Source organism: Bemisia tabaci, chromosome 9 (assembly GCF_918797505.1).
Source record: "Bemisia tabaci chromosome 9, PGI_BMITA_v3".
NCBI lineage: Eukaryota > Metazoa > Arthropoda > Insecta > Hemiptera > Aleyrodidae > Bemisia > Bemisia tabaci.
Window position 1 is genome coordinate 3,205,441 of NC_092801.1, and position 64,969 is coordinate 3,270,409.

The following is a 64,969-nucleotide window of genomic DNA, read 5'->3' on the forward strand; positions in this document are numbered from 1 at the left end:
CTTCAAATGGAGAAATATCGATTTATCGCAAAGCACGCCATGCCACTGAAGTGGGCTCAGTAAGGGACTATTTACTATCGATAGTCGTAGAAATGATGAAAATCAGCCCGGTAGATTTTTCGAGTGTTTGTGACAAAAAATGAACATTTACATTGTGCGAATGGGAAAATGCACAGCTTTATCACGTAATGTAATTAAACCTGGGTAATATTTCCAAAATTTGAACAGAGTGGGCTCATCAAGGGCTATTAACTGTCGATAGGCGCAAATACTACGGAAATCGGCTCCGTGAAAAGTAGAACGAATTTTGAGGGAAAATGTTCATTTAGGAGGTCAGAGAGCTTATAGTGATGACAAGCAACTACAGGAGAAAGGCCCCCAGTCCAAAAAAATGCACATTTTAGCTTTCAATGGCATAGCCCGAAGAAGAGAGTTACACATATTTTTTAGGGAAAAACGCATGTCCTGATATGATCTGTCATTGAAAAAAAAAGTCGTCGTAAAAAGAGGCAGAGTGCCTTCATTTTTCGACACGCAACACGCTCATCTCCAAATCAATAATAGTTGTGTTGACGTAAATGAACGACTAGGTAAGGTATACATTAGAGCATTATAGCAAAAAATCACGTCATGCCATTTATAATTCACAGTGAAGACGTTGGTGATATTCAGGAGGTTTTTCAACTCTACGGAACCTCTTGGGTTTTCTTTTTTTCCATAATACCGAAGCTCTTTATCTAAATTGGACGTATTTCTATCAAACGGAACTATGTGCATTATGACGTGAGTCCTGTTATACGTGTATTCTTATGGGTCTCAGGGCTCATGTCTTAATGCACATAGTTCCGTTTGAGAGAAATACGTCCAATTCATTCAACGCTAAGATTCTATTGCACGGGTCAAATATTCGGTCACAATTGCACAAGTTCGATTTGACGGATTGAATATCTAGGGCTAATGAACAATACCACTTAATTGAAAATTTTTGCAAAAATGAGTATGCGACTTTGCCATATTCTGCAGTGTAAAGTGCGGGAGCTGATGATTTCAGTTTTTTTCCAATTCTGTAGCGCAGCGCTGCAATGACGTTGTAAGGGATGACAAAATTGAAAATCTAACCTTAAATTACAAAAATGACGAAGTATTTTCTTCGTTCTGCAAAATGGACCACTAGACAAGGTACGAATTTGAGCATTCTGATACATGTTTCTTATCCAGAATTTCACGTAGAATACGATTCGCACAACAAAAATGACTGAAACCAACTCCTGGCAAAGATATTAACGTTTTAATTTCACATTGGTCACGAGGAATTTGAACTGCCCGCTCTACTAAGAAACTCAAAGCTCTACGTGGGTCAAATCTTGCACTACAACGGTTTCAGCAAGCTTCTCGATCGAGTAATGTTTATTTCCCACCATGTGTTGTTCAAACTATAAGCAACTTGCTATAGCTGAGCCAAAGCGTCAAGATTAAGGTTGCCAGATTTTTATATCGCAAGAGACTATCATGATAACGTTTAGCGTGCGATGTGAGTCACGTAGAGCATCGAGTTTTCATGACCGGGTGGTTTGAATTCACGCAACAAGAATCATCAAATACATATATCTTCGTAAGGAGTCAATTCCGGTAATTTTTGTTGTGCGCATCGTGTTTTACGTTAAATTTTGGTTCAGAAAAATGTATCAGAATGCTGAAATTCGTGCCTTGTCTAGTGGTCCATTGTCAGTTCGCAGGTAGGCTGTATTAGCGCATCGGTATTTCGATCAATATCGCACACAAAGTGCTCAGTTTACTCTATCGAACTTTTTTTAAGTGCAGAATTTCGATCTAACAGATGGGACATGCCAAATGTCAGTCTTTCCACAACCGAGCCTCGGTAGATTCGCCCGATACAATAAAAGTCCATTAATTTATATGTTTCCCGTTCTCTTCTGGGAACTCGTGCCCTTCTTCTTCTTCTCGCGGGACCCTTGGGAAGAAGCTAGGTGACCTTGGCGAATGCATCTTTACAGCTTCCAAACAAGACCGCTTTTGAACTGATGCCATTTTAATGGCGGTCTAGCCGCTACTCGCCGGGCAGCCAGCCGAAAGCGCTTATGCGCCCCGTAAGGTCCATTAGAGTTCACGAGTCCATGGGTTCCGGTTGGGCGGTTCTTGCTGCTCTGGAGGCCGGCATTTACGAGTATTCGAATTGCGTGATCCACGGGGAAGTCTCTATGCGTTTACAACTATTACATGACTTCGGCAAGGCCTAAATCGATTCTGGCTTGTCATTGAGTTGTTTTTTTTTTTCTCTGCGGGATAATGTTTAGCATGTTGAGTCGAGCACGCTTGGAAACGCACTGAGTGTATATCATTGTTTAATGTCTCGGGGAAAATTAATTGAGAGAAAAAAAATATATACAATGGTTGTTGTAAGCACGAGTTTACATGGGCTGAAAATTAGATTTTGGATTTAAAGTCTGACTTTCAGCTCCAAAAAACTGATGGAAAATTAGAGTCAACTTTTTCTCCTTTTTCTTGCCCTTTAGTGTGAAATTTTGAAACAATTAGTCGCATAGTTTATTGAAGTCTGAACAGGCCGATGCGCGGAAATGCATTTAATGGCTATGATATACGCCCAAATTAAAATAACCGGAACATCCTTCACTGAGGCAACTAGGGACCTCTCTCACGAGAAAATCTCACTTTTAACCCTTGGTTGGTAGATAAAGCATTGAAAGACTCGATTGACTCTAATACAACTGACCGTTGTGATGAACCTTCAGCTCATCATTACATTGGCCCAGAGAATGAATAATGGACTTGATCGCCGTGCTCCGCTAGTAATAGGTACCTATGAAGAAATGATACTGGAGGGCCCTCGAGTGATAAGCATATAGCAACTTTTCAGAACCAGCGAATTCCCAAAAATATATAAAAACACAAAACAGCGGATCAGCTTACACATGCTGTAGGCCGGGAACGCTGCTGAGAAGAGCGCGTTGTGCGTGAGGCGAGACGGATCAAATGAAGGGGCCACAACGAGTTCCGCATTTCTGCACTTAAGGTGATTCGATGGACGCCATATTTTGTGTCAGAATGGCATGCGATATATCGCATCGATTGGTTCCATTTTTTCAGCTACTCGTCAATTTTCTCCAATTTTGAGATCGCAGATTCTGTTGTCAGCAGACTAAAGCACTCACTTACCAATTTTAACAAAGAAATTCAACGTAATAAAGGCCTGGTTTTTTAGAGAGAAAACAGCGCATTCGATACTGATATCGAAACTGCACTCGAATGCGATATTTTCTCTCTAAAAAAACCACGCCTTTATTATGTTGAATTTCTTTGTTAAAATTGGTAAGTGAGTGCTTTAGTCTCCTGACAACAGAATTGCGATCTCAAAATTGGAGTAAAATGACGAGTAGCTGAAAAAATGGAACCAATCGATGCGATATATCGCATGCCGTTCTGACACAAAATATGGCGTCCATCGAATCACCTTAAGCCCGAGATACGCGAATGAAGTTCTACGGTTTTAGGTGACTTCCGCCCAATTTCTTTCGGATTAAAGTCGCTTGCTGGTAGATAGATGACATCTTTAACAACACGTTTATGCAGCTAGCTCAAAACTGTCAAAATTGAGAACGCACTTCTGCCCTTCCACCATCGATATGCACATCCAGAGGAGTCATGCTGCCGGACTCCACACCAATGTTTGCGAGTTGGCAACACTACAATATTGGAAATCTCAAGCTGCAACCCTCGGTGTTTTTTTCTTACTAGAGGGAATATTTTGAGCACGTGTAGAAATTATTGATTGCGACACTAAACAGTCAACCATGACCGCATCGACCATAATACAAATATTTAACTGATTTTCTGGGTCAAGTTTTCTTCTTTTTTAATTTTAGAGTATACATTTTGACGGAAGATATTTTCCAAGTAATACCTTCAAATAACACAAAAAATTTAAGGAGTTTTTTTGTTGTAAATAAAGCTATTTCCTATAATCAAAAAATATTAATACGTAAAACGTCAAATCAAGTCATGGCATATCTGCAACTAAACTTGTTTAAAACTATGCATACACTTAAATCATTATTATAAACTTCGAAGGATTCAGACTTTCAGTGAGTCTACCTTTTTCTATTTCACTCGATAGGTTGCCAGACTGTGCGATAAATGTGAATATTTAGATGGATTTGAATTGGGAAAAGCGGTAAAAAAGCAACTTTTCCGGCAACAATAGAGTCAAGGAGTGACAAGAGGCAGCCCTCCTGGGAAAACCCATGATTTAGCCGGAAATGTCATTAAAACAATTGATTCCGTTTGAATCATCAATTGTATACTAGGGGAAAGCTATTTTAAAATAATAATTGTAAATGGACACAGATGCCACAGAAAGGGAAAAAGGAAAGGGAAAGGAAATGAAATGAGGATATGATTACTAATATGCAATCAGAGAGAATAAATGCGTTTCCTGCGTTTCCTGCGTATTTGCGTTTTTTGCGTTTCCTGCGTATTTGCGTTTATTGCGTTTCCTGCGTATTTGCGTTTATTGCGTTTCCTGCGTATTTGCGTTTATTGCGTTTCCTGCGTATTTGCGTTTATTGCGTTTCCTGCGTATTTGCGTTTATTGCGTTTCCTGCGTATTTGCGTTTATTGCGTTTCCTGCGTATTTGCGTTTTTGCGTTTCCTGCGTATTTGCGTTTATTGCGTTTCCTGCGTATTTGCGTTTTTTGCGTTTCCTGCGTATTTGCGTTTATTGCGTTTCCTGCGTATTTGCGTTATTGCGTTTCCTGCGTATTTGCGTTTTTGCGTTTCCTGCGTATTTGCGTTTATTGCGTTTCCTGCGTATTTGCGTTTATTGCGTTTCCTGCGTATTTGCGTTTATTGCGTTTCCTGCGTATTTGCGTTTATTGCGTTTCCTGCGTATTTGCGTTTATTGCGTTTCCTGCGTATTTGCGTTTATTGCGTTTCCTGCGTATTTGCGTTTTTTGCGTTTCCTGCGTATTTGCGTTTCCTGCGTATTTGCGTTTATTGCGTTTCCTGCGTATTTGCGTTTTTTGCGTTTCCTGCGTATTTGCGTTTTTGCGTTTCCTGCGTATTTGCGTTTATTGCGTTTCCTGCGTATTTGCGTTTATTGCGTATTTGCGTTCATTGCGTTTCCTGCGTATTTGCGTTTATTGCGTTTCCTGCGTATTTGCGTTTATTGCGTTTCCTGCGTATTTGCGTTTTTTGCGTTTCCTGCGTATTTGCGTTTATTGCGTTTCCTGCGTATTTGCGTTTATTGCGTTTCCTGCGTATTTTCGTTTATTGCGTTTCCTGCGTATTTGCGTTTATTGTGTTTCCTGCGTATTTGCGTTTTTTGCGTTTTCTGCGTATTTGCGTTTTTTGCGTTTCCTGCGTATTTGCGTTTTTTGCGTTTGGTGAACATTTTTATAACGATAAATTTTACATTTTTTTTTTTTAACAAACGTGCTCTCTGCATAGAATCATGGTTTTAAATTGACCCTGTCAATCAGAATTTCTTGATTTTTCAGTATCATGTTTTTGGTGCTAAGACGTCGGTTCATCAAAAGGAAAAAGTGGGAAAAGGATGAATGATTTTAGCATTTTAGCGGAAAATTTTCGATTATATAGCTTGCAGATTCAAAAAATTTGTGTACTGTCCTTGATACCTATGTGCGTTTATTCATGGCGAATCATGATTTTATTGCAACTTTTCCGCAATAAATTATTTCAATAAACCCAGATCCTACAAGCGCAATAAGAAGCGTACAGACGAAGAACAATAAAAATGCCTTTACTTGAAGTGGCAGACAATATGTTTCATGCTCGGCAAAATTGTAGTGAAAAATCAACTGATTCTGTAGCTGTACAGAAATTTTCACGATTTTTATTTTGAAAATCTTGAAACAATGTATGACACTGACACAGAGAAATTCATGTGAATACAACACCTGTATTTGCGAAGAAAAACTTGTACATTGATCTTTGCGTAATAGTCTCTCTGCATGATTAAATATATGAAAAAACAGCGATTATTTAACTTTTTTTTTTTTTTTTTTGAGGATTCGCGGTAATTTTTACTTCATCCTGTACAAAGATATATTGGATGGCGAGAGATATTATCTTAATATCATTATCATTAGTATAAACTTCGAAGGATTCAGACTTTCAGCGATTCTGCCTTTTTCTATTTCACTCGAGAGGTTGCCAGATTGTGTGATAAATATGAATATCGACTACCAAACCTCTCAGTTCTCAGTATCTCAGTGTCTCAGTTTGCGACGTCGCAGACTTCCTGTCATACTTTATTTTTTAAATGAAAAACTACTAAACATCCAGTCTTGAAAATTTCTGTGATTTTTCCTCTTTGTGCGGAGAAAATTCCGTGAAAATTTCAAGGAATATATTGATTTGGTCTACTTCAAAAAAATAAAATGTGAGCGTAGATTTTTAAACACCGCAAACAAGATACGTGGTTTGGTAGTTTCACCGTCGATATGTTGCAAGGATTTGAATTGGGAAAAGTGCTAAAAAAGCAACTTATCTGGCAACAATTGAGTCCGGGAGGGACGGAAGGCTGCCTTCTTGGGAAAACCCATGATTTATCCGGAAACGTCATAAAAACAATTGTTTCCGTTTGAAGAATCAATTTTATACTAGGGGAAAATAATAATTGTAAATGGATACCTACAGATGCTACAGAAAGGGAATAAGGAAAAAGAAAGGAAATGAAATGAGGATATGATTACTAATATGCAATCAGAGAGAATAAAACAAAAACATCAGAGAAATTTATATGCGATGAAAGTATAAGAAAAAAACACGAGTGGGCTAATTGCATTTCGGAACTCTAACTATACAATCGTTGAGCAGTTTTTAGACCCCTACACCACCGATAATCTTCTGAAGAGGCGAAGATGAACTTTTGCTACTTCAGCAAGGCAAGTCGCGGACGGAGATCCATGGATTGTCTTTTTCCGCCACCCGATGGGATGACGTCCCAGACAAATGCGCTTTTGAAGAAATGATCGGTCGCCATCATCGCTTCATCTCCACACATCTATCATGTGCAAATGATGGCACGCTCCGGCAACAAGGTTCTGTGACGAAATAATTTTTGCCTCCAGAGTCTCCAAAATGTATACATCTTAGTGATCAAATGTCTAATCACTAAGAAAAATTGGTCGCGGAGCATTGGTTTCAATCGCATTTCACTTGTAAATATTGTTTTTTTATGATGGAGTGTTGAAATTATCCAGCTTTTGTGTATCGAACATTACGCAGTGCCCCAGTTTTGATTCATGCCAGGTTTTGTTATTGGGAGCTACTTTTAGAACCAACATGTGTGCTGTTGGTTTCTCTATGAACATAGTTGCTTCTGTTGAGCAATAAATAGTAGCACGGGCAGGACGGGCATTCGCACGTCTTTCATGTTTTTATATCAACTTGAAGAGTATTATCATTATAAACATATTAAAAACTGAAAGCTGGTATAATGGACATTAGGGGTTTTTTATCATGAAGTTGATGGCCAATGTTTGCACTCCAAAGACAGGTCGGTAACCTTTAGCTCAGCCTGTAACACAGTGACCCGTTTTTAAATTAAAATGCATTAGGTCATTTCCTTTCTTCCTTTGACTCACTGACCTACTTGAGTCAGTTAAAATCATATATCGGGGGGTCAGTGACCTTTGAACTTAGCAGACGTAATGCCACACCGATCATGCAAATCGAAAGGTTATTGATCCGTAATGTTGATAGAATAACCCACTGGCCAATATTTACACTCACAGCAAGACAGGTCATTGACCTTCCATACCTGATTCTTGGAAACAGGACGCAAAACAACTCACGTAGGATGTAGCGCCTTGATGCAACTATTCGTGTTCCGGAGTTGACTGCGTTGCATTCGTAAAAATTGAAGGCGTTTTGGCTTGCCTTGCGCGGAATGACACACAAAGCGTAGCGGTATTCAATCCATCAATGATGTCTGTTGGCATGGGAACGGAGTTCCCCCGTCTTTACAATCGTTCCGTTGCTACTGCTATGTGATTCCCTATGTCTCTGCGACCTTGAGCGAATCGCCCACTCTTCGATCTTTGGTTAATTTTCGGATGTATCAAAAATCGTTGTGTTTTTTAGCCATACTCCTATAATTAATTTTGTTGGTGGTTTTATCATCGCTCCTGAAAATTCCCACGAGCCAAGAGGTCTCCTCGCTTCCGCATTAATTTTCTAGATCGGCTCACCGCAGAAATTATCATGAGTTTTTCCGCAAAGTGAAACTGAAAGGTGAACGACCTTAATACGACTTAATCTCAGGGTCAGTAGGGCACAGGGGTGAAGCTCATGGATTGTGGGAAACTCTTGACCCGTTATTCAGGTTGCACTTCGGTACATTGACCCATTGATCAGACCGCGACAATTATTATCAGTAAGTTACTGGACCGATCGTCTTAAAATTGTTTATCAAGTGGAACAGGGGGGTGAATGAACTCTAAACTCAGTCAGTGGGTCACAAGGTGAAAGTACCTGAGTTTCAGGGACAGGGTCATTGACCTTTACATCGTCAACCGATGCTAACATGTGGGCTGTTCGTTACTGATAACCTGTTGATCGAAAAAACGGTCAGTGGGTCACCACACCAATAACTCAACTTTTCTTCTAAGAGAAACTGAAAGGGGAAATGGTCTTTGGGGTACGGGGTCAGTTCCGCTCGATAGGTCTTTCACGAATTATGAATTGGACCACATTTTGCAATTAGTAAAATAAAGCTCTAGCTCATTTCAGGAACAACGTATATGCCATTAGTTTTCCAATGCAGATGGGCGTTTTTATGTATGAGCTAGAAATTGCAGTTCCTAATCGCAAAATACAGTCCAATTAAAGGACTACACAACGTATTTTCTTTCCAAAATTTGACGAAATGAACGAATCACACCACTGGGAGTTTTGAAATAAATTAATAAAGTGTTTACGGTTGATTAATACCGCTCGCCTAGCAAGAATACTGAAGAATTTCCCGTTATCACATGACAAACTTTTTAGACCGTGTAAATGAAAAATCTTTAAACATCCGCGTACATCTGCCAAATAATTTATGGAGTTGGACTGAGCAAAGTGCAAAGGGATAAAATAATAGTCTGCAGTGCCTGTGTGTACCTCTAAAAGAAAAGAAGTTTACTCGTCAAAGCAGAATTCTCTCGACGCACAGCGTGGCATCCGTATGGATGATGCGGACAAAAATCAGTAAAAGACACTCAACTTTAAATAATAAATATAGTATCACCGACTTAGAAAACCCGCTTTTCATTATCAAAGTAAAACACTCGAGGGTTAAGAAAATGTTATATCTTAGGATTTTTTGCGTATTTTTTGAGAAGCATTCATTTGAAGTTGGCAACCTCGAATCAGCCCTATGTTAACAATGTAAAAGTAACGTGAAAAAACCAAACTTTATCTTCAAATATCTCTGACAGTCGCAAAATCTTTTTGATAGAATTGAAATTCCATCTGAGGTTTAAAAAAATGTCAACCACCCAGAGCATTTTGCATTTCAAGCGAGAAATCTTCATTTGAAGTTGATGTCTTTTCCCCGTGTATTTCTCATGGAAATTTTCATACATTTTAGACAAAATTGCGAACAAAATTGTCCAAAAAAATTGAAGAAAAACATTCACAATTTTTACAGTAAATTGGGTTTTTATAGAAGGAAATGTGGCAACGTCTGAAGGTCCATACGGCTTTCTTCCTTAGCACGACAGAATGCGAGACCACGTATCTCAATTGCGGTGTTCCAGAATTTGCGCTCCCATTTCATTTTGTTGAAGAGAAACAATGAGCCACATTTATAGCTTGAGCTTTAAGCAGAATATTCTGCTTAGAAAGATGAAACATCCAGGGCTGGATTTACCTACTTGCCGCCGATGGACCGCCTGTATTCTGCCGCCCCCTTCTCAGTCGTTTTGAGACATCAATAAAAAACCATCAAGTGAACCTGCTGGAGGGAAAGAGGTGCATAAGATGCGTTTACTCGTGTTGGACACATTTTTTGCGAAAGCCCTATCAACACTACTAGCAAAAGTTCACGGAACTTTGCGCAAAAATTAAGTTTCGTAAACCTATCTCTGTGTGGACAATGCCTTGCATTTATAAGAAATGAACGAAAACATTGTGAAAGAACAAACATTAATGGGGGTAAGTACTTTCAACTTCCGCTTCCGCGCTGACTGCACTGTGTTTGGCGCAATGCGTGAAGTATTCATGCAGTCTTGTAGGCGCTATGCGTTTCACGCCGACCGCTGCTGACCGCACCGTGTTCGACGCAATGCGTGAAGTATTCTCGCAGTTTTGTAGGCGCTACTACGTATGTGTTACGTACCGACCGCCGCGCCGAGAGCTTCTTTTTATCTCAAGTCCTCGTCATCATTGCTCTCTGCGCCGCGCCGCGCTGTCTCTTGTATCACCGAAAGAATAGAAATTACTACACTCTCAGTAAATAAGAGATTTTGTTGTCATATCTCGTTTGTAGTTTTTTTTCTGAATCCGATTTTTTTTATACCTACATTTAAAAAAATTGCAAAATTTGCCGCCATGGGCCACGGCCCATGTGGCACCCCGTAAAGCCGGCCCTGGAAACATCAAGGATGTTTTCAAGAAGTCACTTGGACTAGTATTACAAAGCCTGTAGCCCTGTTCTCCTTATTACTCTATGCTTTCGGAGGCTCACCAGTGGCGTGGCGTGAATTGCGATTTATCGATTGTCATGCCATTTGAACCTATGAAAAAAGATCGATTATCAGGGTGTTCGCAGTGCTGGACATCTGTATTTATGCATTATGTTGTTTCGTGCTTTTTTGTAATTCTGTACCTTGATGAGAACCGGTTGTGGTTGAAAGGCTGCGGCTAAGTGAAAATGCACAGCGTATGACACTTCTGCTTCCCCTGTTTGTTCAGTTGTCTGATACTTTATAGATGCTGATATGGTACTTAATCTTAACGAAAAATATATGTTTTCATGTGCATAAAACAACCCCAAAATGTGTAATTTTTAAAGACTTCAGAGATTTCAGCGACGAAAATGAGAAAGCTTAAGAACAACCCAATTATGAGAAATATGAAAGCTGGTTGTAAATCATTCAAATCGAAAGGTTTTGGCTGTTTGTCATCGGACGTAAGGTCAATTGGATTGAAATCGACGTTGATCATCGATTTGAGAGACGATTCAATGAGTCCTGCCTCTAAAAATCGGACAAGTATGCAATTCACTTTTTCGAAAATAAATGAATTTTTCAGGAATGGAATTAACACAGGGTATGTAATGAAACATTCCTCGACTAGGTGGTAATTCGAGCCTTTTTCCAGTAAAAAATAATCCAAATGAATACTACTCCTTGATCTGAGTGCTTGAGGAATGCTCAATAAAAATGCATCTGTTTCCGAAATTGCGTGAGTATTCTCAAATTGTTTGCGAATGTACTCATCCGTATCTATTCTTCTCGTATAATTTTCACCATGTTTAATACTTAAGTATGACGCAAGTATCATCTTTCCTCCATCCTCTATCTCAATATTGACCGATTGAACCATTGACCGGAAGCTATAGGTCATTTTGGTTGCTAATCCATAGTTTTCTTTATTCTGAAGGAGAAAATCTGAGGAAGTATGAACATCTGGTATTTGAAGAAAAATATCAGCGCTTCCAAACTCGCTCAAGGAGTTAATCTCTGGGTATCGAACTTGTGCAGTTAGCAAATTTGTCATTCCACTTAAGAAAACGGTCGATATGATTATGGCTGAGAAACTGAACATGGTGAAGAGGACCTTCCCTGTGTACAAACGGCCCAAGAGTACCCTTGGCGGACTCCCACAAATAAAGTACGCGTAGAGAGTCAAGATTGGCGATGTTTCTTCGTAAGTCCTGATTTCTGTCTCCGAGTAGAGTTGCTGGAAAATCTCTCGCTGTGAAAATTGGAAAACGTATTGCAATTGGACGAAGAGAGCGCTTGTGATGAGAACGAACAACCACACCACTGGAGAAAAAGCCTTGAAAATTACCAAGGATTGCGGTACAAGCTGGCTGTGCGGAGTTGCAATGCACAAAGCGGCAGTCTCAACTGCGACGGAAAAGTCAAATCTCGACCGATCCATCTCTTTGAAGAGTTTCCCGAAATTCATCACGTGCAATCCTACGCCAAATTTTTGACCGATATCCAATTCATCATCATCGAGTAACAGGTAACGGTGGGAAATATTTTTGTAATTTGCCATTTCGACATCCCGGGATTCTAGTGTGCAGTTCGTTGATATTTCAAATTGTTCCATAACGTCCATCAGAATATCCTGCGCGTAAGCCCAGATTTTTTCATCTTCAATCCCACTTAGTCCTCCGATGAAATCGAACAGGAAGATAACTGACTTCTGTTGCATGTCATTCCAAGAAAAGTCGAAGTAAGTTTCGTTGTCCTCGCCGGTGAACCGACTTATAACCTCCGTGAATGGGTTGTATTTTTCACAAAATTTTGGATTGCAGATAACGGTTCTTAAACCTTTGAAGAAGCGCCAAAATAATTTGAAGTAAAGCAAGTAGGGTCCTGATGTATCGTTTCCTAGTCTTTGAATTTTTGTGTTCTGTAATTTGCTGACATTTTGGGGGCTCTCTGAGCGTACAGCATCGGATATACACCCAAAATTGTCTTCGTGTGAATCGTAAATAAGAAAAATTAGGTTGTTTTTTGAGTTCCAAATGTTGTGGCCGTACAAACCACGAGTCAACTCAAAAATTGAGTCTGATAGAATTGAGGCATCTTGAAGGTCATCAGCCGTCAAATTGATCGTCTCATCGCAAATTCCGGTGGCTTCTTTCTGCATTAAAATTCCATCAACGCGAATGCAGTAACGAGGTGAACTACTAAAAAAGTGGTAATTATTATCTCTCTTCTTGGTAGGATTAACTGAAATGTTTGATGCTTTTTCCGTCATTAGGTTTGGTTGATAATACTTGGATTTATTCTTGGCGGAACCGGAATTTAAGATCAGATCCAATAATTCATCGAGGTTGTTTAAGAAAAAGATAAAATTTGAGCTGTGGCTTGTGAATTCTAAGTTAGTTAATTGTCTTGGGTCGTCCACCAAAACGGTCTGAATGGATGAGTTGTGTAAACGTTTAATTAAATTAGGCACCGTTGGACTAAAATTAAAATCTGCAACGTAAAACATTGTGCTTTTCGATTGAAGAACTGTGTTTTTACATACATTGTATGCAAGTGAAGTGAGAGAATCCTGATTCAAATTAATGGGTTGTTCACCTGCATCTACCAAAATCCTTGCGAAAGTGTCATTGGTAAAGAAAAGAAGGAAAGAAAATATATTATTTCTGCGCGGCATGATTAAATTTTTGATCAAAATTTTCACGATTGTAAACGTTGTATTGCTATCGTACAGAAATACCGCACTTTCAATAATTTTTCAATTTTATTATTGAAATTTTTTAATAAAATTAAATTTGATTAATACAATTTTTATTAATAAAAGTGAAAACTATTGCCCTAAGGGTGCATTAGAATGTTACCATCAATTTTGTTGAATCATAAAATAATCGCTCCTTACCAATTAGAGACCGACTACCCCTTTACATGCGAGAATTGTATTTTACAGGGAACCTGACACTACCAAACTCAGCACAGAAAGAGCATATAAAGTGTAGATATCAGTGTTGGCACGGTTCTTTGGTTTGAAGGAAGAATGAGGAAGGAAAATACCTGCTCATTTATGCTCCTTCAGACTTTAACCCAAATACAGAACGAGTATATGTCCTCTTCTACGATGATAGAGAGGTGATAGAAATGAGGTCATATATATTTTTCACGCGAAGAAACTCGTATGTCGGTTCGTTTTTTTATCGTCATTGTATAAATTTTTACGAAGCAGTCCGAAAAAACGGTAACAGGAGAAAAACAAGGGGAATAACGGGGAACAAGGCTAAAATACAGCAATAAAAAACCCGAGATGGTTCGACTCAAAACTAAGTCTTTTTACAGTCGGAAAATAAATTGAAATTAAAAATTAAAAAATATCGAGGAAAAAACCTGCGACCTCCAATTAAGTTGGTGGCAGAGATCCGAAAAAAACCTCGGATTTCTCCAGTTTCTCTCTGAGTCATTTTCAGTCGGAAAATACATTAAAAATTAAAAAATATCAATGAAAAAACCTGAGACCTACAAGTTGGTGGCCGAGATCCGAAAAAAAGCTCGGATTTTTCCGGAATCTTTTTTTCTCGGATCTCGGCCACTAACTTGTAGATCTCAGGTTTTTTCATGAATATCTTTTAATTTTTAATTTATTTTTCGTCTGAAAATGACTCATATTTGAGTCGAAATGTCTCGGGTGTTAGTGTTGTATTTTAGCCTTGTTTCCCGTTTTTCCCCTGTTCGTTTATTTATCTTTGGAGGCAAAGTATTCTGCGGGCTTTTATGAAGTTTCATTTCCTGAGGGAGTGACAGGAAAGAAAAACAAGTCGACAAAAGAAGATTCGCAAGCTTGTTTTGAACGATTATTCCTCCTGGTACGACTGCTCGTAAAAGTGCCTGCCATGAAAGTTGAATGAAGATAAAAAGCGTGAAACACTTCATAAAGCTGCACGTGCACGTTTGGTTGCGTGCTCGGCTACTGAAGGCGCTTCGTCGGCGCGTTGAAGGAATCAAATTAATTTTAATGGCTATCCATAAAAGAGTAGAATGCGGTGCATTCTTTGACGGCACGTCGAAGTGTAGCATCCTGCCTTCCTACTCGAAGGCGAAACTGCGCAAGAGACTGTATGCAGATACGTGGTTTTTCCTGGTGAATTGCAGAACAGAATAGCACATTGAATCAGACTCGGATTTACAAATGTGTCTTATCTCTGCCAATACACGTTGTCAAATTTCTGGATTTCAACTTAAATGAAGAAGTTGGATCTTTGAATGACAGACGGTCTCGTAATTGGACGTATTTCTATCAAACGGAACTATGTGCATTGTGACGTGAGCCCTGTTATACGTGTATTCTTATGGGTCTCAGAGGTCATGTCTTTATGCACATAGTTCCGTTTGGTAGAAATACGTCCAATTTATCTAGAAGTCGCTACAAACTACGAGCGCCGTCTCCATCCCGTTCGAATATTGTGGCAATTCTGGCGTGCTATAGGAGGACGCCGTATGAGCATTCAGGCGTTGCCACATTTCCCTCAATAAATACCGAATTTCCTAGGAAAATTCTAAATATTCTTCCTCCAATTTTTCACACAATTTTGTTCGCAATGTAATCTAAAATATCTGAAAATTTCAAGGAATAAATATGAACAATTTTTTTCAAAAATACACGTTTTATTCGGGGATATTTGGCAACTCTCGAATTTTCATACGGCATTTTTCCTTAGCACGGCAGAATTCAACTGTTAGATATCTCGAACAAGACCAAACACCTCAAAAGGGTTCAACCGTGGGAACTAGCCGGCCCCCAGGTCTGGCCCAATAGCCATATTCTTACTTGTATATTTATATATTCCTCATGTATATAAGCCTAAATAAATTATAAGTTTCTGGGTAGCTTGTATTATCCGCTCTATTTAATGTTTAATCACAATGTGTGCAATTCTCATGTAACGAAATCACAATGAAATAATAGAGAAAATAGGAAGAAAAATGAAGGAGTTATGCATGTCTTAACGCATGTATGACATTCAAATCAGGGTGGCAAATATTTCCTGAAAGTTTGAATCATGAAATTCCCTTTGAAATATTTCCGAAAACAGAAATTTGAGAAATATAAGAAATGTGTTATTAGAATTAAGTGCCAGAGATCAGACTCCTTGCATTTGATTGCAGGTTTCATACCTAGGCCGTGAAAAATACGTCTAAAACTTTGTCATGAGTTCCAACGCATTCATGACTGCAAAAATTTCAGAGGAAATCGCAAAGGCCAGCGTGCATGAAGGCTATTTCAATTGTAATCTTCCGTCGCATTTCTAAGGCGCGATGATACAACTATTTGAACTCTCCGGAATGTGTGAGGTATCACGCCGTATTTGAAGGCGTTTTCAAAACAGCCAAGTTCCGATACTCGGATTATCGTTTTGCATAGTTCATATTCTTTTGTTATATTCCGTGCCACTTGTTTATTTTTAATCCTCGTAGAATAATCACCCATTTGTAAATACAATTCTAGCTGTAGCGCACTTCAGCTATGCATGCACCACTGCAAAAATGTCAAAGGAAATCGACAAGCCCAGCGTGCATGAATGCCCATTATTCCCGTGTTAAAACTGCAATTTGCGAGGGTAAATTTGGCAACATTGAAATGTAGTTACGTTCTTTTGTTGGCGGGGGAAATTACGAATTGTATGTGTTTACTGCTGTTTTTTATATTTATTTGCTTGACGGTATTTTTATATTTGTACCCAGATTAGCAGAAAGGAACCAAGCCTCATCAGCTATCGTCAAATTTAACTGGGATTTTTGTTTTTGTTTTTACAAGAGACCGTTAGTACGGATTCCTTTGAAAATTTTTAAGGAATTCGCGCTATGATGAAAAATCACTGAAATTTTCACAAAAATCCGCTCTACCGTTTTTATTTAAATAATTTAACTTCTCTTCATCTAACTTCTCTTTCAAATGTGGCAATATCTGATGTGGCTTGGTTCCTTTCTGCGTAACGCAGTCCATTTATTAGTGAATCCCATGTGCTTGGTACTTATGAGCTTGACAAACAGGGCTATGCCCTAATCGTAAAAAGACAAAGAAAAAAAATTCGAATGATGGTGCAAATAAACTTATTAATAAACGAAATTCTCTTCTCCTTGCAGTCATCGTCAACACCAACGAGTCCAACTTATGATGAGTTACTCGATGCATTCAAAGCTGTGGAAACCAATCGGAAGGCCGCTATAAAGGGGGCGCTAGAGGTAGCATCGGGCCGACAAAACAACGTTACCTTCGAACTCTTACATGGTATCGTGGCAGAGGCGGACTTGGTGCTCCAGAACATAAGGCGCTATTTCGACGCTGGTAAGGTCATGTTCGACTTGAATCAAGGAAAAGTAAACCTCGGAGATGCGGAAATAATTGCGGTAAGGGTACCTTTCCGTCATTTGTTTTAAATCGGATGGCATATTAGCCATACCTCCATTGAGAGTTTTGAGAAAAGTTCAAAAAAGACCAATGTGCAATAATAATATCGACGTATGACTAGTTGCTGTCGTACTAATGGAGAATAAGCGCCAAATTGAAGTTACTTTGAGAAATTTAAATCCCTAATAAGCGCGTTCGCCAAAACTGGTATGTAACAAGCATTGCGAGATATGGGCTGGGTCCAGCATCCATTTCGCGGGAAACAACGCCAGATACCAAAATTCCAATAGCGTCAAACCTAACTTTTCTGAACCAGCAACTAGAGCAAGCATTAGAGTTTGATAGAAATTACTTTGACTCTAATTTTACATTGATGGTATTTCTTGGCTTTGTTTCCCGAAATGGTGTGACCAAGCACATTGCTACACCTGTTGAACGTATAACGTATGAACATTCGAGAGTTGCCAAATTTCCCTTGATAAAAGCTGCATTTTGGAGGAAAGTTATGCACATATTCCTTTGAAATTTTCATATATTTTGGATTAAATTGCGAACAAAATTGTCGGCACAAAAAAGCATCGGCCATGTTGAGCAGGGATTGAATGGAACGAAATGTTCCTCTAACGAAATGTTCACCTATGCTATAGTATCCTTTTTGAAACGGGAATCTGAAAAAAACGCAGATAGTGAAGTTAAAAGTGCATTTCAGAGTTTTCCGATGCCCTCATCGTGATTTTTGAGACATTATCTACAAGGAACAACTTTTATTTTTGCTCCAGCAAAAGTTTGCAACAATGCAACATGTTCATTCAATACCAATGAGACTTTCGTTTCCTTTCTCTTCTAGAAAACTCAGCTCATGCGAGAGAAGCTTTACTTGCAGGATCAATTGCATAGGCTAGCCGCAACCTTCAAAACTTTAAAGGCTCAAATGAAGGATCTGCCAATGGACTTGATGAGCATTCTGCAACCAGTAATTCGCAGCATCAAAGAGAGCGAAGATGCAATAGTTCCACTCGCGAGACAATTTCGAGTGTACCTGGATGAAATTAAACCAACCCTAATCGTACCAGGACACAAGATGACTTCTTAAATATGTATCAATTGAAAAGCTGTTTCAAAGACAAGTTTAGAACACATTTTTATCGGGAAGATTTCAAATCGCATTTGAAATCCTTGAAAGATATGTGTGGAGGAAAGTGGGCAGTGCTGTAGTGTATCCATCGTTGCGGATTCATTAGCTGTTTCCACAATTTAAATGAGCCGATCAAAATGAAACAGCAATTAGACTGGTGGTCGGTGGAATACTGTCCAGCAATAACGCGTTTAGCAGAAAAGAACCAAGCCACATCAGATTACCAAATTAAACTGGAATATCTAATTTTTTACAAGAAAACGTTTGTGCAGATTCCTTTGAAAATTTCAATGAATTTGCTTAGTATGTATAATACAGAAAATTCACTAGATTGTCCACAAAAATTCGCACAGTCGTCTTTAAGTATAACATTAAATTCCCCAATTCTATTTGGTAATAGCTAGTGTGACTTAGATCCTTTCTGTTTAGACGCGGTCCAATTAAGAGGAGCCTCTATTTTTTATTAGAATATTAAAATACATTTACTCGTTAGTCTGTTCGTGATTGATGTAGATTAAAAAAAGTAGGCGTTTTTTAATTTTTATGTGCCTTCTCAATATTCGTATCGATGTCACATTTCGATCGGCTCATTCTAATAGTGGAAACATTTATATTATCAATTTTACCGTCTTTAAACTCAGCATCTCTGATCAAAAACACAGGAGGGAGTGGGAGCAGATTAGTCACAATTACAGTAGGTATTTTTTGTGTGCAAAAACCCCGCATAAAGTTTGCAATTCGTAAGTTTTAAATCACTTTTACCCTTCCATTTCCGAAGGTAAAAGTCGGCAAATTGTATGGCCTCTAAGGAGATATTAATCTCGATCATAAAGTTGGTTATTTTCTTGAGGAAGACTCACAAGAAGAGGACAGAGGACGTTAGATTCCCGTCAAAATGTCAAAAATAAGTAGTGAGAAGGGCGCCTTAAAAATGACCATGTCAATGTCGATAAATGCAGTGAAACCAAAACACTGATGGGCAATTCTTAAAGAACAATACGGTCTGGATCCTTTCTCCATCATTTCGCCTTCCTAATCAAAAACAGCAGATCCACTTACGTGATGGCTACTGCAGTCAGGTGATTCTTGTTTCGTAGAAAATCACTGCACGAATGTAATTTGCTGGATCTGCAGGAGACTCTTATTCAACGCGATGACCATCTTCGATGAAGTCGGGCTGCTCCTAAGACCTACTGACCTGCACTACTTCCATTTACACTGATATTTTGCCATTGTTGCGGCATCGCGGAAGCTGAGCTAGTTTTGGAATTGCATTTTGATGGGGAAAACTCGATTATGTGCACTTTTACGGAAAAACAAATATATCGACGGTGAAAGTCAAAAACTGCGTATCTCTGTTGCGAGGTTTCAAAATCCCCGCTCCTATTTGATTTTTTAAAAAAAAAAAAACAAATCGACTTCTTTCCTTCAAGTTTTTTTTTCGAAATTTGTCTCCGAAAGAGGAGAAAAGTCACGTAGGTTTTTGAGCATCGACATCGAATAAAGACAAGTCTGTTAAAACAACAACGCTTCTAAAAATTCTATCCCTACGGTTCCTCCATGCTCCACTTTGAAGTCTATTTTGGACTCTAAGAACAAGTCAACGTATTTTGTGTGAAAATATGAAACTAATGAGACGAGAAAAACCGTCAATTGCTGTATAAGAATAATGTGTATCTCCATAATTGCAGCGTGTAAAATCTCCAATTGTATTTTCCTTGAGTAGAACTAATCAAAATGCTTTCTCACAATTGTGTGTACATTTTTCGAAGTAAGTAAGGGAAAATTCACACAAAAATTCAATAAAACTGTTGTCAATTTCCTTTTTAAAAGTAGAACATAAGCGGAGTGTACAAAGTTGCAATCCGAGATAATTCTTTTTTGACATCAGCCATCGATTGATTGGTCCGTTGGTGCTATAATTTGCACCGCATCCAGAAATCCATCAAATAGTCTTTGAATTGAACTGCCGTGCTAAGGAATAACGCCATATAAGCTTTCAGGCGTTGCCATATTTCCTAAAAGAAAAACCAAATTTACTGAGAAAATTGTGAATATTTTTTCTCAAACTTTTCAGTCAATTTTGTTCAAAAAATAATCTAAAATATCTGAAAATTTCAAGGGAAAAAAATGTACAACTTTCCTAAAAAATACATGTTTTATTCGCGGAAATGTGGCAACTCTCGAATTTTTATACGGCGTTTTTCCTTAGGCCCTGGATAGACGATCAAATTCCGAACCAATTCCGATCAAAGTAGACATGCTGATGACTGATGGTCACCATCTACCATCAAATTTTGACGGGCCGCACTATTTTGTTCAAAGTAGGATCAGAATGGAGTGCCACCATTCTTCATTTCCTGCCACAGGAAACATTTCTGCCAAGTTTTCATTTTAAAATGAAGCAAATTAATGAGTTTAAGACTGATGACTCCCGACACTTTGATGCTACTTTGATCGGAATTGGTTCGGGAATTAGATCGTCTATCCAGGGCTTTAGCACGGCAGTGAACACCTCTCACGATTTCCAGGAACAACGTGGCAAGTTGAAAACGGAGTGAAGTACCGGGCTCCAATTAGCCAACGGTCAACCGGTGAATCGATGATTGTTCCATACAAGCGCCGCAGACAAAAGCGAAGACGATCTAAATGTTATGACCTATTCCTCAAAGCTCCCCCCCCCCCCCTCGAATCGTGGCTCCCTCCTCAAGGAGACTACTCGCCAAGGTAGAATCACCGTTATTTTCTTTTCACAGACCTTACGAAACTTTGAGCTGGGACGTCATGTCTGGCTCTCGCGGAAGTTTCGATTCTAAAAGTCATATTCGCACTGCGCTGACGAGGAAGAAAGGGAATTGTGCGAAGTAACCATACGTACGTTGACTCCGCGCCAAATAAGTTTATGTACCTTGACAGAGTGGGGCAGAAAATCAACTGTCTTCAATTTAGCATTGGAAGTAAATGCAAGAATCGAGATGGTGGATCAATTGGATCATCTATAACTACATACTCTTCTCTCCCGAAAGAGTACTTTTCTCTCCCGAGAGTATACTTTCCCCTCCGGAGAGAATACTTTTCTATCGCCAGAGAATACTTTTCTCTTCTGAGAAAATAGTTTTCTCACCCGAGGGAATAGTTTTCTGCCCCGAGAGGATAATTTTCTCTCCAGAGAGGATAGTTTTGGCTCCCGAGAGAATATTGCATGAAAAAATTGTCCTCGCTTTGAAAGGTACATCCAAGCCCTACATTTTTAGATTTTTACAATTTTTTACTGTTTTATCCAAATGAGGATGGCTGAGATTTCAGCCGAAGCTGACATTTACGTGAAAATCAGCCTTGTTACCCGGTGAGTAATTTGTTTTATTATTGTATATCTTGTCCTGGGCTGCGGAGCATCAATCATATCTCATGTTTTAGTTTATGTTGAAACACAACTTTCCAGAATCAGAATCCCCCATAAAATGACCATAAAATACCACTCTCTATTGGTAACAATATTGATTAAAGAGATAAATGGTTTTCAACGTGTTTTGTGTGGTTGTTATCAATTCGCCTTCAGCTGCGTCCGCAGCAATTGTTGTTTCGGATATGTTGTGCGTGCTGAGCTCAGCTCACACGCAATTTGAAATTTTCATAGTAAATGCAGGTTTTCTACGGATTTTGATCAGCTTTTTATTTATTTGTCCATTGAATCTGTGGTGATCGGTTCACGTTTTTATTCCTCGTTCGATTCATGTCGATCGAATACATACCCTCTCGTTAAATGCAGACATCCTATCATACTCTTTTTTTAATCGAATAATTCGCCTTCTACTGCGTCTGCAGCAATTGTTGTTACGAATATGTTGTGCGTGCTGATTATGGTGCATTACATACTTGACTCTTTGAAGGCGTTTAATGTACGAAAGTAGAGCACCCTGTTGGAGGACAACAGAAGTGAGATTGAACAAATCGATTAATCCCTACTTTGTTTGTTCTCCGACAGATTGCGCTACTTGCGCACATAAAACGCCTTCAGAAAGTCGAGTATGTAATGCACCATAATCAGCACGCACAACATATTCGTAACAACAATTGCTGCAGACGCAGTAGAAGGCGAATTATTCGATTAAAAAAAAGAATATGATAGGATGTCTGCATTTAACGAGAGGGTATGTATTCGATCGACATGAATCGAACGAAGAATAAAAACTTGAACCGATCACCACCGATTCAATGGAAAAATAAATAAAAGAGCTGATCAAAATCCGTAGAAAACCTGCATTTACTATGAAAATTTCAAATCGCGGTATCTCGAAATTAGGATCAGCCAAGATTTTGATTTTTTGCGATGAACAGTCCACACGTACCATAGACTCACCCCCTGCAAACCATTTGAGTATACGTTTTTGTCGCTTTTTTTTTTTTTTTTTGTTGCTTCAAGGCCATTGTGTTAATGTCCTTTTATACTGAGTAAAGACAAAACGAATCTATTTCTGATTGGTTCCCTTATCTTTTTTATTTTTGTGCGATTTTTTCTGACTCCTATTCCTTTATTGAAAGTCTAGGAATCTACAGCCATCTATAGACAGCCCACCATAGACTAACCCCCTGCAAACCGTTTGAGGGTACATTTTTGTCGCAGTTTTGTTCTTGCTTCAAGACCACTGCAGTGGCGTGGCGTGAATAATCGATTATCGATATCTCGCCATTTGAAGCTATGGTAAAGAATCGATTACTAAGGTGTTCGCTGCGAACACCCTGATAATCGATCTTTTTTCATAGGTTTCAATGGCATAACAATCGATATATCGCAATTCACGCCACGCCACTGGACCACTGTGCCAAGGAATTCGAGGCTCACAACTCCTGATCCAGACGGAATCAAATATCTGGAATGGGGTCCCGAGCGGGTGATAAGATCGGGCGCTGAAAGCGTTACCAAATCCTGGAGGGGGTCGTGCGAGCCCGCGGTTGCGGCAAGAGCGGAGCGCGGAACTCTTGGATGTGGTCGAAAAATGAAATAAATGACATGAGAACATAGTCGCCGCGAACCGTGAACTCCGGCCTGCAATCTATTAACCTTTGCGTCGCCACGATCCCCGCCGTTGTCGGTTCGGACCGCCCAAAGGGCGATGGACTACACTCCCGTGCTAAGAAAAAACGCCGTATGAGCCTTTGGACATTGCCAGATTTCCTGTACTGAGAACCGAACATAATGGAAAAATTTTGAATATTTCTTGTCGAATTTTTCAGATAATTTTTCTCAACTTTTTAGTTGCATATCCGAAAATTTCACTGTGCAATATGCATGACTTTCCTCAAAAATACATGTTTTATCCGGAGAAATTTGGCAACACTTAAATGGACATACGACGTTTTTCCTTAGCAAGGCAGTCCACTGACGTGATGGCGAAGAGAGCAGTAAGTGTCAACTTTTTGAAATCGAGTTGCTTTCAAAATTCGTCTTATCTCTTTTAGATAAAATCCACAGAAATAGCTAAAACAGCAAAATTCATCTCAATCATATAAAAACGAGATATATGAGAAATCTATAAGTGCGCAAAAAATGGCGGAGTTTCAGGCAAGACGACAGTAAGTGACATTATTCCTTCAGAGAGCCAATGAAAACAGTGCTCTCAAGTAAATTGCCGCCTTTTTCTGCCAATTTCTAACCCGAAAATATGTTCGTTGTATGTCCAAAATTCAACCACGATTGCATGCAGGAAATATCACTTACGGCTGTCTTAACTAACACTAGCCTAGCATGGAAATTAATCATATTCTTTTCATTCAAGCCCGTGTCCCATCATCAAATGGACCCATCGAATTCTCATCAAATGCAAGATGAAGGGTTCATCAGTATTTGACGTCCCGCTAACTTTTGATGGCGAACTTGCGCGAAAACCAGTCGCCATCTTGCATTTGATGAGTATTTGATGGGTTCATTTGATCGTGGGACACGGGCTAAAATTGAAAAAAATTGGTCGATTTTTAATCATCTGAACGATTTCTAGGAGTCTTTCGGATATTCGGTAGCAATTTGACAAAGAACGGAGGCCTCTTTCAATACAATTTTCCACTCTGAAGCTACTGAGCCCATTTTCTCAAAACTTCATTCTTGCTTTTACGGCCCTCCTCGCTATCACGGAGGAAGCACACCTCCATCAGTTTCGGCAACATTGTAGTCACCTCCAAGCGAATCCGATTGGAGCATGGGGAGAGAGATCAGCTAAGCTCTGCTCCCAAAGTGAAAACCACCTAAGTCCAGAGAAAACCTTACGCGGACTCGGTGTTTTGGCAGAATGGGAGTCGATCTCATCTCGCAAATGGGATCCCCAAGTCACGAATCGGCGCCTGCCCCTCCCTTGCGCGGACTCGAGATCGCCGCAGAAAAATACTGAGGAAAAACGACGTATAGGCATTTGGATTTTGCCAAATTTTGTCTTGTGAAATCATACTTTTTGAAGAAAATCGTGAATATTTCCCCTTGAGATTTTTAAAGAGATGAGGTTGAGTTATGACTTTTATTCTGTGGAAAATCCAAAAAAAGGTGCTGGAAAATTACTCAGAAAATCGGGTTTTTAGCGGCAAAATTTGACAACGTCTGAATGTTCTTACGGTTTTTATCCTCGGTGCGATAAAATATAACCAAACTCCGTTTTCACATTATCCCTGAGAAGCATGGAGTCTTATGAACAACATGACTCTCCTTAAAGTTAAGTTACGTTGGACATCAAAGCCACGAGAATAAGCACCGAATTATATTGCCTTGTTGGGCAAACATTCCGGCATGTAGGGTTACTGCGGACTGATTTAGGCACGTATGGCGTCATGTATAATCCTGGGTCCATGGGTAGGTATTGATGAATGGTTATTCAGACCAATAGAGGAGATAAGCATAGATTATTAGAGAGTTCCTTGTTTAAGAATGAATAAAAATCATGGTGTAAACAATTGTAAGATACGTTACAATGACTAGAATCGAATTTTGCAACGTTGCAAATCATCGCTCGCGTTTTATATTTTCGAACGAAAAAAGTAACCGGCAGTTTCTTTTGAAATTGAGTGTGAATTTTCTCACTCATTCAAAAAAATGTGTAGGTTAATTCAAAGTGATTTGTTTTAAGAAAATAAAACGCAATCGGAGAATCTAAACGCTGTAATTTATTACAGCGTTTAAACTTTTTCGATTATAAGTATCAATTTTTTTACAAAACGGATGTATATATTTCATAAGTCATTATACATAAAACGACGTTTGGCTGCCATCACTAAAAAAAAAAAAAAAAAGTTCACTGTATTTTTCTGAGGACAGGCAAAAATCAGTAAATTTTTTATTGACTATTGCAGACTTAAAGACTATGGGCCTGTTGCAAACTTTTGCTAGAGCAAAACTAAGAGTTGTTTCTTATAGATAATGCCTCAAAAATCACGATGAGCGCATCGGCAAAGTCTGAAATGCACTCATAACTTCACAGTCTGCGTAAGAAATTTGCGGTTTTTTGAGCTTCCCGCTTCAAAAGCGATACTACGGCACAGGTGAACATTTTGTAAGAGGAGTCGTTCCATCGTCGGCAATACTCATCATGGCCGACGCCAATCCGCCAAAACACGTGTGATGGGACGAGATAATACCTGAACTGGATTAGACCAGATAACAATCGGCGTGTTTTAACGTTCATGTTTTCCACGCCCGCATTGATTGACCTTGAACTCTCCTCGAATTACGCGCAAAACTGCGCGCAAGTGTCGGCCATGATGAATATCGCCGACGATGGAGCGACTCCTCTAACAAAATGTTCACCTACGCCGTAGTATCGTTTTTGAAGCGGGAAGCTTAAAAAAACGCAAATTTCTTACGCAGATTGTGAAGTTATGAGTGCATTTCAGACTTTGCCGATGCGCTCATCGTGATTTTTGAGGCATTATCTACAAGAAACAACTCTTATTTTTGCTCTAGCAAAAGTTTGCAACAGGCCCATTGCACTTTTGTCTTTTCAAAAAAAAATTGTATTGTTTCGAATTAACAACCGTGGATACGGATCCATTTCTCCATGTGGAAAACGACGATTTCATGTGAAATTTTGACAAAATGGTCTCACATCTCCGCTGAGGATTCATGAATATTTCTGGAGATTTAAACGCCAGGATAAGAAAAGTGTTCGCTCACCGTAGCGCGGGCATCCCCTTCATTGCAACCTCAACTCCCGCTTTTTATCAATGGTGATGCATGAATGATCGATTATCGATAATTCACCATTTGAAGCTATGGTAAAAGATCGATTATTATAATGTGGCCGTTGCGAACACCCTAATTATCGATCCTTTTACATGGGTTTAAATGGGAGATCTATCGATGTACCCAAAAGCACGCCACGCCACTGCTTTTTATGAGCTTAGAAGTTTCTTTCAGAGGAGACCAGCGGCATCATTGTGTCTCTGCCAAAATATATATGTAAGAATAAGAAAAAAGCGAGCCCTATAGGCACGCTTAAAAAAGAATAAGAAGAAAAAAAGCGTGATTAGTTGGTACATACGTTTATTTGGTGCTTTTAACATCTGAGCTATTAACACCTTAGAGGAGAGATCAAAATAGTGTAGTACAGAATTTAAAAAATTTATAAAGTAGGGTCACAAAAGGGTAGTACACAAAATTAAAAGATAGGGCAAGGAATGAATACATTAAATTTGGAGATTAATTCGTTTGAGAAAGAGAGGGATTTCATGAAAAATCTTTGAAAGAATGCTTTTGAGATCAGAAAATGGGAGGGAAAATTTTGGATCTTTTGAATTTCTGACGCGTGCATATGATCAATGGAAGCTCAATAAGCTACCCGGGAATATTAAAGGCTCTACAAGGTCTTTTTTAATGTTTTTTTGCTTTGTTTGATTTGTTACATCTTCCTTAACATTTTAACTCAGTCAAATTTTCTTAGTATTAACATAAAAAATTCAACAAAATTTATAATTAAAAAATCTGAAAAAAAGAAGAAAAAGAGAAATCATCGTACCAGGACAGTACCTTCATACTCAAAGGTCAATGACTTTCTGATCTATAATTATAGACAATGTACGCAAGTCGGCATGTCGTTGCAGGTGAAATGCCTTCAATTTAGAGAGTATGCAATACGCTAATGTGCGGTCCCCATGTGCCCGCCCAGCACCCGGGCTTCTAGGCGCTCTTACTTACATTATTTTAAGGAAGGCAATTCTTGAAATATACGGTTTTAATTTTTATTTTTCATTAAAGAATTCAACAAACTCAAAAATAAGAAAAACAATTTTTTCATCAATAACAACGATGATTTCAACATCATGATACATACTCGGAATAATATATTCTATTTTACTCTCCCAGGCTAACGCTTAATTTAATTTGACTTTATATTTGAAATTTAAACAGAACTTTTACTTTATCCTTCTTTAACTGGGCTCCATTAGCTGGACAGTTTTTTTTTTAATTTTTTTTTTTTTTTTTAACATATACATTTTTCACCTTTCCTTCTTACCTTAACTTAATATTGTATCAATCTTAAGTTTCGTCTATTTTCTTAAAATATAAAATTAACTTCACGACTTTGTTCAAGGTGAGGATCGGATAGTTTTAGTAAAATCATTTTGACGAATGGGCCAAGCTTTAAAGGAAGGGACGAAGCCACATCAAATTTTGGACCAATAAAATGAGATTTGGAATTTTACGCCCTCTTTAAACTCAATGATAGAGATTAAGTTTGACGCCTACTTTCATGATCAAAATATTTTTTCTCAGCCTCAAATTTTTAATTGTAGGATAAGTGCGACATAAAAAAAACTTAATTTACGCCATTTTTATCGTTACCATATTTTCACGACAGAGGAGAACCGACGGAGCTTCGACAAAAATCTATGAACATGGCAATTGCGGCATTCACTTGAATAAAGGCTCGAACTAAGCTTTTGCAATTTGTAAACTGAAATTGTTTTGGGTTAATCTAGGCTTTAGCCTTTTTATAATATCCTTGAAAAATAATGTCTATGATGGGAGGCTCCCTTGACCTCTATGCCGCTTTTTCCGGTCAAAACCAAGCTAAATGACAAATGTGAAATTCGCCAAGTTTCACTCAACAAAATATTCTTCGCAAAGTTCATGGAGTAGTAGAATTATAGACTCTGTCAGGTAGAAAAATTATTTCAAAACGTAAATTTGCTTTTCAAATTCAATTCAATTTTCTTGCGTATTTTTATCGCAAAGCAATGCAAACATGTACCCCTATCAACGAGTGCTGTAAAAAACGAATACAGTCAACTCAAAAACCAAAACACCGTCGTGTTTGTGAGGTCTGTAGCTTTTCAAAGCAACCAAGCTCAACTCGATAAATCCTCACCTTCCAGGCAAAGTATCACAAGCGCCATGCGACGTTTAAAAATTTCCGCCGCTATTTTATTTTTTTACAGAGAAATTGTTCAACGAAGCTGTCCGAAAATTTCACTGAATTTTCTTTGTGCTGCCGATAAAATTTAGTGAAATTTCCAAACAGATTCAACCAACGATTTCTCAGTAAAGAAATAAGATGGCGGCGGAAATTTTTAAACGTCGCATGGCGCTTGTGATACTTTGCCTGGAAGGTGACGATTTATATTTGAAGAAAGTTATGAATATTTGACCTATAATTTTCAGAACGTTCCGATAAAATTACCAACAAAATAATCTGAAAAATCGGAAGATAAATATTCTCGAAAGTTCGTGATTTGTCGGAGAAAATTTGGCAACGTCTGAGAGTTCATACGGCGCTTTTCCTTAGCACGACAGCATTGGCTAAAATCGTCGAAATTTTTAAACGTCGCATGGCGCTTGTGATAGTGTGATACTTTGCCTAGAAGGTGACGAAATCATTTTCAAAGAAATGGCGGGAAAATACCGGAAACTTTCTGACCACACCTCGTATTTTAAACGAGTGTGACAAATAACGTCGAAGAAATCAATTTTGGATTTTGTGCGTTTCATACACCAATACTGAGGGTTTCGTAACGCCGGCATCGATCCCCTCTCCCCCAAGATCGTTACGTTATTGATGAACACTCCCTTATTATAGATGGCTCCCCTCTTCCATTTCGGTCGGAATTCAGGAATCCTTTATGCGCTACATCTACAGGGTGATCCAAAAGTCCCTTCCACCCCCTCTAACTTTTTACCTAATTAATATTTTGAAACGAAACTTTGGGGATACGTGTGAATTGACGTATTTGGGGGTCCGAAACCCCCCTTAAAATTAGTTTGAAGTAATTTCTGTGATTTTTACTTAAAAAAGCTTACAGTTTGGTAAATTTTCCCGTTTTATTTTTTTCATTACGATAATTTGAACCGGAGTTATGATTTTGTCAAAATAGGTCAAATTTGACCTTTGACCTATCATAACTCGGTCAAAAATTAAGATATTGATCTGCGATTTGCGCCAAAATTCTTAATTTTTTATGCTCTTTCGAATGAAGTATCACAAGATAGGGGTTGCTAAATGAAAAAAAAAATGGGGTCCGCAGCCCCTCCCCACGGGGGGGGGGGGGGCTAAAATTTTGGGGGCCCCCAAAAGTAGCTAACATTGATCGATAAACATCGCCAAAGTTTCGTTTCAAAATATTAATCAGGTAAAATTTTAGAAGGGGTGGAAGGGACTTTTGGGACACCCTGTATGTATATATGCCCGCAGTAGAAGTCAAAATAGTTTAAAACAAATTGTTGATTGCAATACATTAGTGTTGCACTAGCGTACCCAGGAGATATGTTTGTTTGGTAAAATTGGTCTTTGATTTTACTTCCAATAATTCAAGATTATAAATGAATCAACACTTAAAAATCACATATGTATATAATTAATTATGGAAACGATTGTAAAATGAGATTATAAAATATACTTCTTATGACAATCGTGACAGTAGCTTTGAGAGAGAAAAAATCTGCAGGAAAAGTTACAATAATAATCTATCAAATCTCTGCCGCCTTACCAATAGCCGTGAACCGATCGACACTAATTTAATCGACGAATTCTTTTTAAAAAAAACGCTGTACAAACGCTTTAAAGTGACAATAATGCCAACAAACTTTACAAAAACTTCATGAATAAGTTGAAAACTGCTGACGCTGCAAGTTTGAATAATCGCATTGAACACAGTGCGGCCGGCGCAAGGCTGGCGGTGCGCACGGCGCAAAACGCATTGTAGCGCCTTACAAGACCGCAGGATACTTCATGCATTGCGCGTACAGCACGGTACACACGGTACGCCGGGTACGCGCTTTGCAACGCGCGCATATTATAGCGCCTTACAAGTCTGCAGGATACTTCATGCATTGCGCGTATACCACAGTGAGTGCTCAGGTCGTTGGAAAGTCGTATTTTCTTGGTGTCGAACCTACCTTGGTGCACATAATTTCCGAACAGTGCACACCACGAGCATGTAATTCTAGGATCATAGGATCGTATAGATTTTGCAATCTTGTAGGTTTTCCGCTAATAATCCTCGGCCGCTTCGAGGAGCCAGTCCGCTTCTGATCTTAATAACTGGGATTCAGAAATTCGGACGATGTTCAATTTTTTTTCTTGATGACAATAGTACAGAAAACAGAACGAACGAAAATATCAGGTCGAAATTTTCTTTGATTTTGTTTAAAATCAAATAGGCGCTTCTGATTCTTTGCGCCTGTTTTTACGATTGATTAAAGGGAAAATATGTTAAACCAACAAAAAAATAACTCTAGCTCATACTAACTCCCCCCCCCCCCAAAAAAAAGGAAATTTAGTTCCTTTTCATTTAATTTAGTTGAAGTAATAAATTATTTCAATACAAATTAGAGAATCTGCAAGCCTGAATATTTTTGCAAAAGATCGATCCAAAATAACAGTGCATCTCTTCTGTATTTGTTATCCAGCCGGAGAAATTGATTCAGTACTAAGACAGTGCAATTTTCTAGTGATCCAACTTGATCCCATTGTATGTTGTCATTTCCAGTTGTTGGATTTCTGTGGATTGTAAAAAGAGAAAGAGACTCATTAATTTACTGACTTGTCTGAATATTTTGGAATTAGCTAAGCGTCGGAAGGAAGGACCGTGAATGTTATACCGGTATCTTATATTTAATATCAATGAATTATCTGATACATTAAATGGACGTATTTCTGCCAAACGGAACCATGAACATCAAGACATGAGCCCTGAGACCCATAAGAGTATATACATAACAGGGCTCTAGTTATAATGCACATAGTTCCGTTTGACAGAAATACATCCAAATGAGAGTAAACTTAACTGAATTTCAGGACTTCGTGGACTGTTTTGACAAAAAAAAAAAAAATACAAGAAAGGTCAAGTTTTATAAACACTGAGCAAATGCAATATTTCCTTGAAGTATGCATTTTAATTTGCTGTATCCAAGGGTTGTTCGGATACATCTCTAAGTATTTGAATACTTTCCATCAGTGGTGATTTTTACCGAGTGGCAACTCTGAATGTCGTACTTTTTCATGTATGAAAACAATCGAAATAATCGTAGGAGGGAGTCTCGCCTACAGTAATGGAGTCAGTGGCATGGCGTGCTTTTCGATACATCGATTGATCTACCATTTAAACCATTGGGAAAAAATCGATAGACACAATTTTTGCAACGGACACCTCAATAATCGATTCTTTACCATAGCCTCAAATGGGTAAAAATGGATAATCGATCATTCACGCCTCGCCACTGAATGAAGTTTGCAATGGATTAAATCCATGGATTATTATAGCGTTACCAAAAACTACCGCTAAGCACTATGCTTATTTGGACTACATTTTGTAATATGAGACAAATATTTAATCTGCTTCATTTTAGAAACAACATTCGTAGCATTACTTCCCTGAGACACATAGGTGTTTTTTTCGTTGAGCTAGAGGTAGTGGCCCCCCCATCGCAGTATGATCCGTTTGATCCATCAGCTATACTGCCGTGCTAAGGAAAACCCCCGTATGAACCTTCAGGCGTTGCCAAAGTTCCAATGGTAAATCACGAATTTTCGGGGAAATTTGGTAATATTTTGCTTTCAATATTTCAGATAATTTAGTTCGCAATTATACCTAAAGTTCTTGATAAATTCTTGGAAGAATATTCATAACATTCCTCAAAAATGAACATTTTATCAAAGGAAATGCAACTCTCGAATGTTCATACGGCGTTTTTCCTTAGCACGACAGTATAGATGTATCTCGTGATAAGCAAAAAGGCAAAAGACAAATAAACAACTCAGGCTTACCCAGTGGCGGCAAAAGTTACCCATAAATCCACACGATTCCTGATGAATTCTATTTCTGCATCCGAGTATGTCCTGTTTGGGAAGTACTCGGGCATCGGAAATAATGTCAAAAGATTATCAAGATGCCCCGGTTTATCTAAAAAAAATATAAGCGAGGTATGAAATCTTATAGTCTCACTTGGATATCAGATTTCGACGATGAAACTTCCAAACCACGTATCTCGGTTTGCGACGTTGCAGACTTCCTGTCATACTTTATTTTTTTAAATGGAAAACTAATCAACGTCAATTCTTTAAAACCTCCTTGATTTTTCTTCTCTGTGAGTAGAAAATTCCTTGAGAACTTCAAGGAATAAAGTTGATTTGTCCTCCGTGAAAATAATCAACAGGGAACGGAGGTTTTCAAACACGGCAAACGCGATGCGTGGTTTGGGAATTTCGCCGTCGATTTGTAGTTAATCAAAGGCGAAAAGATAGACAAGGTGATAGTGAGTAGAAGTATACGAGGCGGGAAAGCTAGCGTCTCGTTAAATGATGTGCTACTGGACCAAAAGTTCTTAAAATGAATTAGAGGAATGATTCCCGGCCAAATATTTGCTATGATTATTATGAGAAGACCTTCCACTGACATCTGGCTACGTCTGGAAACAGTTTCTTACAGGGATTCAAGATTTCCATTGAAAATTATACGTCAACAATGGAACTACATTTTACAATAAGGAGCAACTATTTCTGGCTCATACACAAAAGCACATAGTTGCATGGGGAAACCAAATAACACAAAAGTTCTTTGTAAAATGAGCTAGAAATGGTAGTTCCTTTTTGTAAAATGCAGTCAAATTATCAATCAGCAAATCTTTTTTGGTGGTTGTTGACTACCTCTCAGTTGGCTGATGAACCTCGGTTGATACAATGGGCGAAACAAGTTTACCAAACTTCGACGTCATTGATAAACGAATTGGACTTCGTTTCGAAATTCGGAACTACAATTTCTAGCTCAATTCAGAAATAACATATGTGACATAAGTTTCCCTATGCAGATAAGTGTTTTTATGTATCAGTCATAAATTTTAGTTCCTAATTACAAAATGAAGTCCAATCGTTCGATATACGCTAGCCCCTCGCGAGAGGCATAGAAAGCAAGTGGCGTGGCGTGAATATGCGATGTATCGATTGTTCTCGCCATTTGAACCTATGGTAAAGAATCGATTATTAAGGTGTTCTGCGACACCCTGATAATCGATCCTTTTCCATAGGTTTAAATGGCATAGCAATCGATATATCGCAATTCCCGCCACGCCACTGGTGCCAATCGATCGGTAGCAAACCGCGAGTACGCCAAAATTACTCCCATTTCTTTCATTTATTTATTTTCTCAGAGATTTCCAGGTTGGTTCCTCTTCTTTTTCTTCTGCTTCCGCTTTATTGCCATCCATTTCTTTCTCATCCTCTCCACTTTTCTCTCTCCCTCTTCTGCTTTCTCTCCCCCTCCTTCTCTTTTTTCTTCTCTTTCTTCCTTACTTCTCCTTATTTTTCCCTCCATTCTTTGATCTAAGGAAGAGATGGCAAACAATCTGCTGTTTGCGTGGACACCACTTTATCACTGTTGCCAAAAAATACAGAAAAATCGGCACTTTTTCCCATTTAAATCCCTGTAACATATCCACATTTCATCGCAAAAGCTGGCAATCTTGAAATTTAATTTTTTGGCAGTCATATTGACACAAAGTTTCTATCATTGCATTAGATACTAGTAAAGAGTCTCTCTTGGTCTCTGGACTGACCTAGAGTGTTACTGATACTCGGATCGAATAGGAGATCGTTGAAAGATACTTCCGTTTCGTAGTCGTAAACGTAATACCAAGTCGGAGCTCCAATTTTTGCGTGCCTCAAGGCTGGAATTGCAGTCGTTATGAAGAAGTCATAGTCTGTAAACATCTGCAATCGATAAAATCATGATTAACTAATATTGACGCTCATAACGCACGCGTTGCTGCAAAGGTTTATCCGAGTTAAGTGGTTAAATGGTTAAGCTTAACCTTTTAACTACTAGGGAATTTGCAGGTGACTGAAATTTCGTTAATTGCATATTTAAAATGAAACTACTCAGATAACTGAGCACGAGCATGTCCTTGGTTTCTAAACTGAATAATTATTGGAGAAAATATGACAAAAAGCGTTAATTTAAATTGGAAATGCCGCCAAATGACATCACAAGGCCACTCATTCTCTCACTTTTAAATGTTTTTTTCTACAATTTTCCATTTCAGAAAAAAATCATGAAAATGTTGCAAAGCCAGCTCATTAAGCACTCAGATATGAAGCAATAACATTTTCCTGTGCAAACTCTCCATTGTGCGGTAAATCTAGGGATCCGTGTAACTATTACTTAAGCTACATAAAGAGGAAGAGGGTTTGTTTGCTCTAGATATTTAATACAAAAATTACATTTAAAAGTAATAAAATACTCGCAGTTATTTTCATTAACATCAAACGCAATTGCACTTTCAGAGTCTGGACTCTAGATCCAAACAACTTATTTTCCAGTGCAAGGTCTCTAAAATGTAATGTCTCTCCTGAAAAACTTCCGGAAAACTTTCGAAAATCTTACTTGCTTGAGGTTCGATTGGTAGTCCCTTGAGAGTGGTTGATCTTGGAAATAGCGACTGTAAACCCGGTCCATGACGGTTGGAATGGCGTACATCGGGAAAAGATGCCCAAGATCCATTAGTCTCGCCAAAAAGTACTTGTAATATTTGTAAATGAGCTCCTCGAACCCCGGGATATTGTAGACAGCTAAGTACACATGGAGGTAGTTTTAGAAAGTGCGCTCACGGAAAAAATTAAATTGCTGATTTAACAATTCAATTGCTAAAAAATGTGACTGCAATGTTTCAATGCAGATTTTACAATAAAAAAATGCTACTTTAACCACCTCCGTGCATTGGGGGAAAAAAAACACATTGGATCTAGAGTCCAGACTCTTAAAAACATCGACAAGAAAAAATACTATTGATTCAATCAGATTTAAGCTTAAATCAAGAACCAAGCCTCTTAATTTGAGCAGGTTTCCTTTGATTTAAGCTTAAATCTGATTGAATCAAGAATCCTTTTTCTTGTCAATATTTTCAAGAGTCTGTACTCTAGATCCAATGTGTTTTTTTTCCAGTGTGGTTAAATTAGCTTACAATAGTGATTTAAGTAGCATTTTTGTGTTGTAAAAAGTACGCTGAAACGTTGCAGTCACATTTTTTTTAGCAATTGAGTTGTTAAATCAGAAATTTAATTTTTTCCGTGTAGACAAAACTGCTGTGATAAGAAAATATAAGGAGCCGAAGAACATCACTGAAAAAATCTACTTGGCTCAAGCATGATGATTCTTGAATTTGCCGCCAATAATTTTTTTTCATCTTGATTTAAGCCGAATTTTTCTTGATACGAGAAAAATAATGCGCAGTTTGTACAAAAAAAGTAGTTTATATTAAGCAGCAAAATTCTTGATTTAAGAAAAAATACCTCTTAGCGGCAAATTTAAGACTCCTTTTTTCAGTGGTTCGGATCTTTCCAAATATCTTTCGATAAAATATTTATTTTTGAGGAATGTTGTGAAACATTTTCCTTAAAATAGATTGGACTGCGGAATCGTGAATTTACCTTTAAAAATGTTTCATCCGCCAACTTTTGATCTCGATTCTTAGTTAATGTAAACAAATCCCAATAAAGCCGTTTAACCCTCTATGCCATGAGGTAGCTAGACACTTCACCCATTGTTTTTTACCCTAAACCTAATTTGGCCAACAAAAATCGAAGTTATGCTTTGGCTGTATTGCTTACTCAGCTCTTTATGCACCGCTACAAATAAGACAAACGGAGCCAACACAACATGGAGCTAGAGTGAGAGAAATGACTCACTTTGGTGACGGCGCAGAGATACAACTATTCGCGCTTGATGGGTGTCCGTGTTGCATCTGCAAAATTGAAGGCGCGATGGCGCGAGGTGTGAACTCGCAATGTTCAGCTTTATTCTGCCAATAAAGTGTCGTTCAGATTCGGGAGAAAAGTTTTTAAAAAAAAGGCCCAATTAGATCTCTCCTATCTTCGTCTGTTTTGCTCACGTAGCCATTGAATAACTACTACAAATAAGATAGACGGTACCAACAAAACTTGGAAGTAGAGCAAGGGAAAGGTTGCGCGTTGATGACAGCGCAAGGATACAACTATTCGTGCTTGACAGATGTCGGTGTTGCATCTGCGAAATGGACTACTAGACAAGGTACGAATTTAAACAATCTGATACATGTCCCTTAACAAGAATTTCACGTAGAACACGATTCACACAACGGAAATTACTGAAACCAACTCCTAACGAAGATATTAACGTTTTATTTCACATTGGTTACGAGGAATTTGAACTGCCCGCTCACAAGAAACTCAAAGCTCTACGTGAGTCAAACCGCGCACTACAACGGTTTCAGCAAGCTTCTCAACCGAGCAATTTTCATTTCCCGCCATGTGTTTTTCAAACGATAAGCAATTTGCTATAGCTGAGCCAAAGCGTCAAGATTGAGGTTGCCAGATTTTTATATCGCAGAGACTGTCATGATAACGTTTAGCGCGCGATGTGAATCACGTAGAGCATTGAGTTTTCATGAGCGGGTGGTTTGAATTCACGCATCAGGAATCATTAAATATCTTCGTAAGGAGTTGATTTCGGTAATTTTCGTTGTACATATCGTATTTTACGTGAAATTTTGGTTATGAAACATGCATCAGAATGCTGAAATTCGTACCTTGTCTAGTGGTCCATTGGAGGCGCTATGGCGTGAGGCGTGAGCTCGCGATGCTCCGCTCCAGGATAGAGATCGTGGTCTTGCACTTTGGCCATTCATATAATAACTGGCATACCTGATAAATAGAAGAGGCCATCATTTGTGATGCTCCCTGTCATCAGCGGTATAGGTTCTGTCATATCAGCTATCCTCGGATCGAACGGGAACGTCGGGTTGGCCAAGTAATCGTAGTCCAACGTTGGAAGAAAATATAGTTGAACGAATGGTGGAAACCTATCCTACAGAGTGACATAAATGCCGCAAGTTTAGAATGATGACGGATTCCCAATTTTTAATTTTGTTTAAGACTCAAAGAACACAGTAAATTATAAATGCCGCAGGCAAATAGTAAAATCAGGCATTTTGTCAAATGCCTAGGCAAATAGTCAAATATTCTAACTTAGATTGAAATTCTGGTTATTTTCCTAATTTCAGACAAAATAATTCATCGCTCTTGCAAGAAAAAATTCTCAGTAAAAATTTGCACACACAATAGTATTTTAAACACTTTTTAGCTACTGAAGAGACACTGATCTTGAAATTTTCAGCATGTCGTAAAATACAGAATTTTTGGAATTTCAACATTTAAAAATATGAGAAGCAATTGAAGAGGAAGAGACAAAAATAGTTCATAGGTTTGACGAGTTATTTTTCCAAAAACAGTGAAAAATCGAGAGCTCTTCGCCATAAATTCACAAAATTTTGTAAACCGTCGAAATTGGACTATCTGCCTAGGCACTTGACAAAATGCCTGATTTCACTATTTGCCTGCGACATATAGAACATGGTAATAGAGAATTTGCAGATGTCTGAAATTTGATGAATTTCGTGTTTAAGTGGTGACTAGGAAGTGAACTGAACACGAGGTTACCCTTGGTTCATGAATTAAACAATTATTGGAGAAGATATCAAGAAGGTATTCTTACTGAAGTTACGTTACTTACTGAAGTCAAATTAACTTGCGCTAGGATAAGCGTTTCAGCAGGTACGTTTCGCATGCAGTTAGTAAGATCTTCTGAGGGGCAAACTGGACATCCAACCAACTCAGCGAGCCGTTGTGTCGCGTTTGCGGCGACTGGCCTCTCTGTGAAGGATAAAGGGGACAATGCGCTCCCAGACATTGCGATCACGTACGCAAATAATCCTGAAAAATGTTCAATCAGGTTCAAGTAATGTAGACAACATCATAGTTACACAAAAGTAACGAACGAACCGAATACCTTTAACGCATAATGAAAGGCAATGTGCATCTTCATCTCGATTATTCGAAATTTTCATGTCTGTTTTATATTTATTTATTTTTTATTAAGAGGAACAATCCCGACCGAAATAACTCCTTGAGACTTTTATTGAATATCCCCATTACACGGGTCTACATAGGCATTTTTGTTTAAAAAACGCTTGTTATCTCAGCAGAGGTTTGTATGGTAGTAAGATAATGTAGACAACATTATAGCTACACAATCGTAACGAACGTACCTTTACTGAGTGGTGACATTAAGTGCAACGTAGCAGCTGAGCCCCCGGAGGACTCGCCAATGAGGGTGACCCGACTCGGGTCCCCACCGAAAGCAGCAATGTTATCTTGCACCCATTGTAAGGCCAAAACTTGGTCCCTGAATCCGTAATTCCCGATAGTGACATTGTCGCCAGTGTTAAGGAATCCTGAAAAATGGAGAGTTTGAACTTAAATTTTTTTATTGCTTTATCTAGAAGTGCTTAAAGAACTGATTTCACAGTATTTTTTATAATTTTCTCCTGACATGGTAAATGCTTTAAAAATGTATTTCAAAGTGAAAAATGCACCGCCTAGTGACGTCATCTGACGGCATTTCCCATTTAAACGCATGTATTTTAGTAGAATCGGTTATTTTGTCATATCTCTTCTAATAATTGCTCAATTAATGAATGAAGGGTATCTCCGTGTTTAGTTCACTCAGCAGATTCCACTTAAACATGAAATTCATCAAATTTCAGACCCTTGCAAATTCTCCATTACCCTGCACTTTTACTGGAGGCTCTATAAAGTCATCTAAGGCACGAACGGATAAGAAAGATACAAGTCGTCGTTTGCCCGACGAAAGAACGTAACTATAATTCAATGTTGCCAAATCACTGCTCGTAGCTTGAATTTTTATCGGAAGATTCTTGGGCATTTCTAACTTTAAAATACTCTGATTTTTTCTCTGATCTCATACAAAAATCAGAAACGTTTTGGACAAAGATGGCACAAGTACATTAAAATAAAAAATTAAATTGTTTGAGTCAATTTTGCAACTGTGGAATGGAGTTACGTTCCATCGTCCAGGGAACGACGAAATATAACTTATTGAAATTGATAGACAAAGCGATAGACAAAAAGGACATAGGTAGTATGGAGCGATCCTGTCGGTTGACATGTGTGACCTCTTTAGACTAAGGGAGAAAATGATGGACTAACTATCGGGTTTCTCGTGGGTTGCCGTTAGTTGGTCTATTACATACTGCCTTTGTCCATTGTAACCACCCGCTTCCACCAATAGGATCCCTCCATATCCCTTTTGTCTTATTTGTTTATAGCTTTGTCCATCATTTTCAATAATCGGCCCGCAAAATTGCAAAAAACCTGTATTTTTGTTTTTCATTTTTTTTTAGCATTGTGAAGTTTTTACATAGGCTGTCCAAAAAGTACCGAGACTGGTTCCATAACTCAAAAACCAAGATAGCTAGAGGCTTGATCTTGGTCTCATTTGAAAGATCAACTCAATATCTATCGATTGAAACCAAAATCAAAACTTTTGGTCAAGTATTTCTAAAGTTACGACACTGTTTGTAAAAAAAATATCTGGACCCCCTACCGTTTTTAATGACTATTTTCTCTTGCCGGGAACACTCTCTAAATTATTAATGATCAGTGCACGGTTCTTTTGCAACTAATCATGGCAAAACCTAATTGATTTGGAAACACTGTCAAGCCGTCGTCGTCCGACTACGGGTATAAGGGTTCAAAGTCCACGGGGAAAGAATCAACCGTCGGTCAGCCACCCCTAAAAAACCCGGGAAATTTTCGGCAGTTGTTGACAGTTCACAGTGCGTGCGTGGTCCACGCTGCAGATAGTGAGTGATTTTGTTTCTGTGTTCGAAATTTTTGATACCATCATGGAAAGAGATAAAGCAGTGGTATCAAAAATTTCGAGCACAGAAACAAAATCACTCACTATCTGCAGCGTGGACCACGCACGCACTGTGAACTGTCAACAACTGCCGAAAATTTCCCGGGTTTTTTAGGGGTGGCTGACCGACGGTTGATTCTTTCCCCGTGGACTTTGAACCCTTATACCCGTAGTCGGACGACGACGGCTTGACAGTGTTTCCAAATCAATTAGGTTTTGCCATGATTAGTTGCAAAAGAACCGTGCACTGATCATTAATAATTTAGAGAGTGTTCCCGGCAAGAGAAAATAGTCATTAAAAACGGTAGGGGGTCCAGATATTTTTTTTACAAACAGTGTCGTAACTTTTGAAATACTTGACCAAAGTTTTGATTTTGGTCTTCAATCGATAGATATTGAGTTGATCTTTCAAATGAGACCAAGATCAAGCCTCTAGCTATCTTGGTTTTTGAGTTATGGAACCAGTCTCGGTACTTTTTGGACAGCCTATGTAGTTAAAGCTTTAGTTACAGCCTCAGGTCGTAGTGCTTAAACCTGCGAATTTCGAAATCAAAGTTGATATATAATATAGATTTTCTGATTTAAAAAAATCGATTTGAGTCTTTGATCCCAACTTTTTTCGCACCATTAATCCCGCTATATTAAAAGGTATGCTCTTTTGATCCTAACACTTTAGAGGCGAAACATTAGAAATGTTTTTGGAGGACATAGTTAATGAGGAAGGAGGGAAATCGTAAATCTCACAGTAAAGCAAAGAGCTTTTTCTTAATTCATTTCTAACAGGAGTAGGTCAATTGTTTGAAATTTTCCCTTCCATACAACAATTTCACACACAAACTCTTTAATTTACTTTTTATGTAATTTATGGTCAAGAGAGCTGGTGATTTTGCAAACTTGAATCAGAATCTAGTATAAAACTGAAATTCTCATTGGTGATAGAAAAATTGTTTTCGAGTACAATTTTTGCCCATAGAGAAATGCTGTTGTGGTGCAACAATATTTGCGACCAATCAGGAAGGCAATTGTAGGCGCACTTTGGGTCTAATTGGACCCATCATCAGTGCACCGAAGCCTCCAGATTGGTCGCAGCTGTAGTGTTTGACCAAACAGCATTTCTTTACGGGGGACAATTATGCTCGAATGAGCTTTTTCTCTTGGCAATAAGAAGTTCTGTTTTACACTCAATTTGAATGCACGTTGACGAAATCAGCATATTTTTTGTCAAAACGACTCGTTTGTCAAACCGTTTCATGTTTTGCCATATTTTGATACTTTTTGCGTCTGAAATTTGGGTTCAGTCACCATTGAAACGAATTTGGGAATATGTTTTTATTTTCATTTTTTCTGTAGCAAAATATATGAGGAAAACTCACCGATAGCATCAAGGCGATAATTAGGCACTGCTAAGACTACGTCGCGATTCAACAGGAATTCCGGTCCGTAGATGGCCTCGCGATTGGATCCCTCGACCCAGGAGCCGAAATGAAAAAGCACGAAAACTGGCAACGAATTATTAGATGGTGGATTCGTCGCCTGAGGACACTATAACACGGTACACTCATAAGGACTCGATTCGATCACGGAGAAAGACGTTTTTTTTTTTTATTTTAATGAAAAAAAATTGAACTTTTTAAAACAAATCGAAAGTCATCGACGACATATCGTCACCTTCCGGCCGAAGTATCACAAGCGCCATGCAACTTTTCAAAATTTCCGCCGCCATTTTATGTTTTTACAGAGAAATTGTCGGTCGAATCTGGTTTCCCTGAATTTTATCGGCAGCACAGAAAAAAGGCAGTGAAATTTTTAAATACATTCAACCATTCAACCAACAATTTCTCCGTGAAGGAATAAAATGGCGGCGGAAATTTTGAAACGTTGCATGGCGCTTATGATACTCTGGCCGAAAGTTGACGAAATTAATATGTCTTTGAATTAAAAGAAATTACTTCATTTTAATTTAAAAAATTCATTTCTTCAGACCAACACAATTTTTAAACAGATAAACATTCTTAGATTACACCAAAAAACAAAGCTGAAAATCTCTCTTTAAAATAGAAACATAGTCTTTTTTTTTAAACAATATGTTGACCATCCACCTCAGTAAATCGTGAAAAAGTGCGTTTAAAATCTAAAACCTACAATTTTTATTTTCTTTGGGTTAAAAGAAAATACTTCATTTTAATAAATTGAAACAATTCATTTCCTTGGACCAAGAAAATTTTTAAACGGATAAAATTTTTTAAATGACACCAAAAAATTAAGCTGAATATGTTTTCTTTAAAGTAAAACTTCTTTTTTTTAATTTAAACGAAATAATGGTCATCCGCTTCAGTAGATTGTGAAAAAGTTCGTTTAAAAACCTAAAAACGAGATGAGGTGTTAGTATTTGATAGTCAAAGGTCATAAAACCCACGGACGAACTTACAGCGGGTGTATATACGTTGATCGTGAGACAGTCCTCCTCACCAATGACAATGATTTCATCGCCGAATTTTATACTTTCTCTTTGAACGCACACAGGACCATCTTTCGTAGCGTCGAAAACACCATCAAACGACTGTTTTGGTACCGCATCCTGAATATAAGTAACATATGTTTCGGCATTATTCGTTACATACTTTGAAGCGAGTTTCATAGGAAGTAAGCTAGTCACACTAAGATGGCCAATTGTACAAATTGTAATTTCATGTAAAAAGAAAAAAAACCTCAAGATGGCCGCAAACGGGGTGCCTCAATTGGACTGCATTTTGCAATTTGGACTTATAAATATTGGCTCATTTGAAAAAACACTTATGTACATAGGGAAACTAATGGCACATACGTTGTTTTTAAACCGGGCCGGAATTTATAATTCCTAATTGCAAAATGTAGTCTAATTTATACTTCGTCTAGAGTACCTTTGTGGACAGAGTGTGGCCATTCGTATCTTTTCACTACAGGAAAACTGAGCCTTTTTGATTGGTCGAAGAGTGTTTAGGCTTCAAGATGCTCTTACGGCCATAAATAAACAAACAAGATGGCGACTCACCGTAACATTGATAATAAAAAGCTAAAAGACAAAAATATTAATTATACGGCGGTAACAATTTATACTGTAGCATATCTGCGAATAACGCATGAAAAACACATGAAAACACCGTCAAATTACCTTACGCCTTCAACACAGTAGGATGTAAGATGTGCATGACCTCAAACTTGCTTGCTGATAACAGCCATCTTGTTTGTTTATTTACAGCCGTAGAACATCATGTCAGCCTATTTTCTCGCAACCAATGAAAAACCGGCACAGAAATGGCCATACTCTGTCTATAAAGGTACTCTAACTTCGTCTAATGGCATATTGTGCCGCTCTTAAATGGACCGCGTTAGGCAGAAAAGAACCATAAGCCACATTAGCTATTGCCAAATTTAACTGGGCACTTTAATTTTTTACACGAAAATGGTTGTGCGGATTCTTGTGCAAGTTTCAGGGAATTACCTGCATAGTACGAAGCAAATTCCTTAAAATTTTCAAAAGAATCCGCAAAAACGATTTCCTTTAAAATATTAAATTGTCCAGCTTTTAGGAATACCTGATGTGGCTTGGTCCCTTTCTGCTTAACGCGGTCCAAATATTTCCGGGCCCTAAATGTTGGATGTACGATTGTACTACTGACTCGAATATTTCTCCCAATTTTATTAAGGAGATTCTAAGGGATGCAGTGTACGAGATTTGCCGCTGCGTTCACGGCAAAAAAGAACTAAGGGTTGTTGGACTACATGGGCATTCTTAATTAATTGTGGTGGTGCCCAGTAAATTAGATTTGACCCTAATGTTACGGTACTATCCCAACTTGAGTTGCGCTGCTACCACAATTAATGGAAAATCCCTATATCATCCAGCAAATTATAGTATGATACAGCGGCGAGGCGAGAATGATCGATTATCGATATTCCTCCGTTTGAAGCTATGGTAAAGAATCGATTATTATGGTGTTCGCTGCGAACACCCTGTCTATCGATCCTTTCCCATAGGTTTAAATGGCAAATCGATCGATTTATCGCAAATCGCGCCACGCCACTGTTGCACGATTTTTAGACAACATCCCGAACACTTTTTCCGTGTTGCACTGCCTCACGGTTTGCGTCTTTCAGAAGCAATAATTATCTTAATGTACAAAATAATGCAAGAAACTGATCCATGAATGTGTGGCGGCATTATTATTGAGTAAAATTACATCAAAATTGTGAAATGCGTTTAAAAATGTAAGTCGAAAACTACCATAATGGACGTTGCTCATCGATTTAATGTGTAATAAGAGTTATAGTAACTCTGTCTTGTCAGGGGCGACGTCTATTATGGTAGTTTTCGCACTGAATAAAAATTGCTTAAATTTGCTGCCAAGAGTTTTTGTCATCTGCATTTAAGCTGTATTTTTCTAGTAACAAGAAGAAAATGGCTCGGTTCAAGCAAAAACGTAGCTTAAATTCAGCAGCAAAATTCGTGATTCAAGAAAAAACATTTATTAGCGGCAAATTTAAACTACTTACTGTTTTCAGTGCGATATCGTTTTTCAATGAGTTTTTTTCCTCAGTTTGATATCACATTCGTTGATGCTGCTACATTGCTTACATTGTTTTAACGATCATTATAGCCTTTTAAAAACACAAAAAAGTGTCGCACTCTTATGAAAATATTTGTGCTCTTGTGTTAATCTTGGTTAATATAGGAAATGAAACACAAACCAACCCAAATTTCATGTTGATTTTGGTACAATTTGCTGTGAATTTAGCGCAAAAAACCATGGAGAGACTGGGAAACCCCTAAGTCAACAGAAGACTTGGGTTATACTTTGTGTTCCACCTCCCGTATGGGCCAAACTTTTGTGTTGAGTTTTCTCTCTATATAGCGCAGTGTAGTGGCAAATCTCGTCCTTGGATCACTTAGAATCACCTTTGGTACCTATGTGTTGTTGGAACCATACTTCGGTAAAAGTTTTCCTAAATCCTCAATTTTCTTTTCGGCTGTGCTACCCTGAAACTTTCCGGGGCTTGTTCTGAAGATTGCACTTTACACAAACTTCACATCCGTCGTCATCAAGTTTGTTCAAGCCTATTTAAACTTGACAAAAGGGTCTTCAAACCGCAACTTTATTCGCATTGTACTAACCGTAAATCTTTCTGGGACCTCGGCGTAAAATATGCCGCGGAAAGAGCAAACCTTTCGATTATCGAAATTCGTCTCTATGGTCGAACCTCTGATGCACCCACTCGAAATGCACACTTGCGGTTCGTGATTAGAAAAACACAACTTGAAATGGCCCAATAACACGAACAAAAACTTCAATCTTTGAGACAGAAAAGCCATGGTGCTGCTTCGAACTTCTGTCGTTTAAAAATTAAAACCTCTCGGGACCCGAGAGGCAAAAGACTGAGATCTACTTTTCCGCCTCTTCATATCCAAACTTAGATCCCGGAAAGTTCTTCTGAAATAGTTAAAAAATGCATAATAATACTGAAGAGTTTTCCGGATGCCCTATATTTTGCATTGTGTGAGTTTCGGTGTGCTAATTAGTTTTGAGTTTACCCGAGGGAAAATGTTAGATAAAAATTGAGGTCACGGGAGACAATTTTAAGCAGATAGAAGATGAGGATAAACCGGTCTCAAAGATCATAATTGAATTCTAAGAACATCTATTTATCTCTATATTTTGTCTCTCGTTGAGGAAACTTTGAAATTTCGAACAATGAGCAAGATCAGTGGCGTGGCGTGCATTGCGATATATCGATTGTTATGCCATTTAAACCTATGGTAAAGAATCGATTATTACGGTGTTCGCTGCGAACATCCTGTTTATCGATCCTTTCCTGGTTAAATGCATAACATCGATTATCGCAATTCACGCCACGCCACTGAGCAAGATACATTCATGCTTTTAGAAAAAAAACATATAACGAGATTCATGTTTTTTGGTTTCAACTGGACAATATTTTGCAATTAGGAACTACAACTTCTGGCTCAGTTTAGAAACAACGTATGTACCATTGGTTTTCCTATGAACATTGGTGTTTTCACGCATGAGTCAGAAATTGTAGTGGCTAATTGCAAAATGAAGTCCGACTGTCGTTATCACACCGACCGTAAGCAATATAAACCGATTAAAGTACATCAAAACGTTCCTTGGTTTCAATCCTTGCTTTAATTTCTTCTCAAAGAGCAATTTCGATCGTTACTTTCTGAAATTTAGATCCAAAGTGATCGTAAAATTTTGATGAATTTTGACATGTACTTGATACAATTTATGCTCTCCTCCCTCTTTATACGAAATCAAGAAAATTCACTGGCAGAAGCGATGAATATAGTATTATTCCTGATAAAATTACATTCAATTTTGACGATTGTATTTTAAACTGTGGGTAGCTTTTTCTGAAAAATATACTGTCCTGTCTACACAGCTTAAACATATTCTTTAGTAATCGTTTAGTCATAGTCATTTAGTCATTCTAGAGTAATATTCTTTATTTGGTTTAACATTTACAAGTAGTTTCTGTTAGTGTGCGCGACAAAATTCCGTCTCCACAATTCTGCGCGACAAATCCAGTGTTAAAAAAAAAAATAGAATTTTTACGGGATTTAGCAACGGCTTAGGAAACCAAGTTCAAACAGATATTTTTCTGAAATAATAAAACGTTATCGGATAAGTTTAAGGGTTAAAAAATTGAGATACACATATTTCGATTAAATTTATTTAATTATTACCTATAATTTTATATTGATTTTGTACAAAACGAATGTATATGTTTAACAAATTGTTGCATGTTTAAAACGAACATTTGAGTGTCATCGCTATGACGTCAAAATAATATTGTCGTTAAAGTATATAGAAAATAATCGTTATCGTCTAAGGTAGCCCTCACAATCGTGGTTACAAGATTTTAATTAAGACAATTTGTGGAAATACATGTATATGCTCATCAGTGGCGTGGCGTGAATTGCGATATATCGATTGTTATGCCATTTAAACCCATGGTAAAGAATCGATTATTACGGTGTTCGCTGCGAACACCCTATCAATCGATCCTTTTCCATAGGTTTAAATGGCATAACAATCGATACATCGCAATTCAAGCCACGCCACTGATGCTCATGCTTGGTTGCTCAGCTACTCATTACATTCAGTTATATTTTGCTTATTTTTCATCACATGATTCGCGGAACTCAAAGAAAAACATAATCCTCCACTTATGCAAAATACATTGGTGAAATAAATGGTAATAATATAAATGGTGAAATACATATACTGGTAAATGGAGTGGTGAAATCTTTCATTCTCCTTTTCAACGTCCACTGTACGCATAATACAGCTTGAGCTTTAAATTTCAAAGTCAAAAGTTCTACTTCTTAATATACCTTTTAATTAGACGTACATGCATTTTTTTGTCAGCGTACAACTCAATGGTGTATTGACTTTGTGTCCCATTATTTTCTCCTAAATGTCTTTACTTAATTAATTTAACTCTATGACTTTGCTTAATCACAATGAAAATATTTGAATAAGAAATACCCTTGACGAATGGACTGAGCCTAACAGAAAAAAAACAAATCGCATCAATTTTAAGCCGGGAAAAAGAGGTTTAAAGTTTTAATCCTCCGAAGATTCAATGTTAGAGATGTTAGAGAGAGAGAGAGAGAGTTTACCACCTATTTTCACGTTCAAAATATTTTTTTCTCGACTTAGTCGAATAACTTTACAAGACATAATAAGCCTAAACAAAAAAAAAATATACCTAACAAAAATACTCATCGCTTATTTTTTCCCAAATTGTTAGCTTCATCCTCTCCGTTTGATTCAGTTGAAATTAATTCAATTTATATTGGTGTCCAATTTTGGATTAAATTCTCGGAATAAATTAATCCAAAAGTCCAATACATCCTGTTTGTAAAAGCGAACTTGTTGGAAAGATAAATCCAGTATTAGTTCCCTGCCATTCTCTATTGTTCTTCGCCTGATCCCATTGTATGTTGTTGTTTCCAGTCGTTGGGTTTCTGTGGATTAATCAGAGAGAAATGGAATTACATTTTGCAATAAAGTACCACTATTTCTGGCTCATTTTAGAAAAAACGCACATGACATTGGTTTCTATATGCAGATATGTGCTTTCATATGAGAACCAGGGATAGTGGTTCCTTGTTGTAAAACGTAATCAAATGTGTTATTGACCTGTATGACAATTTTGGCAATAATTATATACGAGGACATGGAATTACATTTGCAATAAGGTACCACTATTTCTGGCCCATTTTAGAAAAAACGCACATGACATTGGTTTCTATATGCAGAAAAGGTGCTTTTACAAAAGAGCCAGAGATAGTGGTTCCTTATTGCAAAATGTAATCCAATTGACTTATGTCAATGTAAGCTCCAATCGCTAATTTTTTACTCGTGGATTGATTCTAGAAATTGTCCATGAGTGTGCAATCTGCGTTCAATTTTGAAAAAACTTGTGGTAGTTCTATCACATCCTTTCTAAAGGTCCATTTCACATGTCCAGCATCCTGTTACTATGAGTTCAAATTTGTTGTGCTAGGAGGACCAAACCCTCCCTTAACAAAGTGGTAAATATAATTTTCTTGATTTGAGCTCAGAAAATGTTGGGTCCTTGAATTACTTTGATAATTACGAGTACATAAAATATGGGAACTTTTAATTTGTATATACTGAAACAATCAACATTTAAATGAAACATGCATTGTAATTATCTATATTGGTGGTTTCATGAGGGACTTATTTTGAATTTTGACCCTTTGGTACGTTCATGAGTATACGTTTTGGTATTCTTACGAGTTGCTACGTTTTGTCTTTGAAAAATAATAGAAAAGGATAGATATTTATTAGAGCAGGAGGTCTCCTCTTTGATCGAAGATTCATCACGGATTTTAGAAAAAGAAAATTTTACCACCAATAAGCGGCAACTACCACTGAGTGTCATGCATAATTGAGCTACTACTTAGCTAGCGAGAGCTATGAATCTACTTCCTTAACTGAAAACTGTCTTTTTGATGCTTTGAAATTGGAATTTGGATGCAAATTTTTCATAGAATTTGCATTGCGACTAGTTTCCTTGAAATCATTGATATCTCAATTTTTTTTAAAAACTGCACTTATGCACCTTGGCCTCAAAGCCCTCTATTGATTTTATAGCTTTACACATTTATTTCGTAGAAAGGTGAATGAACATTTTCGACTTACCCAGTGCTGGCATAAGTCACCCATAAATTCACACGATTCCTAATAAATTCTATTTCTGCATCCGAGTATGTCCTGTTCGGGAAGTACTCGGGCATCGGGAATAATGTCAAGAGACTGTCAAGATGCCCCGGTTTTTCTGGAAAAAGTAAAAGTAAGGTCTGGAATCTTACAGTGTCACTTCAGAGCTTTGCGATATATATCTATTGATCTGCCATTTTAACCTATGGAAAAGGATCGATAAACAGGGTGATCGTGTATTTGAAATGTTATGCGTATTTTGAATTTAAAGGGACAAGAGGGGGAGAAGAAGAATGAACAAGGAGCTATATTCGAAATTTGAAAAGTCACAAGTTCCAGCGATCCAGCCTCCTTCGCAAAAAGCAAATCCCACCCCAAAATTGATAAGGGGATCAAGAACTTCGAGTTTCATATCTCCTTTTTCCCTTATTTTCTCTCTCCCTCTTCCCTCTGATTTTCTTTTTCCTCTTTCCCCCTAATTTTCTCCCATCGAATCGACCCTTTTGATACACCGGCCCACCGGAGATAGACCCAGTACTCTACTGTGTTAAGGAGAAACGCCGTATGAACCTTCGTCAGTTGCCAAATTTCCTTCGATTAAATACGAATTTTAAGGAAAACTTGTGAATATTTTCCGGTCAGTTTTTCAGAGAATTTTCTCCGTAGTTAGACCTAAATTATCTGAAAATTTCAAGAGAAAATATTCATAACTCTCCTCAAAAATACACATTTCATCGGAGGAAATTTAGCAACTCTCGAATGTTTAATTGTTCATACGGCGTTTTTCTTTAGCACGCGCGGCAGTACTCTCGCTTTGACCAATCTGGGCCAGGCAACGACTGTTGCGCTTGGGACTGACCTGTAATGGTGCCAGGATCGAATAAGATGTCGTTGAAAGTTACATCCGTTTTGTAGTTGTAGATGTAATACCAAACATCAGCTCCAGTTTTTGCATGCCTCAGGGCTGAAAGCGCAGTCGTTATGAAGAAATCGTAGTCCGTGAGCACCTGCGATTGAAAAAAAATTCATAGGTGACTGATATTGACCTTCCTGGCACGCGATGCTGCTAAGATAGGTATCGCAACCGTCACAAATTGATACGTTGAGTATCGCAAGATGACGTAGCCACCGAAACAATCTATTTCAATGAGAATAGACCACTAGACAAGGTACGAATTTTATCATTCTGATACATGTTTCTTCATCAAAATTTCACGTAAAACGCGATGCGCACAACGAAAATTACCGAAATCAACTCCTTACGAAGATATTTAATGATTCTTGGTGCGTGAATTGAAACCACCTGCTCATGAAAACTCAATGCACTACGTGATTCACATCGCGCGATAAACGTTATCATGAACGTTTCTGCGATAAAAAAATCTGGCAACCTCAATCTTGACGCTTTGGCTCAGCTATAGCAAATTGCTTATAGTTTGAACAACACATGGTGGGAAATGACATTGCTCGATTGAGAAGCTTGCTGAAACCGTTTTAGTGCGCGATTTGACTCACGTAGAGCTTTGAATTTCTTGTGAGCGGGCAGTTCAAATTCCTCGCAACCAATGTGAAATAAAAATGTTAATATCTCCGTTAGGAGTTAGGTTCAGTAATTTCCGTTGTGCGAATCATGTTCTACGTGAAATTCTGGTTAAGAAACATGTATCAGAATGCTTAAGTTCGTACCTTGTCTTGGGGTCCATTCAAATATTTGGCATTTATGTGGCGTATAAGGGAAGCGTCACAACGCGGTCTAATAAATGAAGGATAAAACCAACCACGCACTGCGGGCTGATTATTGAAATTGATGGACAAAGCTATAGACAAAGAAGACAAAGGTAGTATGAAACGATCTCATTGGTTGAGATGATTGGTTCTTAAAGACAAAGGGAGAAAATGATGGACTAACTGTAGTGTCTCACGTGTGTTGCCGTTAGTTAGTCCACTGGCTACCTACTTTGCCCCACTTTCAGGGTTAATTAAAAATTAAAAGGAGTTTAGTGTCTCGAAATTTACAAACATAAAATAATTTTTATATTATTACCATATAAGAGGTAAAATTAATAAAGTTTTAGATTTCAAATAAAATTATGTATTAAATATCTAGTTATTAAAGAAAATAATTTGATTAAATATTGTTTTATTATTTCATAATTTAAATTACAAATCTAAACAATAAAAAACTTTAAAAGTTAAGCGTTAAAGTAAGATAAATTAAAGTACCAACTATATCTAAATGGAATTGATAGTCTTTAATTTAAAAATATAGAAATACAACTTTAGATTTTAAATAAAATTATTTCAACATTTAATTAAAACCAAACTAAAATAAATAAAATTAAATGATTAAATCAATAATCACTCCCCTCAACCTCAATAGGATCTTTCACGTTACGTTTCCGCTTTCTTAAGATGAGTGCTAAATTTGCATTGTGCAAAACGAGCCTTTTCATTGGATAGCTGAAAGTCCGAAACTAATTTTTTTATCAGATTTTTGCTGAATAGATCCTTGAGAGATTTTGGGAGACTTACTTGAATGAGGCTCGGTTGCAAGTTCCTGGAGAGTGCTTGATCTTGAAAGTAGCGACTGTAAACACGGTCTATGACGGATGGAATAGTGTAAGTCTCGAAGAAATACTCAAGGTTCATAATTTCCGGCAAATAGTACTTTGGATGCTCATCAACGAGCTTCTCGAACTCCCGGTTTTGATAGATAGCTGAGCAGATCATGACAACGAGAAATCAATTTTAATAGGTGATAAAGAAACAACTTAGTTGGCCCGAAACGATGATACAAAATCAACTTAAAATTGGTTAAGGCCGCAAAAAAAAGAACATGAAATAAAAAAGCTAGGGACGTTTCGCAATATCACGGCTGCATTTTCAAGTGGAAAAAAGGAAAATATAAGAACGAATTGAGCCTCGCCGCTGTTAATGTGAGTCTCACAATGACAGCGGTGAGGCTCAGTTTGTTTCCTTTTAAGTTTCCTTTTTTTTTCAGTTGAAAATGCAACTGTGAATCACAGTTGCGTTACGTTTTGCAGTACCACAGTCTGTGGTACTGCAAAACGTACCGGGTTTTTTATTTTATGTTCTTGTTTTTGCGGTCTTGGTCCCATTTTAAGTTGAATTTGAATTTTAGGAAGCGCACTATCATTAGATTTTTGGCGGGGTTGAAACACCAGGCTACGTCAAACAAATGTATGTAAAACAATAGGCGAATTTTTGCGAGTGGATCAGCGAGATCTGAATCAGTGCTACAATATACATGTAAAAGAATCCTCAAAGATTGGCGACTCTGTGCAAGCCAATGTCTTAGATAAAAAAAATTGGTTAAAAGTACCAGACTAGAGCACAGCCAAACAATAAAATATGATTGGAATATTCTATGTCTTTGAAGCCAACCCGTCACTTACCACAATCGCGAATCGTATTTTTCAAGATTCACGATAGAATTGATGAAATAGGAATCACTTACGCGCTACAAATGAAAGGCCATCGTATGGAATACTCCCTGTAAGCAAGGACAGAGGATCTGAGAGATCAGCTACCCTTGGATCGTTCGGGAATGTCGCATTCGACAAGTAAACGTAATCCAATGTTGGAGCCCAATATGTTCGGACGAATGGTGGGAATCTGTCCTATGGAGTAACATCAAGAGCACAAGGTTTATTAAAATGACGGAGCCTTCATTTAATTGTTACCGTTTTTATTGAATATTATTCAAATGCTACAGAGAGTGAGTGCTGCTCAGTGAGAGGCACTCAGGCTATTTTGTAAAGTCGCCGGAATTGAGTTACTGTTGAAAATTAAATTAGTTTTCCCCACAAATTAGAGTCCCTTTATACCCAGAGTTAAGACAACTCGATTATCAGCTGACTGGCAGCCGGCCTTGGCTGGCCATGGAGGCCGAAACGAGTGCACCCAAACGAACGATATTGAGGGATAAGGATCAGGAATCTTGCGATGTCTGTCACACAAAAACAACAACATCAACAAATTGATCAATTAAAAAGAAACTGAGACTGGTTTGTGAATAATTTCTTAATCTATTTTCATTTTGGACCGATGGAAATAACAATTTACTCTTGATAAACCACAATTAGGTAATATTTTCATTATTCTTGTTCACATTCGAGGTACCGCCATCTTGGTGCACTCGTTTCGGCCTCCATGAGCGAGAACCAATCAGAATTGGATTTTTTTTAGGCCACTTACAGCCCAACCCTGGCCCAACCAAAAGTGAGTTGTCTTAACTCTGGGTATAAAGGGACTCTACCACAAATAAGCGTCTCTAATACGAATTTATTTCGCATTGATTTACATTACTTCCTGAAGATAATTAACTTGCGTTTGAATGAATACAATCGGTGAACCGGTTGCCGCATGCATAGCTATGTTACTTGTTGAAGTTAAATTGAATTTCGCCAAAATAAGTGTTTCCGCGGGTAAATTCTACGTGGGGTTACCTCACTTACTGAGGTCACATTTACTTGCGGTAAATTCTACATGGAGTTACGTTACTTACCGAAGTCAAATTAACTTGCGCCAGAATAAGCGTTTCAGCGGGCACATTCCGCATGCAGTCAGTAAGAGCTTCGGGTGGGCAAGATGGACATCCAACCAACTCAGCGAGTCGTTGCGTCGCGTTTGCAACAACATCCACTGTTACCAAAGCCAAAGGGTACAATGAGGTACCCGACATTGGGAGGACTTGTTTGAATTTTCCTGTAAAAAGGTCGAATGGGTACAAGTAATGTAGACGTCTACAATCGCAATCTCACGGCGCACAATGGATGGATCAAGTCGATCAGTCGAGTGGAGTCAATAGAAGAGGTCGGACAACATTTGGAAACTTTAAAAGCTTATAATTCCGTTTATACAAAACTTTGAGGTTCTGAAAGTGCTTTCCTCGGAAAATTTTCCTCTAAAACCACCCCTAAGTATTTAAAATGTGACGAAATAAACCTCAAAATTTGCAGTTTTAGTCAAAAATTTCATGTGAGACCTCCCTGATGGATTCGATCCACCGTGCGGCTGCGCGGTGCGACGTGCAACATGAACGCAAAATACAATTTGATTGCATTTTGCAAAAAAGAACCAAGATCATTCCAATGTTGCTAGAATTGTGCAACATACATTCTTTGCAACAAAATTCATCAAATAATGAAAAAAATCATATTTACAAGGATAACTTTCTTCTTGAATACACAGTATATATTGAGAGTAAAGATAAAATTTGTATAGATGATCAGTTTAGATTTGCAGGGTAAGGACAGTTGCACAATCTTAGCGACATTGGAATGCTCTTGATTCCTTTTTGCAAAATGCAATCCAATTATAAAACATGTTCAACTGAATTGTCAATTTTCAAAAGTTTTCATTCAGGTTCCATTCTTTTAAACAAATCTCCTTGAAATTTTTAGAGTGAATATTCATGATATTCAGGTCATAAAAAAAATATTTCTTCAATATATTAATGCTACTCATTTTATAGGTGTTTTAAATGTTAAAAATGAGCTAAGTTCGAAAATGGCCTTGGTTCTTCTATCACGCCCATCAATTTACTTCAAAATGCGAGCTTTTGCGAAGAAAATTACATTCTTCCGGTAAGTGATTGATGATGGAGAAAAACCATGATCATTTTCAGATTTAGCAGCCAAATATGTGGGGGTAACCAGTCAATGCGTATTTCCTTTATCCCTGATGAAGTTTTTCCGGTCAAATACCGTAAACTGCCCATGTACCACCTTGCAAAACTGATATCCATTTCCTGTGCTCTTTTTTTTTTCTTTTTTTCTTTTTTTCTTTTTTTCCTTTTTTTCTTTTTTTTCCTTTTTCCTTTTTTTTCCTTTTTTTTCCTTTTTTCCCCCTTTTTTTCTTTTTTTCTTTTTTTCCTTTTTTTTCTTTTTTTTCCCTTTTTTTTCCTTTTTTTTTCTTTTTTTTCTTTTTTTTCCTTTTTTTTCTTTTTTTCCTTTTTTTCTTTTTTTTCTTTTTTTCCTTTTTTTCTTTTTTTCCTTTTTTTTTTTTTTTTTTTTTCCTTTGCTCTGAGTAGACAGAAGTTTTTTTTCTGGCGCAGGAGGATGGTTCATTAAAACATTCAAATGACTGCCTTCGTGCGCCTGGATGAAACTATTCTTACTTGATGGATGTTTGCATTGCATCATGAAAAAATGAAGGCGTTTTGTTTGATGGCTCAATTTATGTCTACCAACGATGAAGATTCCTCTTGAAAGTGATATGATTTACCTCTACTGAGTGGAGACTGTAAGTGCAGGGTACAAGCAGCACCCCCGGAGGCCTCACCGATAAGAGTGACCTGATCAGGGTCTCCGCCGAAGGCAGCGATGTTATCCTGCACCCACTGTAAAGCAAGGACCTGGTCCCTGAACCCATAGTTTCCGGCAGAGACATTGTTGCCAGTGTTATGGTATCCTGAAAAAATGCGGAATGAAATTTAACTGGGGATATTCTAGAGAACCAATGGACCACTAGACAAGGTACGAATTTCAGCATTCTGATACATGTTTCTCAACCAAAATTTCACGTAGAACACGATGCGCACAACGAAAATTACCAAAATCAACTCCTTACGAAGATATTTAATGATTCTTGATGCGTGAATTCAAACCACCCGCTCATGAAAACTCAATGCTCTACGTGATTCACATCGCGCGCTGAACATTATCATGACAGTCTCTGCGATATAAAAATCTGGCAACCTCAATCTTGACGCTTTGGCTCAGCTATAGCAAATTACTTATAGTTTGAACAACACATGGTGGGAAATGAACATTGCTCGATTGAGAAGCTTGCTGAAACCGTTGTAGTGCGCGATTTGACTCACGTAGAGCTTTGAGTTTCTTGTGAGCGGGCAGTTCAAATTCCTCGTAACCAATGTGAAATAAAAACGTTAATATCTTCGTTAGGAGTTGGTTTCAGTAATTTTCGTTGCGCGAATCGTGTTCTACGTGAAATTCTGGTTAAGAAACATGTATCAGATTGCTTAAATTCGTACCTTGTCTAGTGGTCCATTGGAAATGATCGATAAATGGACGTGTTTCTACCAAACAGACCTATGTGGAGGTGAGAAATATGGGGTGTGCTCGTTAGTTCTCTGGCCGTAAGAGTGAATGAGAATAATAAAGCGCCAGTGACGTCAGCGGCAATGAACGAAGCGGGGGCGCATCGGGGGGATCGTCGTCGGTGCTCTTTAACTCATGAGCCCTGTCCACAACGCTCTCTTGCCATGCCCGCGGCTCATGAGTCCCGCATTCAGTTGGCACATAGTTCTGTTTGATAGAATGTAATATCCCGCTTTTCCAATTCTTCAAAAGGAATCACGCCCTCTTTTACATTGTTTCTTACGCAGATTTGTAGAGAATACCCCACATTTCTCACCTCCACATAGTTCTGTTTGGTAGAAATACGTCCAAATAGACCGCGTTTAGCAGAAAGAAACCAAGCCACATCAGCTTTTGCCAATTTTAACCGAGCAATATAATTTTTTACATGAGAACGTTTGTGCGGATTCCTTCGGAAATTTTAAGGAATTTGCCTCGCACTATACAAAAAATTCACTAAAATTTGCAGAAAAGCCGCACAACTGTTTTCATGTAAAAAATGGAATTGCCCGGTTAAACTTGGCAATAGCTGATGTGGCTTGGTTCCTTTCTGCTATACGCGGTCCAGATGAATAATTGTTATATTTTCTTTCCTGGCTGATGAAAGAAATTAAAGAACTTGAAAACTTAGCTCTTGGTCATTTCGATGACTGAATTCATCATTATCATCATCGTCATCATCATCACCATCATCATCACCATCATCATCACCATCATCATCATCATCATCATCATCATCATCATCATCATTATCATCATCATCATCATCATCATTAGATCTCTAACCTCACATTGTCACAATAAAAAGTTTTTACTACTTAACACAAAGAAAATTGTAGAGATATGATTATGATGAGTTTGGTCACCACAATGGCAATATCTAAGTTTTAGGATTTTCAATACGTTTTTTCAGTGATCAGGAAAAAAAAACGTGATACCTCATAAATCATCCATTCTGAATCCTGTTAGAGGTAGTGAAAGATACAACTTATCCAAGTGGAAATGCTAAATTATTAAATTATGTTAGCTAGCAGACATAGACGGGACGAAGAAATGAGACGAACAGCATTAAACAAACCGCGCGCATACAAATTGGGTCATTAACAAAAATTAGAATGCGCCGCCAAAAAACTCATACTTAGTAGTGGCAATGCAGTTAATTCAATAGTTCCGAAGCAACTTCCGCCTACAAGACAGATGATAACTAAGATAATTGAATCAGTGAGTTCGAAAACACACCAACTCGGGTTTTTTTTTTTTTTTTCAATTTTCACTTTTTTACGGTTTAGTAACACTTATGGATAGAAGCATCTGCACGCAAAAGGAAATTTCGAAATTACAATCGGAAGTGCTAGAAACAGCGACGGGAAAAGGGAAAAATCGAAATATTTCATTGGAAATACCAATTTTTGGCCATTTCAAGGGAAACAGGTGACCATCCGATTTTGCGGTTTTCTTTTTTCGGTTCAGTATACCTTGTACCAACAAGTTATATGAATATTCAAGCGTTATTCAGGTCGAAAAATATACATTTTTCAGGGTAGACTATGAAAAATCAGTCTCTGAAAGTCGGTGAGAACGAAAACACACCAACTTGGAAATTTGTAAACGCTTAATTCTCTGTCATCAAACATGGTGTATCGATTTCAACTTGGTGCTTTACAAAGTCTCTAAGTACTTGTCCTTTGGCACTAAAAATGTTCTTCTTAAACTAACTTCTTCGCCCGCTGCGCAGTTTTAGGTGTTTCCTGAACAATTATTTTTTTCCGAGTTGGTGGGTTTTCGAACTCACTGACTCAATTACGTAATTTATTAGAAAAAAACAGACTTCTACTTCTAGTCCATTTCATGGCATTCTCTGCTTATCAGTTGCATTAGTTGAAGAGGCGTTAAGGTGATTCGATGGACTCCATATTTTGCGTCAGAACGACGTGCGGTAAATCGCATTGATTGGCTCTATTTTTTAGCTACTAATCATTTTTCTCGAATTTTGAGATCGCAATTCTGTTGTCAGGAGACTAAAGCACTCACCTACCAATTTTTACAAACAAATTCAACGTAATAAAGGGGTGGTTTTTTTAGAGAGAAAACATAGCATTCGATACTGATATCGAAACTGCACTCGAATGCGATATTTTCTCTCTAAAAAAACCACACCTTTATTACGTTGAATTTCTTTGTTAAAATTGGTAAGTGAGTGCTTTAGTCACCTGACAACAGAATTGCGATTTCAAAATTCGAGAAGAATGACGAGTAGCTGAGAAAATGGAACCAATTCATGCGATATATCGCATGCCGTTCTGACACAAAATATGGCGTCCATCGAATCACCTTAATGTCTACTGCATACTATGATTACAGCCCTGAAATGCTCATTCGATCACATTGAAACAACTTCGGGATGCATATTATTTTTTTATTTTTTATCGAACAAAATACGTATGAAAACTCACCGAAAACATCCAGGCGACTGTTGGGCACTGCCAAAACAACGTCTTGATTCAACAAAAATTCGGGGCCGTAGATAGCTTCGAGATTGGATCCTTGAGACCAGCCGCCGAAATGGAAGAGAACGAATACTGGCAACGAATTATTCGACGGTGGATTCGTCGCCTGAGGACACTATAAAACGGCAAAAAGGATGGAAATATCCCTTAACTTTTAAAAAAATTTGCGGACCAGAAAAATTCTCTTCAGTGTTGTGTGGTAAAATCATTAAAAAAAATTGAATTTCTTGGAATTAAAAAAAAAAACTCGCCTGTTTTTAAAAAAATTTTCTCTCTTCAAAAAAAACTTCCACAAGTAAAAAGAAAGAAAACATCCCTTCACTTTTAAAAATTCTTTTGGGCTAAAAAAATTATCTTCAGTAATGTGTGATAAAAGCATTAAAAAAAATCTAAAAACAAAGCAAAAATATTACGATGTTAAAGTGTATGTATTTGGCCTTCAGAGTTAAAAAAAAAAAAAAAAAAAAAATTATAGTTTGGACTTACAGCGGGTGTGTAGACGCTGATTGAGAGACAGTCCTCCTGACCAACCACTCTCACTTCATCGCCGAATTTTAAACTTTCTCTCTGAACGCAAACAGGACTATCTTGCGTAGCATCGAAAACACCATCAAACGACTGTTTTGGCACCGAGTCCTGGAAAAAACAACGCATGTGCCTGCATAATTTTTAATTTTTAAGCCAATAAGGAGCGCTTGAATGGCAATGCATTCAAATGACGTACCAGCGATAGCAATGTTAAAATTTTACACAATGTAATGACGGAAAATTGTTATCAATTCTGAAGAAGTTAGAAACTGTCAAGGCAGTCGAAAAGATGTGTAATTTATTAAATTTAAAAACAGAAATCGATTCGGAAACATACCAACTATATGAAAGATGTGCTGAACTCTGCGATGAATCCTTGAAACGTCTTATCATCTTATAAAGTGTCTACCAAAAGTGTTATTATTTATTTATTAATGTATTTAAATAAGTTTTCTAGCTCTAAACATCCTGACGATGGCATTTGTGCTGAAAAGCTTTGACCAAAAATTATAAATGAATAAAAAATGTTTTATGTAAGATAATTCTTGTACATATTTCAGCACTGTGGCTATACATACCCACCTATCATGAAAGTGTAGCATGCCATATTTTAGCGGTTTATTGCACTAACCTGAAATCTTTCCGGCGGCTCAGCGTAGAATATGCCACGGAAAGAGCAAACCTTTCGGTTATCAAAATTCGTTTCTATGATCGAACCTCTGATACACCCATTTGAAATACACACTTGCGGGTCGTCATTAGAAAAACACAAATTAAAATGGCTTAAAAACACAAACAAAAATTGAAATTTTCGAGACATGAAAGCCATTGCTTGGCTTTTACTGATATTTCCAACTTAACATCACCTTCCGAAATCCGGGAGAAAATTTTACTATGGTCTGCTTTTTCACTTCTTTTTATCTCAGCAAGGAGGTCTAAAAGTGCCTCTAAAATAGCTGGAAAATGCACAATAATGCCATAGAGTTTACTGTGCTTTCCGGGTGTCCTATATTTTTCTTTGTTCGAGTTTCACTGGACTCATTATAGTTCCACATTTTCCTTGGGAAAAACTTGCGATAAAAATTGAGGCCACGGGAAACAATTTTGGATAGATGTAAGATGAGGATATACCATTCATGCAAATCATTATTGTAGTTTGAATGCATCTAAGCGTATATCCATTTGCCTCCTGTTGAGGAAACTTCAGAAGTTTTAAACAATGAGCAAGATGCATATCGACGGTGAAACTACCAAACCACGTATCTCGGTTTGCGACGTCGCAGACTTCCTGTCATACTTTATTTTTTAAATGAAAAACTACTTAACGTCCAGTCTTGAAAATTTCTGTGATTTTTCCTCTGCGTGCGGAGAAAATTTTGTGAAAATTTCAAGGAATGATATTGATTTGGTCTACTTCAAAAAAATAAAATGTGAGCGTAGATTTTTAAACACCGCAAACGAGATACGTGGTTTGGTAGTCTCACCGTCGATATCTTGTTTTGACTGTTTAAGTATACATGGGTGGTTTCACGATAACCGGAATAGTTTTGTCGCCGTAACAGACAACACATTCTTCTACCATATTTTTAGTAGAAATGATGATCACTTGAATTTTCTCGCCTTAATCTCCAGAGAATTACGTATTATATAACGCTATTTTATGATTTATTGCCCTACTTCTCAATTAATATTATGTAGATTCCGAAAATGTGCCGTCTGTTACGCGGTAAAAATACAGCGTAACAGACAGCACATTTTCGGCCATTTATATATTAAAATTGAAAAGTAGAGCGATAAATCTTTGAAAAGCGTTATAACACGTGACCCTAACCCTGTGTAGATTAATGCAAAAAAATTCGAGTGATTATCATTACTACTGAAAATATGACCGAAAAATGTGTTGTCTGTTACGGCGACAAAACTATTCCAGTTATCGTGAGACCATCCACATAAGTTAGCACTTCTTTGATTCACGATTTTCAAAACAAACGTAAGGGTCATAAAAAATTGGCTCCGCCAGTGGGGCAGGTAGTCGAGGTTTCCCACATGATTATCATCGTGAAAATGATGGCATAAAGACCTCCAGCATCTTTTGTGTTGGGAATTAAGCTCAGTGAACTCGAGTGACAATAATTAGTAGATCATGCTTCTGGATTTAAAGTGTTGAAAGCAGGGATAAGTAAACGCACGAATTCTTGATCATGGTCGTTAGGCAATGCCCCTGAATTTACAGAAGACTTTCTTGTTACATCTATACGTAATTGCTGCCTTGTATGACGTAAACCGGATTGATGGATAAATTAAATCTAATCGAATGGTTACCTCAGATTTTTATATATGTTGATGATAAAAGAAACTCTTTTGGTCGTGTTATTCCCGATGATACTAGGAGTGCCTATTTCTGTTGGTTCTGATTTACTAAAATATATTCCAATATGATCGTTCAAAGGGTAAGGATCTTAATCAACTAAAATTCAAAATTCAGTCACTAATACTTAATGATGAAAAACATTTTGGGACAAAAAAAAAAGCCGAGAAATGCTGACTAAACTGGAGCTCATTAACTCCTTCCTTCCTTTGAAAGTTTGTAATTCAAGTAACTTACAAAGTTCAACGATAAGTTACATTTAAAATAATGAATAACCAGATTTTATTGCAACTCTACTTTATTTCCTAATGAACTAAACTGCTCACAACACTATTCCTCAGAACTTTTGAAGTTCACCATCGAAATTTCAAAATTCCATTTCTTGACTCAACTTTCCAAAAATCGCTCTCTGAAATGTTGCATTCGTGGACTGAAGTCCTTTCTCTTATGTGCGGCCACGAAAATAGTCCAATAATGTTAGAAAAAGGAAAAGATAGTCAACTTGAAATGCAATGAAACATTGAGACTTACTTCAATTTGATTGCAATTAATTCCAATAAGAAGAGTTCCTTCAATCAGCAGGTATGCAACATATACTACAGCCCGATGCACATACCGTACGCACATACCGCACAGACCATTCGAGGATGCCTTTCCTCCCGGAAAACATTTATATTTGAAGAAAGTTATGAATATTTTGACCTATAATTTTCAGAACGTTCAGATAAAATTACCAACAAAATAATCTGAAAAATCGGAAGATAAATATTCTCGAAAATTCGTGATTTGTCGGAGAAAATTTGGCAACGTCTGAGAGCTCATACGGCGTTTTTCCTTAGCACGACAGCATTGGCTAAAATCGTCGCTCCTCTGACGTAAGGGCTCATCTTGATTTCTACGTGAGCTCTGTTGTCTATATTATTCCATGCTTTCCGGGGCTCATTTGGGAATCAATGGCGTGGCGTGCTTCGAGATTTATCGATATTTCCCCGTTAGAAGTATAGTAAAGAATCGATAGTTAAGATGTTCGTTGCGAACACTCTGTCTATCGATCATTTTCCATAGGTTTAAGGGACATAACAATCGATATATCGCAATTCATACCACGCCACTGGTAGATACGCCCATGTCAGAGGAGCGACGAAATGAGGCTCCTATCTTGTGAGTGTCACATGCCGTTAATACTGCCGAGCTAAGGAAAAACGCCGTATGAACATTCGAGAGTTGCCAAACCTTCGATAAAATGTTTATTTTTGCGGAAAGTTTTGAATATTTTTCCTTTAAATTTTCAGAATCTTTAGGTGAAATTGCGAACAAAATTATCTGAAAAATTGGGAGGAAAATAATCACAAGTTTACCAGGAAATTCGCGTTTTATCAAAGGATATTTGGCAACGCCTGAAGGTTCATACGGCGTTTTTCCTTAGCACGGAAGAATAGATCTAAATATCCAGAGTCTCAGTTTTCCCTCATTCTGTAAGCCATGCTCCCAACAGAGCAGAGTGAGGAGTGTGATGGAATGCCTGGATCAGCGAGCACATAGAGGCGCCTTGCACGAACAGAGTGCAACCAAGTCGAAGTTGCTCAATATTTATTGTAATTGAGGGACTCGGTATGTCTATGTGCGCTCTGTGCACTGTGTACTTTGCGCTCGGGTTGGATTGTGGGAGTATGGCGGACCCACATTATTCAGCGTGGCGCGCAGTGGTTCGGATAAGTATCATGCCGTACCGAAAAGAGTACCTTTATGCGTAGAGAAAAAGAAAGAGGTGTTTGCATCTTGAGGATTGTGTACCCTGTGACGTAGGTCGGTACAACCTGGTCAGCAAAATCCGGAATGGAGATGTTGCATGTGTGAGGAATTTGCGATTTGACTGTTCGGTCTTACTTAAAAGTTCGCGAGAAACACGATGGTGCCGACTGGTGGTGGCCGAAACACGACTGGTTTTCCTCTGAAATCAACTCCCAAGCTCAAAAACAGCTCTAAAGTTGAGGCCAAAATGGAGGGGATATCCCACGCTACCCTGAGAGTCCACTTCTACATCAAAACAAACTATCCATGCAAAGATAGGGAGCAAATACATGGACAGGGCTGCCACTTTATTTGGGGACTCCAAAACTGAAAACACGTCAACCCTGCTAATGACTTGCTCCCTATCTTTGCATGGAGAGTTTGTCTCGATGTAGAGGTGGACTCTCGGAATAGCGTGGGATATCCCCGGCAATTCTGGCCTCAACTTGAGAGTTTTTTTGAGCTTGGGAGTTAATTTCAGAGAAAACCAGTGGCACCATCGTGTTTCTCGCGAACTATTACGTAAGAATCAACAGTCAAATCGCAAATTCCTCACACATGCAACATCTCCATTCAAAGTATGAAAAACCGACTATAACGTCCAATTTTTTTGCTTAAATCAACTCATGATATAATTTCAACACAAACACTTTATGTTTTATGTTAATGTAATATGTTAATATGCTAATGTTAATAGTTAACATGCAAATGATTCAAAAGATCATAATTCATTTCTTAAAATCAAAAGAAAAACGTATAAGCCAAAATAAAAATCCTACAAATCGACGGTGTAAGTTTGCAATCACATAACTCGGTTTGCGACGTCATAGACTTCCTCTCAGACTTTTTTTTTTTAACGGAAAACTACTCAACGACAATTCTTTAAAACTGCCGTGATTTATCTTCTCCGTGCGAAGAAAATTCTGCAAAAATTT

General features: G+C 37.9%; 3 protein-coding genes across 3 annotated transcripts; 1 reads left to right on the forward strand and 2 right to left on the reverse strand.

The window, feature by feature from the left end:
• The first annotated feature begins 16,781 nt into the window (after nt 1-16,781).
• LOC109044188 (uncharacterized) lies at nt 16,782-18,248 on the forward strand. The gene is made up of 2 exons (XM_072304146.1): nt 16,782-17,108; nt 17,957-18,248. The coding sequence occupies exons 1-2, from the start codon at nt 16,794-16,796 to the stop codon at nt 18,200-18,202; spliced, it is 561 nt and encodes a 186-aa protein (XP_072160247.1). The 5' UTR covers nt 16,782-16,793; the 3' UTR covers nt 18,203-18,248.
• A 14,232-nt stretch (nt 18,249-32,480) lies between these two features.
• Nucleotides 32,481-43,952, reverse strand: LOC109044087 (esterase E4-like). Its single transcript, XM_019061591.2, has 9 exons — nt 43,947-43,952; nt 42,894-43,043; nt 41,839-42,007; nt 38,793-38,978; nt 38,258-38,457; nt 37,390-37,552; nt 35,096-35,280; nt 34,269-34,422; nt 32,481-32,620 (listed from the first exon to the last, which is right to left on the reverse strand). The coding sequence occupies exons 1-9, from the start codon at nt 43,950-43,952 to the stop codon at nt 32,481-32,483; spliced, it is 1,353 nt and encodes a 450-aa protein (XP_018917136.2).
• A 6,552-nt stretch (nt 43,953-50,504) lies between these two features.
• Nucleotides 50,505-60,001, reverse strand: LOC109044086 (esterase E4-like). The gene is made up of 7 exons (XM_019061590.2): nt 59,834-60,001; nt 59,294-59,462; nt 55,966-56,151; nt 54,245-54,444; nt 53,195-53,357; nt 52,249-52,433; nt 50,505-50,723 (listed from the first exon to the last, which is right to left on the reverse strand). The coding sequence occupies exons 1-7, from the start codon at nt 59,999-60,001 to the stop codon at nt 50,505-50,507; spliced, it is 1,290 nt and encodes a 429-aa protein (XP_018917135.2).
• Between the last annotated feature and the right edge of the window lie 4,968 nt (nt 60,002-64,969).

Excerpts from the sequence above, each read along its gene's own strand:
- LOC109044188 (XM_072304146.1), top strand. The coding sequence starts at position 16,794 with ATGATGGTGCAAATAAACTTATTAATAAACGAAATTCTCTTCTCCTTG. Across the intron at positions 17,109-17,956 it reads GAGATGCGGAAATAATTGCG|AAAACTCAGCTCATGCGAGA; the intron begins GTAAGGGTACCT and ends TTTCTCTTCTAG.
- LOC109044087 (XM_019061591.2), bottom strand. Across the intron at positions 37,553-38,257 it reads CGCAAGTTAATTTGACTTCA|GATAGGTTTCCACCATTCGT; the intron begins GTAAGTAACGTA and ends GTCACTCTGTAG. Across the intron at positions 32,621-34,268 it reads GAGTATCAGTAACACTCTAG|ATAAACCGGGGCATCTTGAT; the intron begins GTCAGTCCAGAG and ends TATTTTTTTTAG.
- LOC109044086 (XM_019061590.2), bottom strand. The coding sequence starts at position 60,001 with ATGCGTTGTTTTTTCCAGGACTCGGTGCCAAAACAGTCGTTTGATGGT. Across the intron at positions 59,463-59,833 it reads TCAGCGTCTACACACCCGCT|TGTCCTCAGGCGACGAATCC; the intron begins GTAAGTCCAAAC and ends GCCGTTTTATAG. Across the intron at positions 54,445-55,965 it reads ACAGTCTCCACTCAGTAGAG|GAAAATTCAAACAAGTCCTC; the intron begins GTAAATCATATC and ends ACCTTTTTACAG.